Raw genomic sequence first — 72,089 nt, 5'->3', positions numbered from 1 at the left:
TGAGATGTTGAAGACAAGAGGAATGGCAGTTTTCAAAAAGAAAATCTTGCGCATGCAAATGTTTCGCTGTTAATGTATTCATAGCCATCTTGCAGAGTTTTAATCACGAGGAATGGTTTATAGTTTGCTGTTGTATTTCAGAAACAGAGGCTCTGAATTTACTCGTAGCACAGTAGTCTTTTATAAAAAATTATTCATTTATTATTTTGATCTTTGACAGCAAACATAAAAAAATCCTTAAATTGACACATTTCCTGATATCACATAATGCCGTTTAATTGTGCATCTACTGTTATATGCACATTTGATTTAACGTGAAATTAACACAGCATATATGTATGAAATTAACACCTTTTAACTGCATGTAAGTGCTGGTCCCATAGAATATGAAAAGTTGTGCATTTTAACACTGTGTGTTATTTACATGTATTTAGAGTTAAACCGTTATATTCTCATTGTCAAACTATATTTTATGTATACAGCATGTATGTGTTTTATTTTGACAATCGCTCATCTTAACTGTACAGTATATTCCCCATGACCATCAGGCTCTATGAATAACCCATTGTGTCTGAACTCCTAATGTTTCCTAATCTCTGCGCGAGACTGAAATTCTATGCCACATCATCCAACAAACCTCTTTGCTCAACAGTGGTTTTTATTATGCTCATTATTATAACAAATATCCAATTATCTATTATCTTGTAGGCCTGATTGTATACCTCTTTGTGGCGATAGGGTCAAATCTCTATATGTGGAACATCTGCCTCTGTTTCCTGTCTCATCAGTGGCCCTCGCGGACGGCGGCCCCATTAACCTGATCACATAGGTATTTTGCTTTCATTCTCCCCTGCGTTTTGTTTGTTTGATTGGCTGAGCAGGTGTTTTATAACCATCAGAGACTCCATTGCGACCCTGTCTCTGAGTAGTAAGCAAATAGAACAAGCAGACAGCCCAAGTCATGCAAGTGATTTTTTCCCTCTCAATGGAACCATCTGGTGACTGAACGAAAGAGAAAAGGAAGCATAGGGTTGGTGTGCTTGTTTACCTTTGGCTACATAATTGTGTTTCGAGGAAAGCGTTAGGTCACAAGGGAGGCTGCCTGGCGCTTCTGAAGGTTTTAAGAGCTTCGCTGGTGTCCTTGTTTGCGAATGTGAATGTGACAGAGAGCAGCGAGTTTCTCTTTTTTGTCCAAATTATGTGTGCAGCAGTATTTGATCTGATATGAATGTCAGTATTAAATATAAAACTGTTTCTAATCACCTGTATGTTTGAAATAAAGTTTTAAATATATCAAAACGTAAAAAAACAGTTACTGTCAATTTATTATCATATTATATTATATTATATTATATTATATTATATTATATTATATTATGTTATGTTATGTTATGTTATGTTATGTTATGTTATGTTATGTTATGTTATGTTATGTTATGTTAAGTTAAATTAAATTAAATTAAATTAAATTAAATTAAATTAAATTAAATTAAATTAAATTAAATTAAATTAAATTAAATTAAATTAAATTAAATTAAATTAAATTAAATTAAATTAAATTACATTACATTACATTAAATTACTGTATTATTATATTATATTATATTATATTATATTACATTACATTACATTACATTACATTACATTACATTACATTACATTACATTGCATTGCATTACATTACATTGCATTACATTACATTACATTAAATTACTATATTATATTATATTATATTATATTATATTATATTATATTATATTATATTATATTATATTATATTATATTATATTATATTATATTATATTATATTATATTATATTATATTATATTATATTATATTATATTATATTATATTATATTATATTGTCTCATTTTATTAGCTTAATTTCTATTACATGCATTTAATTTTGGGAGAAGGCGTCTCAATCATTTTACTCACAGTGCTGACAGTGAAAAATTGTGTTTTTGCCATGGTGTCAATAAACAGACATCCATCCGTCTTTTTACTGGGCAGACCATTATGCCACACTACTACATGTAATTATGAAATTGATGATAATTACCGAGTGACTCATTAATCTCTCATTATCCTTTGTGTATAAACTCAATAACATGCAAATCGTTTTCATGAAAGCAGAAGAGAATAAATACTTAAAAACACGAAGAGCATTATATTGCCTATGTATGCAGATGATCAAATTAAGAGTCACATGAAAGTTTCACAGAAAATTGCATTTATTTCATTTTGAAAGCTACAAAATATCTTTACGGTTTGTAAAAATTACACATTTTTGTTTTATGCTTTATACACATTAAAATGGATAATTCACTTAAAAATGAAAATTCTGTCATTATTTTAAGAAGATATTTTGAAGAATGTTGGTAACCGAACAATGGCGGTACCTATTGACTTATATTTGTATGGACAACAAAACAGTGCAAATCAATGGGTACTGCCATTGTTCGCTTATCAACATTCTTCAAAATATCTTCTTTTGTGTTCTGCAAAATAGAAAGCCATACAGGTTTGAAATGGCACGAGGACGGATAAATGAATTTTCATTCATGGGTAAACTGTCCCTGTAATGTGGTTTATTGTGTATACTTTTTATAAAAAAATTGATTTAACATCTAAAGTAACAGTTTTTTATTTAAAAACGTACATGTGATTATACCAATAATTGTCATCTGTGTGAGTCAGAGTGGGTAAAAATAGCTCCTCTTTTTACAGTGTATTGTGAAATAATATAAAAACAATAATATTAAAAGCAGTATTAATAATAACAAGATCTATTGAAATTACATTGATACGTGTGACTGGTCATGTTTTATGATTGAGAGGCTGGCAGTGAATCCAACATTATGCTGTTACAAATCTATTTATGTGTTGAGTTTCATCTGAACACTTACAAGTATGTTTACCTGAACACAGGCGGCCTGAATCCATAACCCGTCATATTTGTGTGCTGCAACAATTCTGATAAAAGCTCAACTCTCATGGTCTAATTGATTTATTTACAGTGATCCGGTCTTAGTGGGAAACCCCTCTCATGTTGATTGATCACCACAACATGCAGCAGATTTAACAGCACAACAAACCTTTTTGTACTAATGACCCATGAGCATTAAAGCTCTGGGGCAATGTTTATGTTCGCGCAAAAGTGTGGATTTGCTGCTCAAGTAAGAGAGGGGACGTGGTTTATGTGTTTCTAAGAAGCTGTCCGTAATGAACAATTTCTCCTAATGGCAAATTACCCTGTTTCTGTTTCCTGAAGCAAAAGGCCCTTGCAAATTGATGTATCTGTCCTCTGAGGGTTTCACCGCCACATTACGGCATTTTAAAATATTAATATGAGAGTGCATTTAGCCAGGAGTAGCGAGGCACAGCTCCGCTCCCATTACTTTCATGTAGGTCACAAGAGACCGACTCCCTCTCCCCTGTCTGTTTTTGTCTGTCTGTTTCATTCTGTATCTCGCTTTATTCAGACCTCTTTCTCTCTCCCAGATAGCTGCTTATGAATTAGAATTGTTCTTTTTTTGTTTTTGATTTTGATTTCTTTTAGTGACGTCATTCTTTCATTGGCATGCAGGAAGCGATCGTGGAGGTGCCCTCCTCCGAGCCGTGCCATCTTGGCAGCATAAACGCTGATTAAAGCAGACTACGTGTCACATCCTGTTACACCGTGAGTTAGAATGTGGAATCCTGGGAGATTTGAATAAAGAATACACTCAAGTTTGTTTCAATCGGGTCTGGATGGGTTATTTTTTGCTTGTATTGGCTGTTGTCCTTGTAATGAGAACTTTTGTCATTAATGTCTAATGTCATTATTATTGACTTTAGAAATGGTGTACATTATAAATCATTTCTGTTGGCATGCTTTTTATGATTGCAGGGGTTGAATTTAAAACTACCACCTATGCTGTAAAAAGTAAAAACATTCAGTTCTTACAAAATTATTTTAATTAATCACATCCAGAATAACAGTGTGTTTTTACATAATATATGTTTGTGTTAATTGATAAACATTAATAAACATGCATATATAATTTAAGTTATTGGTAAATATAAATTACTTCATGTCAATATTTTCCAAAATATGTCATGTATGTGTACATGTGTCTATAAACACAAAACTATAGACAAAACTCGTTTGACAGCCCTAATTGTAAATGTAAGGGTATATTTTTTCATGATTAACCACTAAGAAATGTTTTTGTAACCAAGATAGTTTGATTCAGACAGATTAAATGTTATTGTTAGCACATTTGGTCAAATAATAGGGCACTTGACCTACAAAACTAGTTTATACTGTTTGTTGCTGAAATTGTTTGAAATCTACCTACTGTTTTATTTATTTATTTTTATTTACTCAAAGGTCAAAGAAATTCTGTCTATGGCAGAGGTCAGAGATGTCATGAAGAGGGAATGTGCCAGGGGTTGTAGTTTATTCTGAATCACTGTTGACAGAATTGCTGGGGCAGCGTCATTAAAAATTGATAGAGAAACATCCATGCTGGGTGATCCAGACTTGCCCTTTCAGAGCATGTGAGTCACATATGAAAACAAGCACATATGGTGCTTTAGGTCTTATCAGAGCAGGGTAAAATATTAAATGAATAAATGGTTTGAATGGAAATACTGTGTTATAGGTTTAATATTACTTCTATGATGACTTGATCACTAGCTTTTAATGAGCTTGAATGTTTGTTTTTTAGCCCGTGTGAAATTTTCTCATTGTATGGACAGATATCCTCAGCCAAAGTGTTGTCCTTGACTTCAAGTTTCAGTTGATTTCAAAGTGTTAATATTTGTAAATGTAGGAAGTTTAGTTTCTTTCTACTCTCCATATATTGTATACTGTCTCGCTCAGTCTGACCAAACAAACACCAACAGGGTTTACACACCGAGGGATTACACACTAATCCTTTGTAGGGCCAGTGTGATTTAGCCTTCCAACATCTGACACGCATAAACAACAATAAATCATTATCATCATCATTTTTTGTATTTATTTTGGCTTCTATGTATAGCACTTAACATCTTATGGTCTTACAAAACAAATATTTGTCCTTTGTGTACAAATGCTATGTTGTGTCTCTGTCATAGTCGTGTTTGCTTTTATGAGGTACACGTGGCAAAGTGCATGCAAACAGAAGAGTGTAATATGGTAATCAAATTAGCACAACACATCAAAGGTCCTGGCTTTTTACAGCGCCATTTCCACATCACAATTCACAATGGCAAGAGCCAATACAATAAAGGGCTTGGCAGCGTGAACGATAATCCTCCTGGCGGAGGACTTTAGAGTGGTGCAGTGTTCAATGAAAAACATCATATCACTCTAAATCCACTTTCCAATTAAGAACATCTTCTATGAATATGTATTTGGGAATACTGATGAGATGTCAAAAGCAACCACAACACCTTGACTGATGGGGTGTATTTTATATTGAGATGCGAATCTCTTTGCGCAAATGGAAGTCGATAGCATGAGAGTCAAATTCAAAAAGGTTCAAAGGTTTAGAAAAGGATATTGAGGGGAAAAGCACATCATTTAGACATGGGTTTCAGCTTTTTTTTGTAACACATTATAATAATGGTAACATCGTGTCTACATCGGACGCGGTGCGACAAAAGACATTAGAACACATAAGAACCAATTATAATTTTTAATTTTGTCCATACTGGATGCGGCGCGATGCAACAATCCCATTAAAACAACACGCCACGTCCAGTGTAGACACGGTGTAACTCTATACCGGAAGGTCCGATTTGTTGACATGAAGTAATGCATTAGCTAACATGAACTAATAATAAACAACATATTATTCTTTATTATAGAAACTATTAGTATATTATATAACCGTCTAATGATTGTATTTCATTGGTTTAGTAGGCCTACATTGTTGATATGACAGTTACAAATGATATAAGTTTGAGAAAATAAAGTGTATAACAAACAGAGAGATAATTTTTATTCATATACTTGACCTATAAAACCACTGACTTCATTGCAGGACAATACTTTCACAGTTCAAATTTCTTCCATATTGACATCAAACATGATCACATTGATTGTATACCATTTTGAAAGTTTAATTAGTTGAATTAACTTTATTTGTTGCAAATTTTCCTTTATACATAATTATACTCATGTTGTGACATCCTATCCTCTGCAAAGAAAATGTGAAGTCCCTAGAGTTGTTCCAAATCTGTATGAATGTCTTTGTTCTGATGAACACAGAGAAAGCTATTTGGAAGAATGCTTATAACCAAACAGTTCTTGACTACAATATTAGGAAAAATTACTTTATTTCTTTGTCCGGTTGAACACAAAATAAGATATTTTGAAGAATGTCAGAAAAGATTTCTGGTGCACTTTTGACTATACTGTGGTAATTTTTCCTACAATTAGTAGACGATGGGGTCCAAGAACTGTTTGGTTACAAGCATTCTTCCGAATATATTTTTCTGTGTTCATCAGAACAAAGAAATTGATACAGATTTGGAACAACTCGAGGGAGAGTAAATGAAGAGCATTTTTCTTTTTGAGTGAACTGTCCCTTTAAATACATGTAAAGCACCATTCAAAGTTCACTTGAGCAGTTCTCTGCCGTATCTCGGTGAGATGGACATTGAAGCATGGATGTGGATCTGACAGCAGCCCTGCCGTATTAAATAATTTATCGGGCGCTCAGCTGGCTGGGCAAAATTATTAACAGGGGAGGGGAAACAGATGGTATGAAACTTGTCATGTGGCAAAACAATACAAAAAAAGTACGAGAAATTAACTCGAGCACCCGTCGCTACCTGCTATCCTGCTCACTCAAAGTGTTTCTTAAACACTCGCAGGAGTTGCGATTACTGTCTGTATCACGAAGGTATTCCCTGTTCACATCTGGATGACTCGTGTCGCCATTAAAGTTTCAGGTGGTGCGTGGCTGAAGATTCCGAAGTGGTTGTTCCAGCTCCTGTTCTACATGCTTGGATCCCTAAAGAAGCACTGCTGGAGGGTCGCCATGGGCAGCAGCGTGTCACAAACGTTGGATATGGAGTCTCCAGGTGCTGCCCAGGAGAAGACTGTTGTTCAATTAGCACCTTGAGGGACTCTGTGCATGTTCACTAAGTTCGTGCATGTAACAAATCGATTGCCTTACATGCACAAATATGTTCCAGGCGGATTAGACTCTGTTCGTCTTGAAAGCACTTAAAGGGATGCTATTAATAATGACATTTTAATACATTAAGTACACAGTGCAGCTATATTATACTTTTTTTAAGCTCATTTTCATTTCATATCATATCAGATGTTCAAAAACAAATCCAGCCATAATGACGACCCACTGTTCCGCACACATATCTATTCAGTTTACACCATCACAAACGATGCTAAGGAAATATTTAAATGTGTGACACACATAATCTCCTCATTTAAGAATAAATGCAGATGTTCGAAATGTTGCTTTCATGCAGGCATTAAATGGCACGTCCAGTCCCAAAAGACTTGATGTTTTCATCGGACTCTGGCAAAAGGGACTGTCTGTTTGTTATTATGTTGTGGGCGGCAAGAATTGCTAATGGATTTTTTAGTCGGCACCAGCATTGCTGCATGTATAAAGGTTTGTCAGAGCTTGTTTGAAAGCACGATGTTATTTGCACAATTATGTCACTGCTGATTATTATTTGAAGTATTAGAGGTTAAAAACCCTGATCTGTCAAGATGTCGTTTAATTATACATTATGATCTGTTTTCCCATGGAAAATGGATGGATTTGTTGTTTATCTTCATGTAAAAAATCTACTGTATACAAAGCCATCATACAGTTTTGAACTGGCAAGAGCAGTCTACTTTATATACATCGTCCTGAAGATAACCTTCATACCAGAGAAATAATATGAACAAATATACAGTTAAGCTATTTAGGGAGCCAAGAAAGTGAGTGGTCAGAGTTTGTGACCTGACAAATAAAACAGGGGTCTCTGCATAGCATGAAGCCTTTCAGCCCATTTGTAAAAAAAACTGCTTCAGTATTACTAACTATACTGCTGCACATTCAAGCTCCTGACAGTTAGACAGGTATTCAATGCTATTTGTCAGCAAGGTTATACGTTCTCCACCATGCATTTTCACAATAAATATATGTGCTCAAGGTTTTTAAAATAACAGCAATGACATACAGTCTTATTTAATGGCTTTTTCACCATAGGCAGAAGACATATATTCCTCTTGCAGTAAAAACAGACTATGAACTTCCTGTGAGAGATGCTGTATAAGGCTGTTTGTTAGTGTAGACGTGGTTTCCTTCCTTCATTCTGTAAGAAGAACTATCTCTTTCTACAGTATTTCTATAAACATCTTGGAATACGTTCTAAAATGTTTGTGACAAAAAGTACACAATTTGCTATGAAAGAACACAAAGACTAGTTAAAATTGGATTGAACAAAATGATAAACGCTCAATTATTGTACTACTTTTGCTTCCAATGTAAAAAACAAACCATTTCATTGCAGTAAGTAAAAAATATTGTTCTGTCCTGATGTTTAAGGTTTCCAGGAATCAAAATCTTATAAGAGACATGTTGCACATTTTGACATCCAACTTGTCTCACAAACCATTTATATAAACCACTGCCGAGTGAATGTCAAATTTCCCGGAGATATATACTTCCTGTGCAAGACCATCATTAATTTCATCCACTTTAAAAGCAAAAGCAGAGGAAGAGTTTTCAGTAATCTTTCACTCTTTTCAGGTGTTTAATTTCTTGAAGTTACTCCATGGAGAGTATCTACTGCTTACTGATGGAGCCTTTACTTAAAATCTGTCATCGGGCGAAAGTCAATTTGTCTCCTTCATACCCAGCTCTTCATACAGACTGCCTTAACTATTAGTCTAAACATACCATTTGTCAGCATGTCATTTCAGCACCTAAAGCGACTGCTTTAAGTTTTTCTAACATGGTGTTGGAAGCCAAGGGTGAGGAGCGAGTCCTGTTTCCCAACAGAAGGATGTCTGTTTTGTATCAAGCTGAGCTCTGACAAAAAAGCATTCAGCAGGACCCAAGTTAGTGAATGTAGATAAAAATTGGACTAATCAATTGGGCTTCAATATCTTTTAAAGGAATAGTTTACCCAAAAATAATTGCTTTTCATTGTTCTTTCTATTATAGTAGAGTTCGTTTTTGAAGTTTTCAAGCTTCAAATATAAGAAAATGACAATATTAGAATTGTAATATATTTGTCTAGGATGTTACAGTACGATAGCTCTGGTTGTTTATGGCCTTTAGCATCAGTGGGTCAAATCTGGTCTGATTTGTAATGACAGAGTGAGGACAGTAAATAATGACAGAATTTTTTTATTTGGGAACAAATGTTTACAAAAGTAGGACTACAAATATTTTGAATAAGACACGATAATAAGGCTGGCTAACATGAAACACAGTAGTTCTTTCTATGTACAAAAACTTCTCAGGATGCAGAAGTATTTTAAACAAATGTCCTTAAATCATGATGATTATCTGGCTGTACGCCACATCCAACCCCTCACAAGCCATATGAGAAGATCAAGACAATATTCTTCCCACCACTCTTCTTAGCCAGTTGTTATGTCTTGCATCCAGCTGTTCTCTTCATCTCCATGCTAACATGACTTTGAGACTACACAGCAGCACACGCGGCTGTCTTCGCTGTGCATTAGTCTAATATAACCTTAAAAGTAAAACCTTTACCTACATAACCTTTGTTAATGGGTGGCATTTCTGTTACGCAGTCCACTTAAGGAGCAATGCCAAAATGTTACTACATTTCATTAAAATATTGGTTTTAATGGAATTTTTTATGTGAAATAAGTATACAATATTTTAAATAATTGGTAGATAAGGTGCTATAAGTAAACATTAGTAAATGCATTAGCGAACAATAGATAATGACAATTAAGTTTTTCAAGTTTTTGTTAATGTTAGTTCATGTCAATACAGTTATTCATGTAAGATGATGGAATCAATGTTAACAGTGACAACGTTTGATTTTACGAATGTATTAATAAATGCTGAAAGTAAAATTAACTAATAAATTAATATTGTTCATTGTTAGTTCATTTTAGCTTATGCATTAACTAATCGTTAATGAATAGTACCTTATTGTAAAGTGTTACTGTGTAATTTCTATATAAATTATCATTAAAAATTTATAAAGAAAATCCTTAGATTTTCGTAAATGAATTTTTTTTTTCCAAAGATTGTTACCTTAGTGATAAGATAACATAGATATACAGCACAGATTGTGAGGATATAACAGAGATATTAAGAACAGATGAGTAAAAGGCCATCACTATCACCCTGCATTCCATTTGACATTTCAGATTCAACAATCCTGCTTACATATGCATAATTACCCCAGCAGTAATAGCAGCTCTGTATAAACCAAACACCATTTTCAACTGCAACAGCAACATTTTCACTTTGACTTTTACGCATAATACGATGGTCTGAATCCAAATCAAATGAAAGAAACACTCTCAACAAATGTAAATGCATAAGATAAGGGCGCGTCGGACCCCTTAAAACTTCTTACCTTGCTGTATCAAAAAAGGTCTCAAATTTTATGTTTCGAATGAGCTCATTTTGATGCAATTTCCAGAAGTGCTTTGCAGAAATGTTAAAATGTAAGGCAGAATTTAAGGGGCAGAACATTTGGTAACACTTTACAATAGGTGCCATTAACATTAGTAGATGCATTAACTAACATTGGGTAACAATGAACAATTTAGTTTCTCAGCAATTATTAATCCTTAATGTTAGTTCATGTTAATACAGTAATTCGTGTTAGTTCATTAATAGTGACAACATTTGATGTTAATAACGTATTAAGAAATTCTGCAATTAAGATCAATTAATATTAATAAGTGCTGTAGAAGTATTGTTCATCGTTGGTTTATGTTAACAAATGCATAAACTAATTGTTAACAAATAGCACCTTATTGTAAAGTGTTACCGAATGTTTTTAGTTTATATGAAATCAGAGAGAGACAAAATGATAAGTTAATTATAGTGGTACCATTGAGCGGACACTAACCATAACTCAACAATATGTTATACGGTCTAATGTTGTGTATTTATCCTGCCCCTCAAATGTAATTAATTAATCTGTATAAATAACAATCAGGTCAACTAATTATTCAGAAGAGAGGGATTAGCTGTTCTGTGACACTAACAGTAGGAGTACCCGCTTCAGTCTGCAGTCAGACAGAATCAATATCACAGGCTTCATTGAATAAAATGGCTAGTGGTCAGTACTGGTCATCAAGCAATGTGTCTCTTTTGTTCATCATGTATACAGTATTGTAAAAAGCTGTATTTCTATTAAAGACTCTACTCAGACCTCCATAAGAGTTTGTAAAAAAGGATTTGCTAGGTGAGGTCATTCTTATCTCATTACCCAAGATTTACTAACAATATTCAATATTCATAGTTTCTAATGATTTCACATTGATTCCATGACATGATTTATGACTTCACCAACATTTGTGTTTGGTCAAGACGCTTTGTGTAAAAGATTAAAGGCTTTAGGTGGTATCGAAGTACCTTACGAAGGCCTTCAGATTGTTACGTTTAGACCAAGGGTGAGAGAAATGGAAAAATCCACAGCATACTGTTCACATTTTAATATTTCACTCTCTTCTTGTCATGTTCAGACACCTTATAGTTTATTCAATACATCAGCTTTAGGGAACCGTCAATGTCAGCTTTGTAATTTGACACATAAAGGAAAGGGCTGAAAATGTATGTTTCCGAAACAGGGTGTTTTAAATATGTTAAACCTACCGTATTTCATCTTGAGGGGATCAAATTATATAGAAATTCTATATGAGATAACAATGCTAAACCTGACAGTCACATTACAGGTTGACAGTGAAAATGATTCCTTTGTGGTATATCTACTGTCGCTGAACTATTTTGAAGACTAAACCCAAGTTAACAATCATATAGCTAAACTCTTATTTTACAGTATATTATTATTCTTTCTTTGACTTAATAACGTATCTGACTTAGTTTGATGCATCAGATTTATCTGTGCCTTAGGCGTTAACCCTGTTTGCATTTACATTAAGCAGTAAATCATGCTTAACATTTGGATTAAAATCATCTGCTTAAAAATGTATAGCATGATAAATTCCTCATTGTTGGCATCTGGTGTGACAAAGGATGCAAGAACATTTAAAAAATGACAAGTAAATCTTAAAAACGTAAAAAGAGGAAAACGTATAGATCATTCAGTTGTGATTCTGAAGATAATAATATTCTTTATTGAATATAAATATACATTTTTCTTATATTTTGAAGTTTGTTATGAGCGCTTTTGAAAATAGAAAAAAACTAAATCATGCCATATGCACATATGCACATATCAGTCAATACAGTGGCAAAAATCTGTACCTCAAAAAACTATATTTCATGTCTCTAAATTTTTTAAATAAGATAATTAACAAAATATGCACAATAACAAGCAAATCACACTGGGCACGTTCAAATGACTTGTTTTCAGACATTTTTTAAATATATATTAGGGGAACAGCAATACTGTATTCAATAGGAGAACATGTGGTGTGTATTTGGCTGATTCCAATAAGAGAACACATATAATTATCTCTTCTCCTGGACTCCTTTTTCATAATAAAGCGTTTTTGAAAAACAAAAGCAAAAAACAACAAGGCAAAACAACAACATAATTAAGCTCCCCTACACCCCTCCATCCCATCACCCCTCTGCCCATGTCATATTTAGATCAGATTAGCTTTCCCTTTTTGCTGCCTGTTGTCTATCCTGCTTATAGTGTCTATTTTTTGATATATCGAGTCTGTTCTGAGGTCAACAGTCATCAGGTCATAGTCTACAGGTTTTTCATAACTGAGAACTGTACATGTTCCAAAATCTGCAACGATTTGCTATAGGCCACAGTGGTAATTCGATGCAGTATTCATTTGGTAAACGGAATTATGGGTTGTTTAAAATCTATTACTACTGCATCAAAGGCAAAGAAATGCTAAAATAGGCTACATATCGCTAAAACCAAAATGAAATGTTATAACGAATAAAATGTGAGGCTTAATTTAAGTGATTACCACACCGAAAAAACCTGAAAGAAAATAGACTGTCAATGATAACGTTTAACATTTTAAGCCCACTCGCATGACACGTAACGCAGAAGGGCATCTTGATCTGTGCCCCCTTTGTCATCTGCATTGTGTCTGCCTGCATGCATTCAAGCAGCCGAGTTTTCGTGATCAGATTATGAATTGTACTTAATCCTCCCCCGATCTGCCGACGTCTTTCTTGGTTCAATATTACTAATGTACATTATATTGGCTGCTTTTGACAGATGTCTAGATCTCCCTCAATCCGATTCCACATAATACTTTCACTGCCATTAAATCCACACTGGTGGCCTCTTTGGGATCGGCGCTATCTGAGGACTGGCAGTGATACTTCAATATCGAGCTGGTTGTGTTTGGACTGGGGCATTGGCTGATATTTTACGCAGCGCTCTATGCGCGTTTGCAGACTCAGCGTCCTGTTTACAGCAACACGGTGATTTCGAGCATTTTGCGCAAATCGATTTGAGGGATAGGCTACATAAATCTGCCAGCGTGTCAAGGCGAATCTAAATTATGGCTCTCTTAGAACAGAGCATCTTCTAGTCTTATACAAACAGACTTAGAACAGTCTAGAGTTAACATCTGAATGACGTTATCTTTAAGGGGACACTGTTATAAAGCACGACAATAAAATCAATTTTACCGTACTAAAATAAAAGATGCAAAGGCAAATAATTTTTTTAAGCATTGATTTTATTATATATTTATTAATTTCGTTTATGCCTTTTTACTGTTTTATTGTGTATTATTATTATTTGTAATATTGTAAAAGTTTATAACATTTTTTTTATTTGTTTATAGCATTTTAGTTTTAGTAGCCTATCATAGGTCATAGGCTTTATCAATACAATGTTGCAATGTTGCCGTGGTCCATTTAATTTACCTTTAATTTCAATCAAATGTATGTTTAATCCACCCCTAAAAATTAGGCATCCTTTTGCTGTAACTTGTTTTATTTCAAAATATATTTTTCTAGCTAAATCGTTTTAAAGCCCATTCAGCTCTGACTCTAAAATGAAATCCTTGCGCCCGTGTTCGTAGCTTTGCTCCGTCGAAACTCTGGGGATCACAAACGAAAAAGTTTTGTAAAAATTATAATATATTTAAAACATAATAAACTAGCAGTCTTCTAACAAAATATTTATACCGGTGCTTTTTAAATAGGTTAAATATGTTAAATAATGAGGTGTGCGCTCCATCAAAACATTCAAATCTATTTACAATTTTAAAACAACACAACACACTATTTTAATAACCTACACATCGTTATTATCAGAACATTATTATAATTATTTTATATAATGTCAATATAATATAAATTAAACTTATATATTGCGGACTATGAATTTAAACGCTACCAATGTATTGCATTAAAAACATCTAAATTCGTTTTATTTACAAAACAGCTTAACAAAAACGACATAAATATAATTCTTTAATGAAGGAAGTTCTTCATTTGTACAATATTTACTTTCTCTAGACAGGCATACATACTGTGATGAACGAGAGCCCCGTTTGGCTGGCTGTCCTCCTGCTTTCAGAAATGTCCCAAATAGTCGTTGACGAGTCGTCTTGTAGGGACACATAATTTGTGTCATGTGCAGGTGGCCGATTGGGTGATTTCCGACAGGACCATCATTGGTGCCAGTCTCACTCCAATTAGAGTCCACCCTTTAGAATTACAAGTTTGCCGCAGACGTGCAATGTAACCAATAGCTTACATAAAGAAAAACATGTGAACATACATTTTCCATCCATGTACCATCTTAAGTTTAATGTAAACTAATACAAACAACGACCAACAATGAGTGCAAGAAGAAATGTGGGTTTTGGGAGACTGTTGTCTTAGCTGGACGAGTGTGAGTCAACCTTTGCCATGTGGGCTATTAAGTGCTGCTGGTCAGAAAGGAAAAACATTACGAGAAGGTGTTAGATCGATTTTGGCATGAATTTGCTTGATATGTGTTGTGGAAAATGAAAGTCTAACTGTAACCTTATTACTAAACAGCAGGTTGGGTTGTTATCACTTTATCACAAACGAGAACTCTTCTGCCATCTAGCGATCATATAGACCGTGCACGCGCCTTTGCGTCAGATTATCTCAAATAACTCCACTGCCATCTTGTGTTTTTCTGAAGAACAAACATCTGAACTGTGTTGGAACTTGACCGTTTTTGTAATAGGTTCAGATTTCGCTATGAGTTTTTATTTTTCTATTTATTTATTTTTGCACCGCATACGCAATTAATTAACCATAAATATTGAGACCACACAGACTTTTTTATCCATAGTAGTGTTCAATGGTGTTTTACAGTCTCCATTGATGTCCAAATGGGATTTACTTTCGATGCTATACGAAAGCTGTAGTGGTGATTTTTTTGTAGTGTTCGTAAGTGTGTTTAGTTGTTCAGATTATTTGTATTTTTTTGCATTTAATAAATGTGCTTTAAGCTGGTAGAAATCTTTGCTGTGATGGAAAAGCGATGAGCTAAGTGCACAGATTGATAAAGATGATTGATAAAGATTGATCCGCATGCTGGCAAAGAGTAAGGCTGCTGGGAAGGAGAGTTTCTTCTAACTGACACTTAAGCTCTTTTCTTATTTTGTTTTGTTTGCTTTTATTTTATTTGACTTACGGTAGCACAGTGATTCTCATGGCCCTCAATGACTCTGTTAATAATTTGACTTCCTCCTCAATCTCCTCCATTTTAACAATATCACTGAGCCATTTTTCATTCTTTTAGAAATTGTCCAAAGGGTACAAGTCAGAGACATCCATGTGTAGTGGATGTCGCGAGTTATCACACTGACAAACTTTTTGGATGATGTGAACCAAAAATCCAAATAATCGAAAACTATTTTACTGTCTCCGCACTTCACACTTGTGTTCTATTTTTAACATGTTATATTATTCGACTATATTGTTTATTTACAATAAAGTGTTCCCAACTTGTATAACTTCCTCATTTTCCTTTAAAATAATGTTTATACATCTCTATCCAATTCAAATCGTTATAGTGAGTGTGTTTGACAGATTAGCAATTTAGTGGGTGGGCTAGAGAGGTTTATTGCTTTTGGTAGACTTCTGTGTATTGTCCCAGTGACAAGCCAAAAGTTATAATTTTACAATTCTTATATAGTCTCCTAAAAAGTTCTACTCGGTTTCTTTCATTTTAAGTGATACCACTTCGGAAGCATTGTGTGCTATTTTCATACGATGATGCAGATATACACTCGTTTTCAACTCTATAACCACGCCCCTCTACATTTGAGCTATTGCTGTGGTTGCTATGGGTTCCTCAACCGTCCAATCGCCGACTGCCTGCGAGTAGCCAACCAAGACGCGGTAGGCGGGATCACTGGTAGAAAGAACCTTTCACGGTTTTTACTAGAAGCGATACAGCTAACCTCAACTGGGCATGCGCAATTCAAAAGCGCATACTTTTTGTCACGCTGATTAACATTTGTTTTTATTGTCAGGTAAGGTTTAGGGTCGGGGTAGGTGTAGGCGATAGATAATGCAATTTTTTGTAATTATATGCAGAGATTTGCACCACTTCCGCCCTTAGCTGTATCCCTTCTAGCAACAACCCCCATGCACTGATCCCGTAACACATTTCCTGTTTCAGAAACGAAAGTAAAGCGCTGTATGGTTACAGTCAAGTCTACAACAATAATTTAAGTGACGGTTCAACATTACAAGATAATGGAAACTGTTCTCCTTTAATGGATGAGAATGGCAAAGGGGTTTCGGCAATCTGCTTTATTGTTATCGTATGTTACGTTAGTGTGTGGCGGTGTTTTGTACCAACTTTATTGTTCTGATTACCTTGACAACTTCCAGAAAGCCTAACACGAGATGGCGAGTCTCCCATTACCAGTGGTAAGTTAGTTTGAATACAGATAATAGAATCAGTGTTGGGTGTAAAAAAAATCTGTTGGTACGTCAAGTTCTCAGTTGTTAAAGTTTACAAAAGATTTACAAAAAGTTGTATTTTAAATACACACATATTGTTTCAGTTTTTACAGTCTCATCTTCTTTGCAGATAGTTGAAAAGGTGAGCCTTAATGTGGATTCATCCACCAGACGCCTACTTCAAGACACTGAACGTAAAGATGGCTCTTTTACTGCCAGTGGCACATTCGAAGACGTATATAAAACGTTTCTGTATTTAGCTGCACACGGTACACATAGTGTTCATTCAAAAGATGAGATGAATACGAGAAGCTATGCCTCAGCAGGTCTGAGATCAGCTCATAGCTCCTTACCACCACCTCAAGCGGTCGAGGTTGATGAAACTGTCATGCGGTACATCAAAAAAATAAAACCGGAGCAGTTTGAAAGAATCCAAAGGAATCAGGTCTCGATTGACCAATCCGAAAGACACGTGACATTTTCTTCTCTGACTGGAGAGAACATCCACGCTCATCTTGCACGAGAACAGTTCATAACATTATATCAGAAAACCGCAACAGGGCTGCAGACCCGAGAATACGATTCACATCCAAGAATGATGGACCGGTTGTGTGCAGAATTTCCAGATCTCCTGATCGACACCGGTAGAGATAAGCTGATGCTGACCGGTAGCTTCATCAGCCTTGAGAGATTCGAGATGTTTTTAAGTGATAAAGGCTCTTCACGGAACCAAGTCCTAAATACAGCAAGACACTACGGTACACATGATATAGAACCTGCGATACAAAAGAATACAACAGTCGAGGCCAAACAGGAGAAATGTCCAATTTGTCTGGATACAATCAGGAAGGGTGACTGTGAAGTTTTGCCTAAATGCAAGCACTGCTTTTGTAAAGGCTGTTTGAAGAGTGCTTTCCAGATAAAACCTATTTGTCCAGTTTGTGGAGAGATGTACGGCAGTCTTACAGGGACACAGCCGGAAGGAGGAACCATGAATGTCTCAAGGGATAACTCATCCTTACCTGGATATGAGAGATATGGAACAATCATAATTTACTACTACATACCAAACGGAATTCAGCAGGTGAGATGCACCAAAATATACAGCGCCCACCAAAAATACACCTTTATATTACACATTGTAATGTTATTTTACTATGCAGGATGAACACCCCAACCCAGGCCAGTCTTACCAGGGAGCATCTCGCACCGCTTACGTCCCCGATTCATCAGAGGGCAGGAAAGTACTAAAGCTTCTGGAAAGGGCATTTGACCAGCGACTCACTTTCACTATTGGTCGTTCCTCAACCAGTGGAAGGAATAATGTGGTGACCTGGAATGACATTCACCATAAAACATCTCGTACCGGGGGACCAACAAAGTAAGTAAACAATTTGAATGTTTAGAAATTTCATACATGACTGTTTAACAATGTTGAGATGGACTATTTTAATGATGTTTTATTTATTTTAGTTACGGCTACCCGGATCCGGACTACCTGAAACGAGTCCAAGATGAACTGAAAGCAAAGGGAATTTATTGAATTTGTTACTCTTTAACCTAGTTACTTATACAGACACTAAACTTTTTAGAGAAGCATAATGTATATAACCAGAAGCCGTTTAAATAAACCAAATCTAAGTTACTGTTAAAATGTTAAGTTAGACTTTTTGATCACAGCACAACATAGAATGTTCTCTCTATTTACACATTTGGTAATACATCACAGTTTAAGGTGTATTATAAAAACACTCTAGTTTAGACAGTATCAGTGTGTTTAACAATAAGAAACAAATGATAACATTTTAATTAATTAATTAACATTTTTATTTAATTATTTTTATTCTATATATAAATAATTGGGAGAAACGTGGCTTAAAAAAGTGAAATAGCAAATCAAGGTGAAAACATTTTGCATTGGGGGAAATTACATTCCTTATCATAAAATATGTATAGCTAAATATGTATAGCTACAGTTTTACTTGGAACACTACTGCTGTATTTACTTGTGATACTAATAAAGTTTTTGGATGTTTTGTTTATAAAAATGTTTTATGCAGTATCATTAAATCAATACTATATAGCAAAGATCATTCAATGAGTCAGTGTGACGTGAACACTGAACAACACGGTTCTAATGCTAAATATTGTTGAGACAAGAGTGTAATTAAACAATAACAAAGAAAGACGCAATGAACGCATCCATTTAAAATAGTGATCATTAAATCCATCATCTGTTAATAAATCTGTCAAAGAGTATCTATATATATAGCCTACACTAGTGACTTCAAGAGCAGCAACAACAGCCAATCCAGACTACATTTTATTTGTGCCTCAAAGAACGAACATTTAAACAGCCAGTCTAAAGCAATTTGCAGATTTCATAAAATTTACTTTGTCATTTACTGTCTTTCTCTTTTGTACACTGGCACATTCTGCAGATGTTGACTGTTTGAAAGTATTTAGAGTTTAACATTTAATTGTATTTTTCATATTTTTCCTCATTTCAGTTGGAAAGAAAAAATGCAAAGGTTTATGATTGTAGGCAAATCTGGATTTAATGAACAAAAACAGGTACATAAGCTGTTGTTTCCATAATTTGTAAAAAGACAAAAAGCTTGATCAGTTCGCAAAATAAGGTAAAAGTAAAAACATACTACAGAAAATATTTGGCCTTTCTGTTGTTGTGGCATTATTTACACTATTTTCATATATGACCGTATTGTCACACGTTTGCCATTAAATCCGTATCGGTAAGGCACCAAATGCTAAGTAGCATGGTTTTCCACCAAAGTGTGTGAAATGTATAAAACCTTTCCGACAGCTATCACATATGAACAGTTTTAACAATGATGGTCAAGTACATAAGTTAAGCTTTATGAAGCAGTTGTGACAAGGAGTGTGTGTGCATGTGAAAACCCCAAAGGTAATTTTTTTTTATTATTTTACCTTGATAACTATTTGGGTAATAGGATAAACAAACACACGAGTGATAAATCTGTGAACAACTTGCACCCCCTTTTTGTAATGACAAACTTGACAATAACTGATTTAACTTTCACCTTAGATTTATTGTAATACTAAGCTGTTAACAATCCGATCAATTGAATCTTGAATGTTATATTGAGTTTTTGTAGCTCAGCTGGTAGATCATTGTGTTAGATGCATGGCCATGGGTTTGATTTCCAGGGAACACCTTAAACTCATGATGGGTTTTTAACCCAAAGTTAGGTAAAATATGGACAAAACCAACAATGTGCTTGGTTTACTTTACCCAATTATAGGAAATTTACAACCAAACAGTTAGTTCTGTCCATATTTTGACCAACCATGGTTTGTAACAACTAAGCGTAAATGCATTTTTAGTCATTCTGGAAATAAGCGAAAGTAGTCAAATGTGTAAATGGATTCAAGTGAAATATATATTGCAACTTAACATCATGTAGAGTAACAAGCATTTCAAGGATTTTAAATACAGAATGCTTTTCTGCACACAAAATGAGAAATACCACATTTTAATGTGCCTGTAGTTTAATAAAAATCATAATTCTCCCCACGAATAAGTGAAAAACATTTGTGTTGCTACATTTTCACTTGTAAAAGTTGCATTTTCTCAAATGGCATTCTAAATACAGATTAAAAATTTGCAACCACATCTGCCACCTGTATATACAAATTCTTTATACCTATATTATTAGGTGACTATCACTCCTTTTCAAGAAAAGATTAAGTGAATTTAACAATTTAATTTATATTTGGAAAGTAAAATAATCAACCACAGAGATGTCTAAACATCACTATAAAGAATTGAAAAACAGAATACTTACACATTTGAACCTTCCGTTACTACATTACAGTGTATAAACAACCAAAGCAGCAAACACTTATTCTGCCTTAAAATCACAGTACAAAAAGGATTGAAATATTCAAAGACATCTTACCATTGGGTGCCAACTTTTTTCTTTATCAAAAATTCTAGAATCATACCAAAGAAAACCAAATGGTTTGAAAAGGTAAGGAAAGCAGCATGCATCTGATTTTTTCTTGTTGCTGCCAAATATATTGTCTTTTTTGTTGTTTTTTGTTGTGTTTTTCCATTTTTTTCCTACTCTTTTTATGTCTTGTTATATATTTACTCCTCAATGAAAAATACTTTGAATATTTTACTGAATTATAGTTGATGAAGTGACTGATTGGGTACTAATGGAGACCTTTAGATATTGTAAACTGACGGCTACTTTAAAGTAGCTTGACATACACAGATGTACACTTCATCATCTCCAAATACACTGTCTTCAAGATCTTGCTTGTGTTCAGCACTGTCAAACAATAGATACTTCTGTCTCTGAAAGGCATTTAGGATTACATGGAAGTTTGAAACCGCTATCATACATTAAGAAAAATAAAGTGCATATAGACACCTTTTGTTTACACAAATTAATGTACTTTAACAAGTACAACTCTTAGTAAACAAGGTCAGATGGCGCATATCCGCACAGGAATATTGTATTTTCTCCAGTAAAGTCTCAAAATATTATTCAAAGTGTTTCCATTGTTTTGCATTCTTTACAAAAAATAAGTAGTCCATCAGTTGAACTGAAAGACATACCATGCTCTTTTAAAATGTACTTTTTGTTTTATAAACTTAGCAAAATGGTAAGAGTTTGAATAGCCAGTGTAAATATACATACAGTATATCCCAGGGGAATAGTATAAATAGTGTCTTTCAGAGATTGTGATTGTTAATGTTCTTTATTCCATGTTTTCTGTGTTGACCAAAAATACATATGGTGTTGACCTCCAGCTCTCAATGTCCAGCTTTGAGAACGAGGTCAAGGCAGCTGTATTGTGTTAAACTCTTATCCAGTAGCTGTTTGATTGCCGATGACTCGAAGGATCTCCTTGTTAATACCAGGGTCCTGTGTGTTTATACTTGTGTCACCTACCTGTCCGTCCTCATAACTAGTTGATAAAAAAAGAGACGAAGAGAACAGTAAAATAAGACACACATACTGTAAAGAATACAGTATAGTGTATATACTGTATACTGGGAAATGTACTTACACAAAGAAAAAACGTGTGCAGACATGATCTGTGTTTGGAACTACCCAGATGTCACCATGCTTGTGCAGGTCTGGAGATGTAATAACTATAAAGAAATGAAAGTAGAGTTAACATGGAAGATTACAAATGATGGAGTAAATCTGTGTTAAGTGCATAAGAGTCAGAGATTGAACCTTCACATAAGGCTATGCATTTCAGGTTACGACTCTGCAGAAACTGCGGGTTCTGGCCTTTCTTCTGTGACTAAAAACAAATACCAAACAATTAGTCCGTGCTATACGCATGTCAAGCATTTTTCATCAAGGCCTTAAAGGAGTGTTGAATTAAAATCACAATTTTAACCCGAGCTTTTGTTATATAAGAGGGAATCGTATTCACGCGACCATCATGTAAGTGTTAGAAATGAAAACGCCCTTGTTACTGAGATTTGTTATACTGTTACTGACACCAGGCCCAGCGAACGCCAGGTTCTGGAATGCACCTATTTATGACGACATTGATAGTTTGAGCACTACCTCCATAGAAAAATATCAACGACTACTTCTCTAGCCCCGCCCACTGGTTTGCGCATGATAATTCTGAAGTGGCGCGGAGCTAGATAGAGCGAGCAAGCAAGCAATAAACTAACATGCCCTTAAAGATAGCTAAATACTTTACCACCCCTGTTTGTGGAAAATACAGTCACTGCATAACCTTCCTTCGGATTCCGACATTAGTAATGCGTGGTTACAGTTTAATTTTAAAGACGTTCCAGCTCATGTGGGAAAAACATGGTGCGTTTGTTCGTTTCATTTCTCAGAGGATTTCTTCATGAACAAGCCAGAGATCGACACTGGATTTGTGGAATGACTTAAATTTTAAAGCAGTGCTGTGTCGTCAATATTGGATCCGATAGGAATGGTGCAGCAATCTTATGAGTGAATGTGAGTAAAACATTTTTGTACTATGCGTCACTATTTCTTTGTTAGAGATCGCTTGATGTGCCCTGAGCACTGTCGCACATGATTAGTATTACCTGGGGACCTCTAGTCATTTGTAATACATGCAGAGGTTGTCTATGATCTTAAGCTCGTCCGAATCGGAATCTCTGTGATTTGGTGGGCTCATATATAAATTTTCAAGGTTTTATCCACCGTTTGTGAATAATGGAGGCTGTTTTGAAGTGTTTTGGTATTATTTCGGGTGCTGGGTGATATCCATAAGTTACCGGGAGTCTCCCATTTGTTTAACATATATCATGGAGGCTCTCGCAACATTTGAGACCCGCGATCGCGGTGATCTTTTGTCTGGTTCTCGATCACGGGTCTCAAATGCTGACAGGTGCGGTCACAAATCATTAAACACCATACAATTATACAAACTATGTGCAAAGCCTTGACATCACATCCGGGATATAAGTCATTAAATTTGAGTAACTTGTTCCTGTGCGATTGCTTCACATTAAATACTGGAGTGGGGAGGTCATTTATAAATCACAGGCGGTCTCCAGATAATACTCATGGCGTGCGAAAACAGTGAATGGTGCTCACGTGTAACCTAATGTTACGTCTCTAACCAAATTCACAGAAGGCTCCAACTATGCAAACTGCTACTCAAAGCAGTGGGCGTTAACCTATAAAGTCTTTAATGTAGCATGTCCATTAAAACTAAGCGTTTGCAGAGCTGGCCTTAAAACCCTTGTAGAAAATAGCCTATTACTTATTGATTTTGATGCGAACGTCATAAGTGGACCTCATATATCAGTATAAAACAATAAACAAGTACAGTTCATGAGCCCTTTAAGAAATGTATAATTGCATCTATTATGTCATGTCAGGAGATGAAAGATACCTGCAAATGAATACTGGACTTATTGGCAGCGGTTTCATCTTTTGAAGCAACTTTCTGCTGTTTTTTATTCATCCCTATTCAAAAAAACCATACAATGTCAAAAAATACATACAAGTAAATGGATTAAGGCTTTTAATGTACTATATGGTATGAAGACCTGAGTAGCCAAAGGATATGCTTGATAATGGACTGAGATAGATTCCAATGCCATAGATAGCGCCGTGGAGCTGAAAAAAACAATGTTTTTATTTGGTATGGAATTACTCAACTAATTTCAGAGATTTTTTGTTTTATTTTGCTAAAACGTCAGTTTTAAGGCTCTGCAAAGTTGGATCATCTTGTAATTAATAAACCTTTTACTGAAAAAAATCCCAAACATTAGGACATTTCACATATACGGTATTTGGTTCCCACTCGCATATACAGTATTTACAAAAATATGCATCGTAGTGTTCTAAATATATATAGATGTATACTATACACACAGTAACGTATTAGGCATGAATATATCATTACATCTTTAGATGGATCAAACAAAGATTTTTTTGTTTAATTAGATATTAACAGTAAAATATGAACTAATATTTATATTAACACATCCACAATTTAATTAAATACAAAATATATTTCATAAAAATATGTTTTTAAAAATTAAACATTTTTAACTTCAACAACTTTCATAATTTGTCACTTAAAAAACTTGGGCTATAGAAACAATATGCATACTCTTTCAAGTACTGAATACCTGAAGCCTTGTGTTTGATGCCACGACCAAACCATTTCTCAGAATGGAGTGCCAGTTTTCTATGTGTGATCCACTGTGAGTAAAATAAAATCAATTAGTCAGTTTTCTTCACAGAATTCAAAACAATCAATACAGAGTCTGGTGTTTTGAATCAATAAATGGCTGTACATCTGTACAACTCTGGTTTTGTTTTTATTTGTAATAACAGTTTACAATCTTGCACAAATTTTCACCCGTATTGTTTGTCTATAACATCATCCATGATATCATATTGTATTGGATTCTCTATTGGTTCTTGGCCAGAATAAGTGACTTAGTGGTACAGATTTTGTGCTAGTAGTCAAAAGCTCTATTTTGTGTGTCCACTGTGCAGTTCTACCATTATATCATTTTTTTGTTTAAAACCAGCAACAACTACAAGAATCTTGTCATATAAAAGGGAACTAGAGGTTTTAATCTTCTTTCATCTATATTAGCTGTTTAATATGTAACCTACTGGAAGGCAAAGGTACTCCCGAAGAGGCCTTTAGCAGCTCGAAAGTTGGATTCTTTGGCAGGTGGACTGCTGAGCAGGAGGAATTGGTGGGGTGTGTGCATGAACTTCAGTTGCTGTTGTGATAGAAACGAGATATAAGTACATATTCTTGAGACATTAAAGTGATACTTCACACAAAAATAAAAATTCTGTCATCATTTACTCACCTTCGAGTTGTTCCAAATCTGTATAAATGTATTTGTTCTGATGAACACAGAGAAAGATATTTGGAAGAATGCTTACAACCAGACAGATTATGCCCTCCATCGACTACCATAGTAGGAAAAAATTCAATGGTAGTCAAAAGAGCCCCAGAACTGTTTGCTGTCCTACATTCTTCAAAATTACTTATTTTCGTTTCAACAGAACAAATAAACTTATTAAATATTTGTTCCTACTAAGTGAAAGAAATGTATACAGATTTGAAACAACTCAAAGGTGAGTACACGATGACAGAAGTATCACTTTAAGCCATCATTTTTTATATTTTCTATTAGATTCAAAGTTCTGTCTCTATAATCACTACATTTTTAATTCTGTTCATCTTCATCATCTTAACCTGGACGACTAGAATAGACCTCAGAAACTCATTTTCTTTCTATTTTCTTATAGAAATCAAAAAAGATCAAAGACTTACTCTAGTAACAGTAAGCTTCACTATGTGTGACCTGTTACTGGATATCACCCTGTAAAGAAAAGTATCTTCATCAAGCATGTCATATCCCCCACAACCTCTGACAGAGGATTGTCTTTATCAAATAATAGTGCATCATAAGCTTACACTGACCGACAAATGTACAGTGTGTAATGCTACTGTGATATTAACAGATCCCTAAACGATAGATAATGTTATTGTGTCATACCACTGCAGCAGTGGATGAGCCAGTGGATCGTGCTTGTCCATTTGCCTCTTTATCTCCAAGTACGGAGCCTGTGCAGCAGAAATGTTAATGGTCAACATTTTCAGTCATTCTGATGAGGCTAATATATTATATCTATAATACTGGTTTAGTTCCTTGTCAACATACATACATTTTCACACTTCAGCTTTCAAACAATAAAAAAGAAAAAGTTGATTACCTGTGTCATTTCTCTGATCGATGCGATACTGTCAAGAGCTCTCATCAATCGATCATAGTCCTTTTTCTGAAAGAAAATCCGATAATGAATGTTGCATATATTCACATTACACTAATGAGTTAATGCAAATTTGATGTTAAATATTCTTTGTGAGATAAATGAAGAAGTACCCTGGGGTTGAAGGCAAGTGCTTGTGAGTCATTAGGATCCACCACAGAGGGATATGGCTCAAAAATGACAACTTTCCTTGGAGACTCCAGTGCAGATCGGCACATGGAGACCAGTAGGTCTACTACCTGCCATTACAAATAGAGACAATTTAATTTGTTACAGAATGACTTGATGCCGAATCAGATTTAAAACCTTGATTCGATACATTTGGTTAAAACTTAAAGAGAATAAATGTGTCAATTAATTTCATGTTCAAACCAAGCTCTGCAATACACCGTGTCAACACCACATCCAGTGTGGACACAATTTTAATTTAAAATGGGTTCTAATGCATTCTATTGTCTTTTGTCAAGCCGTGCCTATAGACACGGTGCAAGAATGACTGAAAGCAAGTTGTATACCTGAGCACCAGTGGCAATCTCATCGGCAGCCTCATTCATGACCCCTAGCGTTTGGAAGGCGAATACACACAACTCTCTCTCACACACCGTGGGCTGCAAAAACACAACATTTGACAATATTTGCCACTAATAAACTAATTCATAAACATTTATAAATGTGCTTCTTTGTGCGGCATTTCTTTTACAAAGAGGAATTGGTTATTAAACAAGCACATCAAAAGTCAGTGGTCAAAAATGTCACATAGTTGAGCTTAATGATTTATTTTATTAATGATTAATGGTTTATTTGAGCTGTTGGATTTTCTTTTTTTTACTTTAACCCTTATAAGGATGTAAAGTAACATGCAATTTTATGTTTCAAACAGAGATGGCAATATAGAGGCATCCCTATATATTGGAGCTTTTCTTAAAAGAAAAAGTGTTTAAAAGTATTACATTAAGTTGGAAACACATAAGAGGCGTCTTTGTTAAATACGTTCAGTGTAAAGAGCATTGACACAGTTTCAGACGTGCTAGTAAAGACTTACTCTGAGCATTGGTCCATTTTGGAACACGTGAGGTTCATCACAGACCACACAGAACTCGTTCAGTACAGGGATACGCTGTTCTGCGTACTCTATAGTCTGCATTTAAAAGAAGTGAAGATATATAGAGTACTGTAATGCAGTACTGCAAAGCAACTCCAACAATAACACACAAATGCAAGAAAAGTCCCCCCCAAATGTTCACCCCCATGTCATTTCACCAATATGTATATTTTTAATATTAGATATTTAGAAAGCCGATATGACTTGTGTGCCAGAAGTCACATTATACTTTAGCTTAGTAAGAAACATAAAAAGTAGTCATGTGAAATACTTTTATGCAACTTATTGTTTTTTGTGTGATTGGATGGTCCCTATATTTTTAATGACTGAGTTTGTACATCTTGGATGGCATGAGTGATAAATAATGAATATTTGTATTTTCTGGGTAAACTATTTCTTTAAATACATGAATGAATAAAGTCCATAATACTGTTCGATTAATGAGGTAACAGCATGAGGAAGTATAGAACTATAGATTTTACCTGCACAAGGAAGCCTCTGTCTCTGACTGGAATGGATTTGGCTCCAAAGTTTGGCTACTCAAGAAAACAGAAAAATGTGTGAACTCCCTCTTAACTGAAAACACAAAATAGTTTCCAACCCCTAAAGCTAAAAATTAAACTGTCGGCACAAATTTCTGTGTCTGAAACTCTCATCTATGCCTGGTCAGAGAAATAACCAATTTACTCAAATTTTCACTTTAAATCTGCAGTGCCACTTTCAGCGGCAATAATGAGATTTCTAACAGGTTTCCCAATAGCCCCCTCATCTACCATTTGTAAACATCCAAACGGCTTTCTTCGAGATGTCTTATAGAATCTAAGAAAGCATTTTATATATATAAAGTTACACACGTTAAATAAATGTTCTTATTACAAACCACAAATAATCATGTGTTCTTGATCTTATTAGGCCACAGCAAATAGCCAATCCCAATAAGCATGTCTATAAGAACCTCATCACTAGTATTTTCAGAGACTCATCACCTGAGGTGTGGAAGAGAGTGATGGGGCCAGGATGCCGATTAGCCCTGAGGTAAGGGAGAGCCGTCTGCTCTCTGTGACAGGCTCTTTAAAGATGTCTGTTTTGCCTATCTTGGTGCTGCTGGAGTAAGACCTGCTGAGCAGACGGTGGTGGTGCTTCAAGCCGTCCAGCTCTTCAGTCTGAACGCTGCCCGAGCAAGAGCGACTCAGGAGCCGGTTGGGCTTCAAAGCACCGCCATCGTTGCTGCCCGCAGCGTGTTCGCTGCGAGGCTCCGGCGCACTCGCCCGTGGCGACAATTTGTGAGGCCGCAGCGGGGGGCAGTCCTCCGGTTTCACGGCAGTCGAGCAGGGCCTCTGCAGCAGCCGGTGTGGCTGTTTGAGGGGCTGATGTTGCTCCATACGTGGGTCGCTGGAGATGGAGTGGCTCAGCTGCTTGTGGGACTTGCTGACGCAGCTGTCCATTTCTGGCTTCACCGTGCTGGAACACGTTCGCCGCAACAGACGGTGGGATTTTGACACACCATCCTGCTCGGGTTTGAGCTTCTTTTTGCTTTTCACGCAGCCTGGAGGAGGGTAGCTGGGGGATCTGAGTTTGCAAAAGCCCGGCAGATTAATCAAACAATGGAACACAAGAGGATGTTGTGCAATTATACTTGTGCAAATCTTGCACTTTCCAGACGCCTCATTGGCTGATTTACATGATTACATTTTTCAACTTGAAGTCTTAATAGTTCACAGTGGGAATGTATATTACTCATGCTCATTAGCTACTGTATGCTGTGATTTTGAGATTTAATGGGAAACAAAGCATTAATCAGTGTTGACAAGTTGCTTTATCGGTTATTCTTTATAAATGAGAGGATGAGATATCCTCTTTCACCAATTTGAATTTGAATTAACATGCATGTACTGTACATACATACAAGTACCCGCTGCTGTCCTTCTAAACCTTGTATCGCCACGTTTTGTAATGTTTTTGCCATAAGTCATTATTTTTAGTCACCCTTAATGTTTGACACTGGGTTGTGCAAATATCTAAAAGATAAAAAGTATCTTTCAAAAGTGCTTGTCAACTTTGGCAGACAGTATTTAATCATTTAAAGGGGGGAAGTTTTTTAATACATTACCTGAATAACAGTGATTTCGGACATACAAGGTTTCGTAAAGACAGAAGTGATACCGTAAAAATCGCACACTTTTCATTTTTTTTATTTCTGGCAGAACTGCAAGCCATAATTGAATTTGACCAATTAAATTAACTTTTATAATGAAGAATGATTATGATTTTACTATAAGTGACATGGTCTTACAGATTACATTTTTTAGAAAGGTTTTATGCAGAAAATAACAAAATCACAGAAAATGACTTTGCTGGGTTTTTACTAGCCGGGTCATAAATTCAACCTTATTGCGCCTCTCCACTGCATAGTATGGTACCGGACACCGTGTGCTTACCAAACGCGATGTGACTCTACGACACGTGATGAAAGGTATCTTTTCCGTATTAATCAGAGGTTTTGCCCTAACCGGCTGTGACAGCGCTGCGCCACGAGCAATGGACATTTCTGTTTTCTGAGAGGTCACGGCTGACAGCTCCGTCCACACAACGATCTCATTCAATCCAAGGACAGGCTATATACGTTTGATTACACACGTTTAGATTCAGAAATTATAGCATAACGTCCTGTGAGACAACACAGAAGTCATGAGAACAGGACGCATCTCTATATGTGCACTCTTCAGAGAAAAACTGATGTGATTGGCTGTGTTTTGTGATTGATTGTTGTGTCCCGCCCCTTCTCCGCCTATGGTATGGACAGTCATTTGCTAATGGCAGAAATCACATTGCATCACGTGTGATTAGGACGCTGTGTAATACTTTTTTAGTACAACATTGGTTCAGGTTCCAAGCGCACCGTACTGATACCAAAATGTGACCCACAGGTCACTCAACACAGTCTCAAGGGAATTTGTGACATTTTGACCTATTCATTCGTGTTCGTTAAATGAATTTCCCCCTTTTTTCGTGTCGGTCAGCACGATTCTTTACATATTTTAATACGTAGTATCTCTCATATGTTTAAATATACATCAACGCAATCTGCTCGGAAATCATACCTATTTTACAAGGTGGCTCATTCTTTTGAATTCCGCCTTTTGAAAAGCGCCATTATTCCTGAATTAAAAAGATCTTCAAATGGGAAAGATCAATAAAAGTTTTATTCAAACCTCAGACTAAGATTAGCCTGTATGTGCTAAAGCGTCCAATAGTTTTTTGCTCTTACCTGCGCAGATTGGAAAAAATGTGCAGCGGAGACTTCACCTTCTTCTCGCTTTGCTTTTTGCTGTGTGGGCTGATTATTTTATCTTTGCTCTGACACTTCCATTGCTGTGTGACAAAGGTTTGCATTATCCTACAGAGATAAAACATACTTATGAATGACACTATACAATTCAACATTGCAGTATGAAACAACACTATATTTTATTCTGGTTTATTACTTTTTCAGTTGATGTCCCAGTCCAAATCTGTCTTTTGAATACCCTTGAAACACATCCACAGTGGGAACTGGAAGAAGATGTCAATGTGATTAAAAGAAGGCCTATCTCAACAAAGTGCCTAGTGTAATAACTTGGGGATATTATGAATCGTTTCAAAACATTTTAGAATGCGCTATCGAAGCATTTTAGCAAATTTCAAAACATTGGGACAAGAGGTCACTTTGAACATGAGCCACTTATGATGAGCGATATCTTGGCAGGAGCTTTATAGCCTTGTTCAAGAGACTTGTCTCTGTTTCTTTTGTGATTTGAACTGAAGTGCCTTATGTCCTTGAGGCATGTAATTTGGATCAAATCTTCAATCAACAAAGATAGCTTGCTAAAAGAAATGTCAACAGTGAAGGGACACTCAAGTCGTCTACTGAAAGGAACACAGGTCATGAACACATTCATGAACTTTTTGTGTATTTGTGCAGAAGAAAGACCAGCAGACACATACAGTAAACCTCACCTAACAAGCCAAATTAGACCAACTACATTGCCAGCGAAGGTTGGAAGGCTATGTGCATCAAAAAAAAATGTGCATCAATGTTGTTCTTGGAATTTTATCATTTTTAATATGTACATTAATTTAATTCTAGGTAAACATGCACAGCTTCAACTAAAATATTGTGCTCCAGACAATGTAAGTATGTATTGTAGTTTAGAATTATGTCTGGATCAGCTAAAATAAATAAATTCAGGTAACCCTTAAAAGAAAAAAAAAAAAACTAAATAATTTGTTTGAGCTATTGGTGTATCAGTGAAGTGTAATGACATTTGTAGCAATAATTTTTTCGAGAGTTGGCAATTGCATTTAGGGTCGTATATTACATGTGCATACTGTTGGTATAAATTCAATTGAATCTGTTTATATGATGAATATTTCATTACTGGACGTGTTTGCGTGTATTTGTGTGTGTGATCTAACCTGGTCCATTGAGATACTGTGTAAGCGAGCAGTGAAGCCGCACAATAACGGGTTCACTCCTGATCACATCCCATGCAAGTGCAATCTCCTCCTTTAAACAAACACTGCATTTCAGTTTCTTCAAAGTTGATATAACTACATTCATTCATTCTATACGTGTTATTTGTGACCCAGTCAGTGAAAACCCAGCTAAAGTCATTTTTGTAAATGACTGTTTTTTTACATATAATCAGCCTATATAATTTAAAGAACATTCTTTGAACACATACAATGGCAAAGATTGAAATCATAGTGGTGGATGGTGGAAATGAAACTAAGATGCTCATTTTGTGACTTTAGCATTGTTTTCGCAGACTGGGTCATAAATTACTTTATACTGGTATATACTGCTTTCCACAAGTCTTTATCAAATATGTTTTGTAACACAATGCAAGAGTTACTTACATCTAGGAAACTGACATCTATGTGTAGGTCGATGTCCACGTCATCAATTGCACCATATTCCCTACATTGTAAACAAAGCACTTCCAGACTTGGTGATTATGATATGTCATCCTTTACTATTTAAAGGGGTCATATGACACAGCTAAAACAAATATTTTCGTTTGTTTTAGATGTGATGCAATGTGTATACACGATTTAAGGTAAAAAAAATGTTGTATTTTACACGCACTGTGCATGTTTGTATGTCCTCTTTGCCCCGCCTCTCTGAAACGCACAGATTTTTTACAAAGCTCATCTCTCTGAAAAGCGAGGTGTGATATGATTGGCCAGTTAACCAGTGTGTACTGATTGGTCGAATACTGCAATGGTCTGACGGAAATGTGACGCCTCTTGCTTTGGAACCTGATGTTCCAAATATGGTAATTGTACCGACAGGTACGCCCACCTTACTTGTGGGAGTGTAGTTACACGAGGCGTTTCAGGTCTGGGTGGGCATTCGCTTGTAGATCATCCTTTGTTCCAACTACTTAAACCAAAAATACAAAATTCTGTCATTTATTCACCCTCGGGTTGTTCAAAATCTGTATAAAATGTCTTTGTTCTGATGAACACAGAGAAATATATTTCTAAGAATGCTTGTAATAAAACAGATTGCCACCATCGACTACCATAATAGGCAAAATTGACAATGGTAGTCAAAAGTGCCCCAGAACTGTTTGCTTTCCTACATTCTTCCAAATATACTCATTTAACAGAACAAAGAAATTTACAAAGAAATGTCTCCTACTAAGGTTGTCAATGGTGGCCAAGAACTATTTGGTTACAAGCATTCTTCCAAATATCTTTCAATGCGTTCATCAGAACAAAGAAATTTATACTGATTTAGAACAACTCAAGGGTGGCCAAATGATGACATAATTGTTATTTTCGGGTGAACCGTTTCTTTAAATTGTTTCGGCATTCCAATAAATTCCAGTTCCACCCCATGAATCAACAAAAGCCAGCGACTCAAAGCGTTTAGTGGGAAATGTCCTGGAGTTATTAAAAAGGCCTCAGTGAACCTGCTCAAGCTAGTCATGCAGAGACTGCCGCAAAAACCAGCACAGGTCATTTTTCAAGCAGAACGCAGAGCAAACTACTCAAAATAGCTTTCAGTCCATGACTCAGGGCTAATGCATCAAAGATCACACGCGAGACTAAATATCAAATACAACATTACGCTGCTGTAAATAGAATAATTTTCACCATTCGCTCGATTGACTGTCTGCTGTTATCAACTTGCATATAAACTTGTAAAGGGGTGAGCTTTTAATAACTGTCCTCATATAGAACAGCATTTGCTTAGCCAGATTTCGCAAGATGACTCGCATTCTTGTTGACAATTTGTCTCGAGTGCTTTTTACGACTTTCACATGCACAGTCTGGACGTTTTCGCAACTGCGTGCACATGTTTGGCTTTCAAAAGAAGAAAATCCTTATCCACAGCAGTCTTAAAAGCAGCAGTTTAAAATCTGCTCCGACGCTGATGGCCGAGCAGATTAGTAAATAACCTATTACAACACAGCCATCAGCAGATCATTGTACTGCTGTAATAGAGCTGAAATGACTTTGAATCTCACACACAGTGCTTCAGTTGATCACTGAGCATGAACTCAAATCACAGGTTGGTGAGATGGAGAACTGGCTTGGAGGGAGAACGTCCTTGAGTGGGTTAACTGTGCCAGAACACAAAAGAACAATTGCTCACAGTGTCATTTCCCATAAAGCGCTGCTCAGATGGGAAAAATAAGAAAGTGTTCCAATGCAATGTTTGCACTTTTATTGACATCGTGCTTCTTCTTATTGAATGTTTTTTATTAAAGGGATACTCCACCCAAGAGTGAAAATTCTGTCATGAATTATTCCCCAACCTGCATACATTAGTTTGTTCTGTTGAACAAAAAGAAAGATATTTGGAAGAATATTAGGAACTGACTTTTTTGGGACATCATTGACTACGATAGTAGGAAAACTTAACGTTACAGTAGTCAAAGGTGCCCTAAAACTGTTTGCTTTCCTAAATTCTTTAAAGTATATCATTTTGTGTTCAACCGGACAAAAAAAATGATATTGATGAAAGAAAAAAAATCCTACTGTGGTAGTCGTGATAGGTTTCATTTTGGTGTCCAATTTTTTAAAGCAATAGATGTTTTTTGGGTGTGAGAAATACTAGATATTTAAAACTAACTGTTATCTTAGAAAGAATAAACCAAGCATAAACTACAGTAAATAATGTTATTTCACAGGAGTGATCTTGACCTGTTTAAAGTAACTACATAAGTGCCCATAAGTGATTTCCAACTTTAAACAATTAATGTCTTCGCTATTAATTCAAATACCAAAATTATTTAATAATACTAAAATGCATGTGAAAAGTTTAGCTCAAAAGAGAGACGAATTGACACAGATAAACCTGTAGTCAAAGTTTGCTTTATTTCCTATACGATTTGTTTTTAATAATACCACTATTTCCTGATACGCCATAGTTCCCATATAATTTTGTTCAAGAAAAACCTTAAAAATGTTGTGTTTTATCCATTATGTACATACACCTCATATTATGAGGGGGATTAAAAGCAAACATTGTAAAAAAATATGCCACCCAGACATCAGTTGTGGCCACTACTAACCCTTACCTAACCAAAAATAAAATTTATACAATAATGTCCTCATTTTAAACTCATTTTAAAATCTTAAATAATCATCAATTCATTTGAGTAAACCAAAAACACAAAACAGCTTATTTAATATTTAGTTAATGGCTGGAATACACTACATGACTTTTAAAATCTGAACAGATCTTTAAAGAACTAAATAACATACTTTATGATAACTAACTGATCAAATCTGCAGACTGGTACAGACTTTCCGCTTTAAATTCCGACTGAACAAAAAACTTGTAGTGTATTCTAGCCATAAAGGGGTCATTTGATTTGGCTAAAATGAATATTATTGTTTGCTTTAGATGTAATATAATGTGTATACTCGATTTAAGGTTAAAAAACGCTGTATTTTCCACATGCCGTGAATGTTGGATCTCCTCTTTGCTCCGCCTCTCTGAAACGCGCTGATCTTTTATAAAGCTCATTGCTCTGAAAAGCGAGGTGTGCTATGATTGTCAAGGTCATTACTGCGTAGTGATTGGTCGAATAATGCACGGATATGTAACGCCTCTTACCATATTCGGAACATCAGGCTAGCTGACGACGGTACAATGAGATTTACAAGACCTCATACCACAAAGTGACGTACATGCGTGGGGGTGTGGTTACACGAGGCGTTTCAGGTGGGTCTGGGTGAGCATTCGCTTTTAGAAAGAATGCATTTTTGTTCCGACACTTAAATTTTTGCAATCTTACTTGTCTTATACATACAAGGGCAACACACCAAAGACACAGAAAAACACATATTTCCGCCATATGACACCTTTAAGTCTCCTATCTGCCAAACAACATTGTCTGACTCTTTGTTAAAAAAGTTTCAGGCTCTAATTTGAACTACGCTTATGAAAAGTTCCTGCTATGTATATTACTCAGCAAAATCACACCCCTGTGTAAGAACAGTTTCATCAAGCGTAATGTTCTCACAATGATTTGGAAAAAAAAGCGAGAGAACAGTCAGGTACCTGAGAGATACTGCATGATGGCCATATAAGTCCCTCACGGCTGCCAAATCGGCCTCCAGCTGGGGGTGTTTGTGAAGCTCTCCATCATAATTTACCTGCCCACACAAACACACAGGGTCAAAGAGTGACAAGCATGGCCCGGGGTTGTAGACAGGAGCACCGGTGCATTCATTTAGATTAAACACAGGGACACTTGAACAAGGTCTGAGGACTTGACTTAGTCTTTGGCAAGCTTAAAGAGCACTTCGCTACTTCTGATTTGTGCTACCTTGAGGTTTCAAATGTTCATTTCTATTGGCTGACCAATGAGTCTTTAATCAGTATAAGATCAAGAACACTTCAAACAAGACATCAGACATCAATCATCATGTAATTTTTGTACTGTTGATGAGCGTTGTGAGGTTGATTTCCCAAGAGAACCATGAGTACAATTTATTCAAACCTAGGCGTTGCGTGTGATAAAAGGAATAGTGAATGAAATAAGAAATTATATTGTGTATGAATTTGAGATTCAGTCTTAATTATAATAGAATTGTATAAAATACACTATAAATGTCAATGTATTACACTTTTTTACACAAATATGTCTTACAGTGAAGATGTAAATTTCAGTCCTTGGATAAACCCTATGGAAGCCTCTACCGAAGACTTGTGGGCTGCTAGTCTTTGGAAATCGAGTGTTCTCAGAATGGCAAAGGATGTGAAAATTGCAATTGGCCACATTACAGTGAGCAAGAGCCAGTGGGCATTGACAGTCCAGCGCGAGCATTAGGACATGCATCTTCATCAGCACCAGACTGCTCCTCACAGGCCACTCAAAGCTAAGTCTCTCAAATTTAACGTTCTCCGAAGAGTGATGGACTAATCATTAAACGATAAGAACGTTTTTTTATATTGGCTGCAAATTACTTCGAGTAAATTTACCATGAAATGAAAAGTCTCAAACCTAAGGTGCTATGAGTGTGGGGATGGATATACCTGGAAAACCAGAGGTGACATAGCAGTCACCATGTGAAGTGCAAAGTTGCAAGTGGCCTTGTTGAAGTGATAGTTCACCCCCAAAATGAAAATTCTGTCATCGTTTACTCTTGATATTTAAAACCAGTTTGACTTTCTTGTTTCTGCAGATGATAAAAGAAGATTTTTTGAAGAATAATGGCAGCACCCATGTACTTCTATTAAATGGACACAAAACTAATGCAAGTCAATGGGTAGCGCCATGGTTCAGTTACCAACATTCTACAAAATATCTGCAGAAGAAAGAAAGTCTTTGAAATGACAAGAGAGTGAGTGAATCATGAATCATTTTCGGATGACATATCCCTTTGAGTATACTGTATATCTATTTATATATCAGTATATATGGAAACCCTTTCTCTACTGAATGAAATATTCCAGGTTATTCCACCTTATAAGGTTTTGGAGAGAATGAGAGAATTTCCCAACAGTGAAGAGCTGTAATCTAGGCAAACTTCTGAAGAATCCCCCATAAAACGATTTTGATGTGTTTAACTTTGTTCTTTTGGTCACTATATAATCCTCTTACTTCCATTGGTGGTCCTGCTATCAGTTTATGACACAAAAACCTAGTACCACTAATACAGAAGTGCATTATAATACAGACATTCATCTGAACTTACCTGCCCAACATAGTAGAACTCCTCAGAATCATTGTCACCCTCTGAATCCTCCTCTATAGCATAATGGCACTAGAGACAAGCAAAGCACAATGACGCTTTAGTCCCCATTTATATTGTTTGACAAGCAATAAAACATACAGCATGTCACAGTATTTATAAAAAAACACTCATACCCCCATTCCACCAGAATGAACCGGGTGCTGGTTCGGAGCTGGTGCTTTGGATGTGAAAAAACTGGCTCCGAACCAGCACCGAAACTGCATTGGTGGAAAAGGGCTATCAGTAAATTCTTACCGGGTTTTTGTCAGTTTGAGGTTTTGGTTTAATATATGGACAGCCGGGCGTATCATTATTTATACGTAATTCTAAAAACAAAAAGAAAGCAATGAGATTACAGTAATATTTCAAACACGTGATCATTTCTGGCATATTTTGTGTGACAGCTCTGCATATGCAACACTTCTAAAAAGCTAGATTTACACACTGCAATGGTATAGTGCAAGGGGAAAAGTCAGGTCTGGACGGTGAAGCTGCTTATGTTTCGCGCCACCTCAGAGTTAAAATAAGGCACTGTTTATGTGGTGTCAGAAACAAGTCTGAAAAAATGTAAAACTGATAAGGTGTGCACATCCAGCTGACTTCGTGGTCCTTATGCACTGTGCCGGACTAAAAAATCTGAGGCATGATGAGCGTCTCATCTAATAAGAGTCTGGAGGAAATAAATCAAGACGGCTGCGGTTTTGCAACTTTGTTTTTGGCACGTGTGACTTGGCCTATGCTTAAAATAGGAGCAGAAGACATCCACTACTATTTTTTTCTCATGAGATCTAGCCGGGCTGTTCAATGCGCTCCAGATTGGAAAGTGGAGAACACACAAAACTGCAATACTGAGGCATTTAGATGATTACAAACAATTTAAACGTCTTCACAACATTTCTTAAACATGTAGTTAGATGTTCAATACTAATAATACTGTATCACGATTATTTTGTTTGGTTTTCTGTCGCTGGCTAGTTATTGAATTACAAGTATATAACAGAGACTCCCACCTGTTGCAATTCTGTGGAAAATTACTGGTATTGGATCCCTGGTGACTAATACTTCATCAACATTTTCAGAGTTGGACACAAATGTGTTATCTGTAACGACAGGAAAATAAGAACTAACAATATAATCAACGGCAGAATAAGACATGAAAATACAACATAACATAAATGATTAACAGAAATACTTAATAGCAAAGCGAGGTAAGTGCTAATGCTACGATTTCTGGGCAATCCACTATGTTCGTGTTAACACAGCCCATGGCATTCTGTCTGTGCAAAGCAAATTCCTCATTCTTATGCTAAGATGACTGTCTGCCACTATGTTGTTAATCAGGCTAGACTAAAGCTCCAGCAAACAGCATGTCTGCGTCTTCCCAATTTAGGGGGAAAACTCTTGTGTGTTGAAGCAAAACATCAAATGTCAAACTCAGATTTACAGAACAAGCAATACCACAGATTAAGAAGAAAATCCACTGGGGAATTTGACAAACTGTACATTTTAGTGTATTTATTGAGGATAAATACTTAAATAATAATAAGTGGGGAAAAGAATGCACCAACGCTACATAACGGTAAAAATCCAGTCTAATAACTGTGCCCATAAAACTCACTGAACTTCAAATTCAGTATTACATCGTCTTATGACCCTTAAGAGAAAAATAATGAACACTGTTTTCAGCTTTAACTATTGTGCCCCTGCAGTTTAAATTAAATGACAGAATAGGAGGAGAATGAGAATATAAAGCAGATGTTCTCATGCTGAGAGTGATGCAGTTTAGTTATCTTACTATCAACTTCAGTATCAGTTGTATCATCTGTCATTTTATTAGACAGCCTATATCATCTTTGGTATCAGACCAGTTTTACCGCTCAGAACGAATCACAAAGTGAATAAATGACAGTGGATGCTTATTGTAACATATGGAAAATGACTATCTTTCTGAGTAATGAAGTTGGTTCAGTCATGAGCAATGGTGAGAGTTGAGGGTATCCAAACTCTCCATCCACCCGTCTTTCATCCATTCATTCATTAGTTTGTGCATTACCTGGATAATCATCAGAGACGTGAACAGAGTAGGAGACCCTGAAAGAAACAAACATTGACTTTAGATGGATACACATGCAATGCTTTAAACTCCAAAAGAACTCCAAAGAATCAAAAAAAAAAATCAGCAAAAGTCGTTTGAATAGTAAATGTTCACATATTGTGACATTTAAACCATAGTTTCAATCTTTGTCAAATTAAATAAATTATCATTGTAGCTGACTTCTCAGTGTTCTAAATCTAAATGTGTCCTAGCCCTTCTTTATTAAACAGATCCATAATATTAATATTCATGGTAAGACTTTACAATAAGGTTGTATTTGTTCACACATTAGTAAATGCATTAACTGACATAAACTAACAATGAGCAATACAGTTTTCAGTATGTGGGTTGTTGACTTTTCTTTTTTACATGTGTTCTATGGTGTGGCAAAGCAAAATGTAGAAAACAAACTGTTAATATTACATTATTTTTAGGGCTGTCAACGATGAATCACATTCAGAATAAAAGTGTGTTTGCATAATATGTCTGTGTACTGTGCATATTCATTTTGTAATTCAAAAATAAATAAACTTTTATAAAAAAAAATGTTATTGATGAATATAAATAAAAACATCAAAATATTTCCTATGTACATGTATATTGTGTATATAAATGCCAAATTAACATGCCCAGTACGCAGACATACTGTATATTGACATTTTACAGTATATGATACTTTAATCACGATGAATCACGATTAAGCGTTTGACAGCCCAAATTGTTTTAAATTATGTATATTTATTTATCATATAAAATAGCATAAAAGAGATTTATAAACAACAACAAAAATCTAAATATGCTGTCACACCGTTGAACAAGTTGGCATATTAGTCTGTCAACTACCCATGTATGGACAGTTTCAACTAATGCATTCGCCTGGCCCCAAGTTAAATTCCGGTCTGTGTTTGGCTTTAATTACTTTTTTTATTTTTATTTTTATTTTTATCTTTATTAATATTATTTATATTAACATGTTATTGCATAGTATAAAATTAACTACGGAACAGTTATTGATTTTTTGCGGAGGTAGTAAAATTTGGCCTCATAAAATTTGTTTGTTTAAGCTTTAGTCTGTAATCCTGGCTTTCAAAACCATCACAGACTTCCACTACCTCCCTTACACATACTGCCCAACCAGAACCCTGTGATCAGCAAATGAGTGGGGTCTAGTAGTCCCTTCGCAGAGGGGCACAAAATCTCCCTCTCATACTACTTTTCTTCACAATTCAATCCGATCAGCTACATCGCTCACATCCTTCAAGAAACAACCTAAAATTCATCTTTTTCAGCAATACCTGACAGGAACATGCTATCTTCTACTTACAAAAAAGAATCCCTTTTTATCTACCAACAGGTATTGTCTTGCCTTGTGTAACCTGGTAACTCCTTATACCACTTCTTCTATTGCTACCTCTATGACTTAAGACTTGCTTTCTCACCTCTCGTAAGTCGCTTTGGATAAAAGCATCTGCTAGAAGCCTAAATGTGAATGTAATGTAAACGTTTGTGTTTTCATGCATAAAGTAATGTTAACAATTACAACATTCGATTTAAAACATTTTACTAGGATAAATAATTAAAAGGAACTAAAAAATCCCTTGTTTTGTTTCTAAACAGATCAAGTAATGGTTTATCAAAAAATTAAAACAAAGTATAATTGTGATTAAGTAAAAACTTCTTAAAACCCGTCTCTTCTGTGAATACTTGACAGACAAATGAGGGGAGAAAAAACCCTCTTTCGTTCTCTCAACAGGTATTGTTCTGGATTTTGTTGAAACTAGTAATTTGCTATTAACACATTTTGTATTATTGCTCCTGTATGACATATGGCTTTATTGCTCCCTGAACTCTCAGTAAGTCACTTTGGATAAAAGCGTCTCCTAAATGACTAAATGTAAATGTCTGGGTTATGTGCAGGAATACAGAGTTATGAAGACAGAAATCTGAAAACCAGCAAAACCTTTGAAAACAAAGAAGGCCTAATTAAAGGAAATGTTCTCACAGTTACGCAGATGAGCAGATGGAGTATATAGCTGAATTGCAAGTGCCAAAATGTTCTGTATGCGGCTTACAGAAGAGCCTATCAGGATCCTGAAGGGTGATGCTGACATGTCCCAAACACAAGTCTAAACGCTTAAGTAAAAGGTAATTAAGAAAAGTGTGGTCTCCATTTCACCCAATCAAGTAAATAAGGTTTAAAAAAAGAGTGTTGACAACAGGACACCGCCTTTTGCAAAGTACCCTGAATTAATGTAGAGATTAAGTGGCTTGCTAAAAAGCCTTATAGTTATTAGCCAGGAAATGAAGAAGATGATTTAAATTTCCACAATATTGGCTCATCTGGCATACAAGCATCCAGGTGACCTTTATGTTCTCCTGCTTTTGCTCCATTGTGCATTATGAAGAATTAACGGAGTCAATGACCTTATAGGGCTCTATATTATGGATTGTCTGATGCGATATAGTTTTGGGCCATCTGACAGAACTGTCACTCGCCCTATTGGGCCACTGCCATGTTACTACTCCCTACAACCATATGATGCTTTTATGTTTCGGAAACAAAACATTTGGATTTCGCTGATGTAATGCTTAATTCTCACAATATTGTGAACCAATGAAATGTGTCACCATTATATTATGATCTATCAGCATGGCTAACATTAATGAGAATGTGTTGAAAATATATCAATGACTTCAGTTGGAATAGGTTAAAAATGATAAAGAAATCAGTGATGTGATGAATATCGTCTTGGTTACGTATGTAACCTCAGTTCCCTGATGGAGGGAACGAGACGTTGTGTCGAGAACGACAGATGGGGTTCGCCCTTGAGAACCAATCAACTCTGACTACTATAGAAAAGGCCAATGAAATTTGGCGAATGCAATTTGCATGCCGGGCTCCGCCCCCGGAAATCCGGTATAAAAGGAGGCCGGCGTGCAGCATTCACTTACCTTTGTTCTGAAGAGCCTGAGACCTCTCAAACTGCAGCAGAATACGATACGTGTTCGTGGCATAAGGGACACAACGTCTCGTTCCCTCCATCAGGGAACTGAGGTTACATACGTAACCAAGACGTTCCCTTTCTGTCGGTCTCTCGACGTTGTGTCGAGAACGACAGATGGGGTTGCCTATGGAAAACGCCACAACGCTGTATCGCGTCACAATCTCTAGCGAAGCGACGGTAACAAGCCTGGGCGTGTCATCTCGAAGCTTTCGTGAGACTGTAACCTTCCAGTGTGGTGGTCGGGGGGTTCCAGAGCTTTCTTGGAGAAAGATGGGTACAGCCCTGACCGGTAACTTTCACGGACGGGGCCTTAGCTCTCTATAGGCGAGAGGCCGTCCAGATCAGTTTACACCGGGTAAGCGCGACTCTTAATCAGAGAAGCGCTACAGAGGCCACCTCCTACCCGTGGGGAGGAATATGGTGGATATAGGTATGGTCTCGTCCTTGGAGGAGAACGCATGGAACGTGCGGACTGAGTAGTTAACCGCGAGGTGGAGGCCCACCTGGGGAAGCTCATGGGTTACCAGGAGTGGGAACCATTCTCATGAGGATACATCAGACGGAACAGCCCACGGAGGGGGTGTTACAGACGTCCGGTAGCACTAGGTCCGGTTAGAGCTATCTGTGATAGCTCACATGGTATCCCGGCCTAAGGGGGAAGGCTGCTCTGCCCAGCCAGCCCCCAGGGGGTGCTTGTTTGGAGATGGATGGAATGCCTATTCTTAACCAGTGTCTGGGTAAGAAGGGAGGCTGATGAGGTACCAGTTTCTTAGCGATGTGTTCGGGTAAGAAGAAAAGGTAAATAGCACACTGACCCAACCTGTTAGAGGGTGGAAAGGTGCTTTCGCAGGCATACGCCCCCCCGGATGCCAGTCCTACATGTTGCCATGCAGGACGTGGGCTGACACCGGGTTTACGCGAAGGTTGTTAACCCTTGCGAAGGTGTTTTGGGCATAGCCCAACCCGCAGCTCTACAGATGTCTGCTAGAGAGGCGCTTCTGCCAGTGTCCAGGAGGTGGCTAAACTCCGTGTGGAGTGAGCCCTCACCGCCAATGGGCATGGGAGATTCTGAGATCGGAATGCCGTCGTAACGGCGTCCACGACCCAGTGCGCCAGCCTCTGTTTGGAGACAGCCTTCCCCTTCTGCTGTCCTCCAACAGACACGGAGCTGGTCAGAGCTTCAGAGCTCTGCGTGCGGTCCAGTACATACTGGACACAACACTAATCGGGTTGGGTCTTCCTCCCCTATGGGGAGTGCCTGCAAGTTCACCACTTGGCCCCGGAGGGAGTAGTGGGAACTTCTTGGGCACGCATCCGGGCCTGGGTCTCAAGATAACGTGAGAGTTTCCAGGGCCGAGTTTAAGGCAATCCAGGGACACGGAGGATGCTCGGTGGTCCCCTACCCTCTTGAAGGAAGTGAGCGCCGTCAGGAGGGCCGTCTTACTCTATGAGGAAGATCGGAACCTCCGAGGGGCTCTTTGGGGGGCCCTGAGGCTCCCCAGGACCACTTAGGGTCCCAAGAGGGTATGGAGCGGAGATGAGGCGGATTCCGCCCTCTCGCTGCTTAGGAACCTGGTGACCAGGTCGTGTTGCCCTAGAAACTTTCCACCGACTGAGTCGTGATGAGTGGCAATAGCGACTACATACACTTTCAGTGTGGAAGGGAGATGTTAGTCTCCAGTCTCGTGAGGAGGGGAACACAATCCTGATCAAGCACCTCAGTGGGTCTTTCTCGTTGAGAAAGACACCAGGACGAGAAGAGGCACCGTCTAGAGGCGTGTAACCGCCTAGTAGATGGGGCCCTAGCCTGGGTGATGGTCTCAGCCGTATAGGGGGAGTAGCCATCTTAGGATCTTCTCGTCCCGTCTAGAGACCAGACATGGGTGTTCCAGAGGTCTGATCTGGGATGCCAGAACGTGTCCTTCCCCTGAGAGAGCAGGTCCTCTGTCAGGGGAATGGTTCAGGGGGAGTCGCTGTCCAGAGCATCGGCTCTGAGGCCAAGTGCGGTTAGACCGGTGTGGTGTAACCAATAACACTTGGTGCTCCTGCTCCCTGACCTTGCACAGAGTCTGTACAAGAAGGCTCCTGGGGGGGGGAAGGTGTGCTTCCGCCCATCCCGCGGCCAGCTGTGCGCAAGGATATCCGTGCCGAGGGCAGGGACTATCAAGCGGGCAAATGGTGGTGTTACGGGAGGTGAACAGGTTTTACCTGGGCCTACCCGAACAGCCTCCAAATGAGCTGGACTGCACGGGGGTGGAGTCGCCACTCTCCACGAGGCATAAACTGGCGAGAAAGCACGTCGGCTGTCTAGTTCAGTTTGCCCGGGGTGTGTGGCCTGCAGGGAACGAGTCACCTGTTGACTCCACCGGAGGAGGCGTCGAGCAAGTTGTGTTTAGCTGCTGTGTGCGAACGCCACCCTGACGATCTGTATTCGCTACAGCTATAGTGCTGTCCTCGGAACAGCACGTGCATGTCTCGCACGAGAGGCCGTAGCCTGCTCAGTGCAAGTAGCATAGCCCACAACTCTTGGCAATTGATATGCCAGCGCAGGCGGGGGTTCGTCCAACACCCCACCTGCGTGCCCGTTGCACACTACACCGCACCCCTGCAGGGAGACTTCAGTCGTCACCACGACCTGCCTCATAACCTGCTCAGAGGGACCTGAGTCCGTCGAAAAAAGTCATAAAGACTAGGGGTTATGGTGCGTCGGCAGCAGGGCGGCATCACCATGCGCCTGCTGCCGGTGTGCCACGCTCTCCTCGGAACTCGACTCTGAAACCAGTGTTGGAGCGGTGTCATGTGCATCAACTCGAGGGGTATTAACCCGCGAGGACGCCATGTGTCCCAGGAGCCTCTGAATTGTTTCAGGGGGACCGCTGTCTGCCTAAAATGTTCATTTCAGACAGTTCAACACTGGTTGGGCACAACTGCGGACAGGTGTGCCGACATGGTGACAGAGCTGAGTTCCATACCGAGAAAGAGGATGCTCTGCACTGGGGAGAGCTTGCCCCTCTCTTGGTTGACCTGGAGTCCCAATCGACCTAGGTGCCGGAGCACCAGGTCCCTTTGTGTACATAACAGATCTCGCGAGTGTGCCAAGATAGGCCAGTCACTGAGATAGTTTAGTACCCGCTCGCCTTCCTCCTCTCAGGGAGAAAGGGCGGTCAGGGACAGACCGAAAGGGAGGACTCTGTACTGATATGCCCGCCTCTCGCACGCGAACCGTGGGTACGGCCGGTGTCGAGGAGGATCGAGACATGAAAGTAAGCGTCCTTCAGGTCGATTGCCACGAACCAATCCTGACACCTCATAGATGTCAGGACGCGCCTCTGTGTGAGCACCCTGAATGGCAGCTTGTGAAGGTGCTCTGTTCAGGGTACGCAGCCTTTGGGGGCAACCCGCCGTCTTTCTTGGGAACGATGAAGTGCGGGTGGTGACCCACTGAACATCTTGGTTTTGAGGGACGAACTCGATGCCTGTTTAGCCAGAAGGGTGGTGACCTCTACCCGAAGTACGGAGGCGTCCCTGCCTCTGACAGAGGGAGAGATGATGCCCCGAAACTTGGGTGAGTCTCTGGCGAACTGGATCGAGTAACCAAGACGGACCGCCCTCATTAGCCAGCGAGACAGTGTGGGCAGCTCTCGAGCTCCCAGGGACTGTGACAGGGTGACCAAGGGGACGGTCTGCTTCATCATTCCCACGGGGGGTGGTTCGTCGGCTGGCGGAGCTAACCATGTCGTGGGGAGTCCCCGGAGGGAAGGTTTGCTCCGCCTACTTACCTGCCTGGCGGGACAACGGCACGCACTGTCGGTTTGAGAGTGGTGACGGCTGTCGTATGTGTACGACCTCACGCCTCGCCAGGGTGTGAGGTCGGTTCGCCGAGCACAGTCCAGTGGAGTGTGCGATCGGCTGCAAGTAAACCCGGGGAGAACAGAAAACTCAGTGAGTAAGTGGGCGCCAAGCCCTAACAAGGGCCCGGCTTTGGTGACGAGGCAGGAGTCGTCCCGTACCGACCGATCAGAGCCGTGGCTGTGAAGGTTCGGGCCCGATGTTGTTCTCCCTGGGGTCTTCCCGTCAGTGTCCCTTCTCGCGAGGAGGTTGCTGACGGGGTGGAGGTTTCCCCCTCGACCTCTGCTTCCGGGGTGCCGCCTGTGGGGGCACAGGAACCGGAGCCGATGTCGAAAGGGTCCTGGGTTGCAGGGAAGCAGACGTCACGTGAGATCTCGGAGGCCTGTAGGCGGCCGAGTCGCGGCGTGAAAAAAATGTGGTTAATTGCCACTGTCTGCTTCGCCGTCAAAAAACTGCTGAGCGCAGTCCTCGACGGTGTTACCAACAACCCACCCTGCGAGATGAGTGCATCAAGAAAGCGGACTTCCTTGCTGTCACTCTTCTGCACAAGGTATAGCCGGGGGTGTCTCTCCTGGACCACTACCGTGGACATCGTCCGACCCAGGGCCCGTGCCGCCGCCTTAGTCGCCCGTAGAGCGCTGTCAGCGGTGGCACGGAGATCCTGCATTATACCCGGGTCGGCCTTACCCTCGTGGAGCCCTCTCAACGCCCTGGCCTGGCGGACCTGCAGGATGGCCAAGGCATAGAGAGAGGAGGCAGCCTGGCCCGCAACATCGCAAGCCTTCGACACCAGTGATGCCGAAGTCTTACGTGCTTTGGACGGTAGGAGTGGTCGATCCCCCCCCAGGTGGTAGCCGTCCGCGGCACAGGTGCACCGCAGGCGGACGTTCCACCCGGGGGATCTCGACGCAGTCCTTGGCTGCCTCACCATCGAGGGAAGTAAGGGAGCCGGAGCTGGTTTCACTGGAACGGTCCGTGAGTGGAGCGTTCCAAGTTTTACACAGCTCCTCATGCACCTCCGGGAAAAACATGGCACCCGGGGTGGGCGCGGTTTGCACCGCGCATTGACCTCGGGAACCACGTATCCCCGGGTTAGCACGGATGACATCACTTCTGCTTCCTCCTGAACTCGACCGCTGGGGGTGGAGTTTGGATTCGGCAGAGTCGGATGCCAGTCTCCCTCCGATGCTGCGAGCGACATCTCATCTACGTCACACATCGTTTCCAAGTGTGTGCGTGAGGATCCGGACGGTATGCCACCGCCGGTTGGGGAACGTTCAGAAGAGCGAATCGGGGTGCGATCGGCCCGTGAGCACTTGGCTGGCGGGTTTACGTTCGCAGAGTTCCCCGTATCACTAACGCTGCTAACGTGGGTGGTCATCGGGGCCGTAGCCACAGATGTCACAGCCCGGGTAGCAGACGAAATGGTGGCTGGTTCCCGTTAGGAAGACAGCCACCCGTGACCGCAACTTCTGAATGACAATCTGCCCGCAGTGCAGGCAGATGTGTCAACGAACGCTGCTTCAGTGTGCTGGACGCCCAGACACCTAATGCAGTGATCGTGTCCATCCCCCTCCTCGATGAGGGTGCCGCACCCAAGAGAACAGCGGGACATGCCGCGCTGGAGAATGCTCAGTCAGTCCTGAAAAGGACTTTTAGAAAAAATCTCTAACACCTCCGGAACCGCCGAGACGCCCAGGGGAAGGTCGCTGCAGGAAGGGACGATCCGCTGTAACACGTCGTAGCACCAGCGTGTAGTTGTAGAGGATTGAATCCTGAGTTGTACTCATGAGCGATGGCTCTGAAGAACAAAAGGTAAGTGAATGCTGCACGCCGGCCTCCTTTTATACCGGATTTCCGGGGGCGGAGCCCGGCATGCAAATTGCATTCGCCAAATTTCATTGGCCTTTTCTATAGTAGTCAGAGTTGATTGGTTCTCAAGGGCGAACCCCATCTGTCGTTCTCGACACAACGTCGAGAGACCGACAGAAAGGGAACTGATATGCTCTACTCTCATTGAAATTGTTTTGGTGGAAGTGAAACCCCTTCTGAGGTTTCACATGTTAAGGTGTATGCTAATTCACGACGAAACCTGCCTATGTCTAAAAATGACTTCTGTCACGTCATGCATGATTCAGTTCTTTTGGGTATGTGAAACGTTTTTTCAAGAGCTCCAAACATCTGCTGCGATGACTGTTTAAAAATATGGTGTATGTGGTTCAGTTAGAACGTGTACAAAACACATTTCGCTCCAAAAAAGCTCATGTTTAGTATTATTTATTTGTACTGTAATCCCAAACTTGTTTTACTGATATTTATGACTTTAACAGGTTAAATCAACAAAAGTATATTTTAAGAGTTAAACCCATTAGAAACAGATTCTTGAGATAACTATACATGATTTAACAGTATACAGAACAAGTAAAGGAAAAAAGTTTGTCCATCTCTGTAAATCTAATGATTTAAGGGACTAGACCTACATTTTAAGCCATTTGCACCATTAAAGCGATAGTGCCATTGATAACACGCCCAGAATACTTTTCACCCCGTTTCCAATTTACTTTCACTGTATAAACATCTTCTCTTTTTGCTTTACATATGAGAGGCTTGGAATAAATTATGTCTAAAGTACTAGGTGAGAACTAGGTGAACTATCACTTTAAGGACCAGGTTATTACAGTTAGCATCTGGTATTTCTTATTTCAGTTGATTTGACGTTAGGTAAACATGCTGAGACGTACTAGCTGCGTTTACATGGACACATCTGATTGAATTTAATCAGATTTTGCAGTCTGAATGGAGTGTTTACTTGAATGGTATATTAAGAGATCTGGTTAATGCTCGTGTTTACATAACAAGCTTCAATCCGATATAATCTGCTGACATGCGCACAATGCACAAGTGTTCACCTAAATACCCACTAAAACAGAGTTTTAAAGCACATGTTGTGTTTATTTTATTTTACAAACGGCACAAAAAAAAGGCAGAAAAATGCACAAACTTTACCATGGTAAAATGATGACAAAACTACCAAGACCCACCAGAGCGTCTGCATGCAAACAATAATTAAAATAAATGTTTAGTAATAACTAATACCGAACCTGAAGTGATAATATGCGGATTCACATATAAGCATTACCAGTAAACAGAGACAGGCGGGGTGGACACGGGTATCATTATAATATTCACAAAACGGCAATATAATAAATATATAAAATATATGTATATATAAATAAAAATGTATGATTAGATATTTTATCTTCAGTATGTTTTTACATCTCCAAATGTATCCTGTTTTAAAAAGGAACTGAGCAATTGCGGTTAAAAACTCCCTCTTGGGAAACATTTTAAATGCATAGAAACATTAATATGTTCATTCTGAAATGAGAAGCATATGGAAATATGTGCCGCTTTGTCAGATTTATGCTTTCTTTAGCAACAGCTGCTCCGTTCTGTGCTTCATACGCCCTTACATCTGTACGACCCGGCGTAGTCTTTGCAAATTTCCAAACTTCCTACTTCGGTTTTTAATCTTAACAAATGTTTACATGGCCTATCAAGCGGATTACAAACGGCATTAACCGCCCATTACAATCGGACTGAAATTTCATTCGGTTTGGGCCTTTTTTATCTGATTGACATATTTATGCATCGTTTTCATTGGATACATTGGTTCAATGTAAACGCAGCTACTGTAGTCTATTTTGTAGTTCAGTGTTTGGCCATTACCGGGACTGAACTCTTCAATTTATGCTTTGAAATTAAATGTTTTTATTCAAGTTCAAAATGTTAACACGACCTTAATACGACTGAATCAATTTGAATGCATTGGGTTTAACCAAAAAAATGACTTGAGGGTTAGATCTTAGAGGTATGACTGCTTCTCTAATCTTACTTTTTTCTTCTTTTTCTTCTGTTGAAAGTGGGTTAATCTTTATCAAGCAAACTGATAACTCATCGCATGGTTCCAGTAGAACTACACTTAAAAGGATATTTAATTCAACAACTTGGCATGACTCTACTACTGGCTTAGTTTAAACTGTGAAGTATGCACTCTGACAGATGCTGTGGTTTACTGGCGTAACTGTCAAAAAGGTCCAAAGCAACACGGACATGCCAAATTTTTTCACTGCAACACCTCCAACTGATCTCCATTCTGTAAACAGATTTTAAGAAATGGTGATATTTTCTTGATTTACTTGATGGGGTGATGCATGGGTACCTAATACTTATTAACCCAAAGTTATTTATTCCCAGTGGTCTTCCAGCATTGACATCAAATGCAACAACATTCATTTTAATTAAGGCTCGTCACAATTTAGCATTCAGGGTAATTATGTTAATTCAGTTTAATCAAGATGATAAAATGCAAACATAATTTGTGCTGATCTCGGGTATAGATTATTCATGAGTAAGCACTGCATCTCAGGGATTTTGGGCTTGTCTATTCTTTTCACAGATTGAAATACACTCCACCTAGTGTGGTGGTAACATAACAAAAGTGATGTCCATGTGAATGTTCATCTTTGAGATGTTATATCAAATATCAGGTATCTAATTTCTGGGTTACCTCCTTTAAAGTAACAAAACATAAAAAAATGATCAAATGATAGAAATAGGACCTTACATTACTACACACAAACATGGATCTCCAAGTAAAGACACTGATGCTGCAAACTCTACAAACAGGAAATGTGCTACTTCCTTTTAATGCAAGGCGCAATGACTTTTCATAGAGAGCCTGACAGCTCATTTCCTGCTTATAATGCATGGCACCTCCTCTAAAAACAAGAGTGACATTTGCAGAATTTTTTTAACAGAGGGAGAAAGGAACTCCCTTTAAATTCAGAACACATTAATCCAGATTTGATCTAGTGCAGCATTACTACACAACTGAATTAGCACAACGCTAAAAATTGCTGAAATGTAAATAAAACTGGATAATGTGATTTAGATTCTCGGTAACAATCAGAATTAGATTACAGAATTAGACAAGTGCAAATATATTTCTTGCATGTACTGGGTTTTTGGAGTGAAATTTACAATGAAAACATGAAAAGTAATACTTCCATAAGCAATTAAAACTTGGAAATTAAAACTTGAAGACCTTAATTAAAGACGATTATTGCAAAGACAGGAACCACCATTCTGCATACATAAATCTTCCCAAGACTTTCTTATCAGTACTGCTCCACTGAGCCTGAAGTGCTATCCTGGACAATTCATTTTAATTAGCATATTTATCATAACATTTGCATGACTATAGGGAGGAAAGAACTACAACAGGGCTCCTTTGTACCGAAGGCTTGTAGCTTTTAATGTTTTACTCATCCAAATGGCCTAAAGCTCAAATTTCAGTTTGGTGTCTTGTCTGACATCATTGGCAAGTGAGGGTACAAAATGACACATAATTTGCAACTTCAGCAAGTAAATATCCCTGTCCATTTCACATCTCAATCTGTGGGAAGGGTACAAAAAAATATGTTTTCATATCTGACGTGTTTGTGGTAAATAGGTCAAAAGAATGGAAAGATGGCCTGGGAAAGAACAAGGGCAACGCTGTTCCTCTCATGTTACCTTTCACCAGACAATATTGTGTCCGAGACACAAGACTCTGTAAGACAAAACTTGCCACTTGAACACTCGAAGCCAATCTTTCACAGGTTAGTCCAAAGGAAGTTCGTATTTCAAAGTTCAGGGATAGCCCCAAAAAAATTATATTATCATTTTAACCCATATGCTGTTCAAAACCTTTTTCCGTGGAACACAAAGAATATATTTTGAGAAATGTTTAAGGGTTTTTGTGTGCATATCATAAAAGTCAATGTGGTCAATGTTGTTCGGTTACCAACATTCTTCAAAAAATCTTCTTTTGTGTTCTGCAGATTAAAGAAAATCATACATGTTTGAAGTAACATGTCCACGATGTAACATATTCCCGTAACATCTAATAGATTAACTAAATGTAAGCTTGTCTTGTCATACATTGACACTATTTAAGGTCACGTTAATGACATTCTTTACCATAAAATCCGATCTGTAGGCCTATCGCTGTCCGAGAGATCAAAAGTTATTTTAAAACAGATGGCTTTGTTTAGTTCAGGCATATGACAACCATTTCCCAAAACTGCTTTGAATAGTCACAAGCAAGTTAAATAACATTTGAATACAGTGGCATCTTTACGTTCAATGAGTGCATGTACAGTGTATGAGTGAATCATTGACATCATCGCCTAATGCTCCATATGTTTAAATAAGCAATGTTGATCAGAATTTCATCTGCCAAAACACCAAAGCAAAGTGAGCAGTCTCGACGACATGCTGTTATGTGGGCACTTCCTTGATGAGGTATCACACGAAATAGATATAATACCCACGGACCTGTACTGAACACTCAAAGAAACAAACATCCAGCATGCACATGAGCCTGTTGTCCCATACGTAGTCAACATATTGACGTTTTTTAACACTAACAGTTTGTGACAACATCTCTCTTTCCAATAAAGACAAATACAACACAAGTCACAGGGAAAGGTTTACCTTTTAGGTCCTTTTGAATAGGTGAACGTAAAGGTGGAGTCGGAGAATCGAAAGTCTGAAAAACACAATCAAGATGTTGCTGAAAAATGACCACAAAAAGTCTCTTTCAACAAGTGTAGTCTCCATGGCAACATCAACAGGGGATCTCCAGTGACGAAGGATAGGCAAGAATTCAACGGATAGCTGATGATTATTTACTTGTATGAGCATCTTTACGCTTAACCAAACACGCATTGACCAAACGCCCATCCCAACACCAGAAAAGCGTCTTAATATGTTTTAACTGAGCGTTTTACTCTAAAATATATGACAATAATGGCACGTTTTGGCAGGCCGACGGTTGCATTTGATTATTGCATAATTGGTCATTACACCTAAATCCAGGAGACATTAAACTGAAGCGCCTAGATACATGTTTTTCAGCTTTGTGTGGTTCTAAGGAGATCGATAGTGAAACTGACACCCTTGAGCTCGGGTTCCCTATCTTATATATCGTATTGACGGAACATGTCCAGCACTCTTAATAAGAGACGATGGAAACTTACCAGAATAAAGGCTGTCTTTCTCTGCCTTACACCTTTGAATTACGATGTCGACGTCTTTTTGAATCCTCTCTTGCCTTGAACACATCCCCATGAAATAACACACACTATAAGGGCTTCTTTGACTTGCGTTCGGCGGACAACGAGGCACGATGTATATGAGGAACAGTGCAAATACGCGCTTTGATGTATCTTTGATAATTCCAGGTGTGTCACGCCAACCGACACCGTTTCATCTCGTCTAACAATAGCCTCGATCGCATCGACACAGCGGAGAGCTCTTGCTCATGGAGAGATCACTTCTAACGTTACACCGGAAGCATCTCTCGGTCGTCCTCATAACTCTGCTAACCGCACAATGGCGATGTCGAAACCGACGCGGGCACGAGCATCGGAGCGTTACGGGAAGAGCCGGGGAGAATTAGTGTGGGAATCCTGCGATCGCATCTACGAGATGAACCCGGTGGGAACGGGAATCACAACGAGGCGGATGATGTCATGGACGTGTTTTTCTCCCCACGCGTCCACTCGGCTGCTGCCGTTGTGCGTACTGGACCAGAGGCGGATGCTTCGGAGTCTGTTCAGCATCTTAAAGATTTTGCTGAAGGAAATGTGCCCGCTGCCCAGTAACAACATGAAGAAATGTTGCATTGCATCGGTCTGTTTACTCGGCAGACATTGTTCATTAATGCGTTCTTATTGCTATTACTATCAAATAAGCCAGGGACAAAGACGTTTTGTACCAGAAAATTGTTTTACTTTACCGCTTTCCTGTAGCTCAGTGCTGAGAGCATTGCGTTAACAGGTTGTGGGTTCGAACCCCACATTGCAAATACCTATGTAAAATGTATAGGATGAAGCAATGTAAGTCGCTTTGGATAAATGTATACAAATGCCTAAATGTAAATGTTGTAAAGCATATGGCCACTGAATTTTACGTGGAATGGTCAATCAACTTTTCCATCACCCCACTGATAGCACACATACAGCTGGCTTACGTCTATTTGACGTCTGCATTTACATCTGCAAGATATCTACAATACATAGTTTGCTCATCTGCAATACGTCTCGGAGATGTCTGCTGTCAGACATCATTTAGACGTCTAGAAGATGTCTGTAAGATGTTTATGATTTAGAAAGGATGTAAAGCTGCTCTTTCTAAGATGTTTTTACGCAGCAGATCTCCAGATCTTTAGCAGACGTATTACAGACGTTCTGACGTCTCCGAGACGTATTGCAGATGAGCAAACTATGTATTGTAGATGTCTTTCAGATGTAAATGCAGACGTCAAATAGACGTAATCCAGGTGGATTGTGCTATCTGGGCTATGCATCCAATCGCATATGTACACTGACCGAATTTATAAAAGCAACACATTTGCCCCCATTTTTCATGAGCTGAACTCATTTCTATGAGTTTTTTTATGTACACAAAAGGCCCGTTTCTCTCAAACATTGTTCACAAACCTGAGCACTTCTCCTTTGCCGAGATGATGCAACAGTCTCACAGGTGTGGCATATCAAGATGCAGATTGGACAGCACTATTATTGCACAGGTGTGCCTTAGGCTGGCCACAATAAAAGGCCACTCTTAAATCTAAAATGTGCAGTGTTATCAGCACAATGCCACAGATGTCGCAAGTTTTGAGGGAGGCAGATCTGCTGCCTGTGAATTGGATGTCATTTCTCTTCCATAAGCTGTCTCCAAGGGCGTCTCATGGAATTTGGCACTACATCCAACCGGCCTCACAACCGCAGACCACTGTAAACACACAGCCCAGGACCTCCACATCCGCCATCTTCACCACCGAGATCATCTGAGAGCAGCCACCCGGACAGCTACTGCAGCAATCGGTTTGCATAACCGAAGAATATCTACACAAACTGACAGAAACCGTCTCAGAACCTCATTTGCTTGCTTGTCGTCCTCATCGGGGTCTCGACCTGACGCCATCTGTCACTGAATGAATGAATCCCGGTTTTCACTGTACAGTGTCGATGGCAGACAGTGTGTATGGCGTTGTATGGGTGAGCGGTTTGTAGATGTCAACATTGTGGTTTTCAGACCGCCCGGAACCCCCCAATACAGTAAAACTTCACATTTTGGAGTTGCCTTTTATTGTGGCCAGCCTAAGGCACACCTGTGCAATAATCATGCTGTCTAAACTGCATCACAGCCACACCTGTGAGGTGGATGCATTATCTCGGCAAAGAAGAAGTGATCGCTACACAGATTTAGACAGATTTGTGAACAATATTTAAGAGATATAGGCCTTTTGTGTACATAGAAAAATTATTACATCTTTGTTCAGCTCATTAAAAATGGGAGCAAACACATAAGTGTTGAGTTTAAAATTTTGGTCAGTGAAATTTTCACACCCTCCCTTGTCAACCATATGTTTATGGACATGCTATCAGGGTAGTGCCAAGTTATCTTTAAAGGTGTGACGTGTGAAATTTCGAAGGATCTATTGACATAAATCACATATAATACACATATGTCTTCAGAGACCTTTGATAGATCCAACTATGAGATATGGCTTGTAGATCTTATAGATCTAAACTTTGAGTCCAGTTTCACTAGATCTCTCTCCGTCAGGAACAAATTACACCTGGAGATATCAACTCCGTTGTGAGTCAATCCTTTAACCCAACCACCAGGGAGATATAGAGCTGTAGGGAAGAACAGCAGGCAGGAGACGAAGTGATGTTAAATAGACAGACAAATGATTTATTGAATAATCTCAGTTGTGTGTGGATGCTCAGTCAAGCTCTGTCAAACTTTGTTAGTCTAGAAACAGATTCAATATGTGTTTTTAACCATTTAAGATTACAGTATCAAAACATTGTCTCATGACGTTAGTATAAACCTTGAGATGGAGACCAACGGATACTCATATCAGCATAAGACACAATACAACTCTCAACGAGGTTAAACAGAAGGAAAGTAAGGAACATTTTTAAATTTTAGATTTATTTCAAAATGTGTGATATGACGCTGTAAAAATATATGATCAGTGTCATGACACACCTTGAAAAAATATACAATTAATGATGTATGTGGTTTAATATAAATTATATAGCATTTATAGGTCCAAACACCGTTTCTGTTCATTTCCCACAACCCTAGTCACACTACAATTAGAATTACAATTTGACATTATTTAAAATGGAATTGTTAAAATTACATATTCATTAACAGCATTGTAAATGTTTTGTATATTTTAATGATCGTTTTTTAAATATTATGAAGTAAATCTGCCTGTACTACACTTTTGAGTTTATAATGAAGTTTTATCAAAGACAAACAAGTCTAGTTTCTATGGAAACAGAAATTAGGCTACCTCACTCGCAAAATCCCAAAAATATAAGGTAAATATCATCTTTTCTGTGTCAGTATTTATTGTGTGTCCTTACCATACAGCTTAGTAATTCTCTACTTTGAACTACATTTTGAAAATAAATGTTTATTACTGTTTAATTCATGTATATTAATATCCTAAGAGTCTAAATGAATGTAGTAAACCTTACTACCTGCCAATTAGCTGCACATTTTCAAGGTTTCCTGTATATTAATTTACAAATATAAATTAACCATGTTCCAGTTAAAAATCTTAATGACTCCATGTAATTATGTTGACCTTATAATATGTATTTCAGACCCTGATGATTAAAGTTCACAGGGGTTGATTTTTGTTTTTGTATAGGACAGTCAAAAGTGCCCGTAGTTGCAGAAACACCCAATTATGTTATCTCTTTCGACAAAAACATTCTGTGTCAACCAATGTAGTGCTTTGAATGGGAGGGGTGAGCGGTGGACTGAGCCGTTGGTTGCAATTCGCAACCTCACCACTAGATGCTGCTAAAACGGAACTTTTAAAGCACCATCATGCGGTAATATTTAAACAATCTAATGGAAAACTATTTCAAGAGGAGTATCCTGTTAAATAAAATCATAATTATTATTTTCTTTTTTATTTATTCTGCATTATTCATACCTTTTAGTACGATTTGCTCCAGTGACATAAGGGTTAGGGGAAGGGCTTAAGTATTGTTTTTTCCAATAATCGTTTGTATGATTCACATCGAACGAATTCATACTCATTAGGCAACTCGAAAAAAAGTCATGAAGTTTATGTTATAATATTTGTGTACTGTGTATAATTGTAAAATTCTGCCCCACTTAAAATTAGTCATGGAATTAATTATAAAATAGTAAATGTAGTTTCTTTTGTTAAGTGTTTTTGTACCATGGTACGTATATGTTTTTTTATAAGGTAAACTCAGATGTATCTGATATAACTTCCTGCCATTAACAATGATAAACAACATAAATAAAAGTGACATGAAAAAATATGTCTGTTTAACATAGCATAAAGAGATTGCATTAATAAAACTGAGGTTCCTTTTAACACCAGAGAGGAGAAACTGTACAGGGCCCAGTTTTGGCCACAGCAGCCTGTCCAGCCTGAAGATGTATGGCTGTGTTAGTGGCACTTTGATTAACAGTTCCATCCGGGCTTTGGCTGGTGGCTCACCAGTCTGGAGTTGCTCCAAGGAGACCCCTCCAGCTGTGCCCAAACAGGCAGGGCCTCTGCTGATGGTTGCAGTGGCAGGAACATCCATCTTCCTGCATCGAGCCTCAAATCATACGAGCCCTGATTGAGGATTTAATGCATGTTCTGATGAATACACGCGCAAACACACTCATCATTTTCTCTTTCACGTAAATGACATCTCATCTCAATGCAATGTTGATGGAGTCGTTGCTACTGGTGTGCGCTGCAGAACTTTCTTAATGATTCCTTACCGCCGCCATCAACACATCATTCAGCTCTCCTTCCTTTGATTATACCATTATGGGGACGATTAAGGGAGTGTGGTGATGAAAATAGAAGATCATTTTGAGCAGGATTGTACTTATGGTGCACTCCAGAAAGCACTACATTAAAAAGTACATATATGAGACAAGCACACGTGTTTACTGTCAGCTGGGCAATGGGAGGAAGAGAGTTTAAAATGAGAGAATGAGACCGTAAGACAGAATCAGGAAGATTGAGGAAAAAGAGAAGAGTGTTTTTGTGCTCGTGGGGAGTCCAACATCTTTTGCGTTGACTCCTTGCTGAACTCGGCTCATTAATCGCAATTTCACAGTGAGCCAAACAGTTGGTGACTGTGAGAGCACATATGCACTCTGATGCTCTTTATTAGCACGTCTGCATGGTAAGTGTGCCTAAGGGTCTGGAAACAAGAGATTCAATTTACCAATAATCTTTTTTGCACCTTCTGAAGGTTAGAGCTGGATACTGTGTGTGGGTGAAACAAATTTGTCCTTTGGAACACCTTTGGAAGTGCTTGTTGGACCACTTGTAAATTTATAATTTATTTATTGTTTTTATCATCAGGAATTGGCTTTTTATTGATAGCAGAAACGTATTTACTCCATGACCGTTCTTTAGGAAACCTTATACCCAATTATCTGGTGGGAATTATGGTTCTGTTAAAAATGTGACCCAGTCAGAGAAAACCCAGCTTAAGTCTTTATTGTGATTCATCGTATAAATCATCTTATATAATGTAAAGACCTTTCTGTGAGCTGGATATCTTTAATATTGACTGAATAAAACCACGTCAATGTTTGAAATCATAGTGAGATTAATGGTTGAAATCAAACTTTGATGCTCATTATATCAGAATTAGATTTTAAACAATAGCACAAACTTATTTTACAGACTGGGTGAGAAATGTTCTCAAAGGTGTGTTTGATGTGAGAATCCTTTTTATTTAGGAGATTTCCTTCTGCAATATTATAACATCTGGAATTTAAAGGTCTCATGAACTGGGCTTGTTAATTGTTTTATTCTGTTAAATGAGGACTACTTATGACGTTTGGATGGTTTTTACATCAGAATCAATAAGTAATAGGCTATTTTCTACAAGGGTTTTGAGGTCAGCTCTGCAAACGCTCAGTTTTAATGGACATGCCGCAGTGAAGACTTTATAAGTAAACGGCCAGTGATTTGATTGGATAGCAGTTTGCGTAGTTATAGCCTTCTGTGAATTTGGTTAGGGACGTAACATTAGGTTACACATGAGCACAATTCACAGTTTTCGCACAGCATGAGTATTATCTGGAGACCTCCTGTGATTTATAAATGACATCCCCACATTTCCCGGATGTGATGGCAAGGCTTGGGTATAGTTTGTATAGCCTATAGTTGTATTGCGTTCAATGATAAATGACCGTACCTGTCTGCATTTGAGATCGGTGTTCGCGAACCGGAAAAAAGATCACCGCGATCGCGGGTCTCAAATGTTACGAGAGTTTCTATGATATATTAAAGAAATGGGAGACTCCCGGTAACTTATGGATATCACCCACTAACCGAAATAATACCAAAAACACTTCAAAACAGCCTCCATTATTTACAAACGGTGGATAAAATGTTGAAAACATTTATGAGCCCACCAAATCACAGAGATGGCGATTCGCACGAGCGTAAGACCACAGACAACCTCTGCATGTATTACAAATGACTGGAGGTCCCCAGGTAATACTTATCATGTGCGACAGTGCTCAGGGCACATCAAGCGATCTCTAACAAAGAAATAGTGACGCACAGTACGAAAATGTTTTACTCACATAAGATTGCTGCATCATTCCTATCGGATCCAATATTGACGACACAGCACCGCTTTTTAATTTGAGGCTCTCCACAAATCCAGTGTCGATCTCTGGCTTGTTCACGAAGTAATCCTCTGAGAAATGAAACGAACAAATGCTTCATGTTTTTCCCACATGAGCTGGAGCGTCTTTAAAATTAAACTTTAACCACGCATTACTTATGTCAAAATCCGAACGACGGTTATGCAGCGACTGTCACAGTATTTAGCTATCTTTAACGGCATGTTTGTTTATTGCTTGCTCGCTCTATCTGGTTCCGCGCCACTTCAGAATTGTCATGCGAAAACCAGTGGGCGTGGCTAGAGAAGTAGTTGTTGATATTTTTCTATGGAGGCAGTGTTCAAACTATCAATGTCGTCATAAATAGATGCATTCCAGAACCTGACGTTCGCTAGGCCTGGTGTCAATAACAAATGTTATCTCAGTAACAAGGGCGTTTCAGTTAAAGGGGGCCACAAAGGGGGCCTTTCAACAAAAAAGTTTGAGAACCACTGGGCCATGCAATACATTTGTTGTGGTAGAGTTATGCTCGTGTTGTTTGTTGTGGTACAGTTTTTGTATCTAACCAATGACTGGCATGCATTATTTATTAGCTGTATGGACTCTTCGAAAGTAACACCTTTTTTCCACCACAGGAACAGGAAGTCTTTTAAAGTTTCGAGTGACATGGTGGTGGGCAGAGGTCTAGAGGTAACAACACTAAACGTACAACTTTTCTGTACCTAATACTCATACAAGCACAGTGTTTATGTTTCTATCGGAAGTTACAAAGTCCAATAAAAACTCATAGTTGGAATGAGCATGCCATTTGTTATTGTGCCATGTGAAACCCTTTCTCCAAAACCAATATGTTCCCAGATGAGAATTGAGGTCACAGATTTGTTAGGTGGCCAGAGAGTCACTCCTCACCCAGTGGGCATGTATGTGCGTTCATTTCATTTTCATTTTGTTTACTTGCTGTCATTTGCCCTCTTTCACAAATAACTGCAAATGTGTACAGTAATCAATTAGCTTAGCTTGCATGAAGCACCATTCTCCATCACACAAACTAGTGGTACCCTGTTGATTTCCTGATTGCATTTACAAGAGTAACTAGGCCATTTTGCATTTCTCGACCTCAACAGTCTGCCTTTTTGCATCCTTTGATGTAGCCTTGCAAATACAACCTTTTGTTCCTTATTTGCTGGACTATAAGGCTCTCATGTGCATTTGTTTATCATTGTCCATAACTCTGCTGTGATTCAATTTCAGGTCGATACACTTTTAAAAATAAATGTGCTTAAAAGGTTCTTCACAGCGATGCCTAGAAGAACCATCTTTGGTTCCACAAAGAACCATTCAGTCAAAGCTTTTTTAAAGAACCAACTTTTTCTTACTTTTTTATAATCTCACATAAGATTGGAAAGTGAGATGGTGGTCTAGTGGGATAAACCACTGAACTGGTAAATCAAAGGTTGCTGGTTTGATCCCAGCAGCCGCCACCAGTGTGTCCTTGAGCAAGACACTTTACTCCATGTTGCTCCAGGGGGATTGTCCCTGTAATAAGTGCACTGTAAGTCGCTTTGAATAAAAGCGTCTGCCAAATGATTAAATAATAATAATAATCTAAAGAATCATTTTTGCTACAAAGAACCTTCTGTGTATTGTATTACCTGATGTAAAATATGTGCACACTTTACAACAAATAATACTTGGTGCAACTCTCACCTTTTCTTATTCATTCACTATAATGCACATTAACAGTGTGTTAGTTGAACATGAGCAGTGTGCAGTGTAAGTATATGTGCCCTGTTAATGGAGGCCTACGGCTTTTTCCTGCAACACAAATCTATGTTTCAAGTCTTGATTCACTTTTAAAGTTCATTATCATCTATAAATCAGTCTGACCTTTTAGAGGGAGCCTTCATTGCTTTGTTTCAGTAAAACACTACAGAAGGCACTAGGCAGATTGATTTATAGAGTTTCTGTTCATTCTCAAGTTCTAATGACAACAATCAGACAGCTTACCTGAAGACCAGTTTGCTTGTACCAGCCATATCATAAAAACCCACGTCCTTTGGTTTGTAGCTGGTGGTATAGTCTTCTAAACAAGCATATAATGAATGAATCTGAGTGACATGGATGGAGTCTGAGCTTCTAAGAGACAGTTCACCCAAAATGAAAAGTTCTGTCAGGAATTACTTACCCTCAAGTTGTTTCAAAGTTTGTTGAACACAAAGAAAGATATTTGGAAAAATGTGCTGTGGCACCATTGCATCGGAGAAATAATGGTCACACTTCAGTACAGGGGGCAATTCATGCCATTAACAAACAATTTACTACGACTTTTTCCCTAATAAACTCTAAATTTATAGCATATTTATAGTAAGTAAGGTAGTTGTTAGGTTTAGGTATTTGGTAGGATTAGGGATGTAGTGTATGGTCATGCAGAATATGTGCTTTATACATACTAATAAACAGTCGGTATGCCAATAATAGGCATGCTTATAACAACTAGTTAATAGTGAGAATTGTCCCCTATACTGAAGTGTTACCGAAATAATTATTGTTTGTATTTATTTTTGCTCTGTTAAAACACATAAGATGGTGTTTTTAAGAATTTAGCAAAAAACTGTTCTGTCACCTTTAACAACCTTATTAGTGGTAGTCAATGATGCCCCAGAAATGTTGGTTGCTAATATTCTTCAAAATATTTTTCTTTGCGTTCAACAGAACAAAGATTTTCATACAGATTTGAAATAATTCATGACAGATTTTTTGGGTGAACTATCTCTTTAATAGCACACCTCAATAAATAGCCTGTTTGAATTTTCTTCTTGTAAAGTCATTCGACTCATCCTTGAAATTATGGAATATGAATATATTTAGGATATTTGAAGTTCAAAGGACCAAAAAGTGCCAATATGAAAAGAACTGATTTAGGGAAATGTATTTGCAGAATGACACAGAATGTTACATTTGAAAACGGAACAAAATAAATTTATTGTTTGACTCTTCAGACAGTCAACTTCACATATTAGTCTACCTCAAAGTGGAAAAGTAAAAAAAAATGGAAAAAAAGGTGTAAACGTGTTTTACACCTACTCATATTTTCCGTTTGTGGGGTGCACAGACCATTGATCTTTCCATTCAGTTATGCACCTGCCCACACGGCATTTAATCTGATCTGCACAGATATCATGTCAAAAATTACCAATAAGCGATCACGGGATTCAACACAATCTTCACCAAAATTAATGAATGAAAACATAAAAACAAAAAATATTGCATTTTGTAATGTAGCGCAGTATTAAGCAAGGTGGCGACATGGCATTTCTTTCTCCTGCTGGCTGGTGTTTAAAGATGGTTGTGGCTTGACATCACATGACTGTGAAAATAGAGAACAGGAAACGAGCAAGAACTGAAACTTGTGACATTTTAAGAGTCACCTTTTTAATTGACAGTTGACCTCATGCAGTTTTATATAAATTCAGGAAGCATTTTTTTTACAGGCCTGTATTTTTTAATTTAAGGATTAAAATGACAACGTTAAACACAAATAAGACCATATCATTCTACCAAATACTGAAGGTCACCCTTTATAATGAACATGTAGTTTATTTTGTTGAGTTGTCATATCAGTCAATAGCAGTTTTACACTGTATGACGAGCAGCATGAAGGTATGAAATTCTATATTATGTCAAAAGCATACAGTTTGGGTTTGTTATTATTTGTCACTACCACATGACCGTGTTTATTGTGATAACACTGTATGCTGCTACAGGCTATAGTGTTTGGTGCAATTTATTATCCTAATAAATGCCAAACACAACCGTAACAGTTTAAATCACCTGCCATGTCTTAATCACTTAATCACAGAAGCATATCGTCGAGGAGATCAATGTCTGCCAGCGATGAATGAACTCTTTGTCAGGTGGAGTGAGGTGGTGATGATTCCCATGAGACTGTGGCCACCATCTGGAATGGAGCAAGATGCAAACAACCCTTCACCTCAATTCACTCTCTTATGCTGTAGTGTCATCGGTCTTCAATTAATATTGCTAAGTAGATATCATGATATATGATAATGTGGTGTTCCAGTCCATTTTGGACAGCAAAGTTCTTGCTCAGGCAGTTGTTCGAAATCCTGCAGAGAATTATTTAGGAATTTAAATTCTTTAAGATTAAAATGTGAAATGGTTCACGCCAAAACTACAAAGATAAAGCTACAGAGAACGATATCATTGGGATCAAATTCAGAAAGATTTTGTTCCCAGTTGATAAACGATTAAACATACTGTCAGAAAGTTTCTGGCGGATAATGTTTGACTATTGGTTATCTCAATGAGTGTTTTATGTCTGGATTAAAGACTGTAGTGGTTGGAAAGCTGTGCGTTTATACGGCACGATATTCGACGTTAATGAAGCAAGATGGCAAAATATATGCTTTACATCCCCAACACGAGCGCGTCTTCAGAGAGAGCATCCAACCTTTGCTGTCCTATTTGTGAGAAGGAAATGAAAACAAAAGCATCAGCAGCAGGTCATCTCCATTCACTTTAGTTACTGGGAACACTGCAGCGTGCACAGCAACAGTGCAAACATAACCTTATCACTGTCGTCCGCTGGTGTGGAAGCAAATATAGTTATAGTTACAGTTATCGTTAAAATGTGAATGGCCCTTAACCTTGTTTTTATACATATTGAAATGCAAAAATCTTACTTAAATGTCCTTTTTAATGTTTATTCATTTTCCCTTGGAGAAATATTAATAATATTAGCATATTTGACAAGACCAGCAACAATAGGACAGTCACCTAACATCAATTTTGAATATGATTAATATGTGATATGTTAAAGAGGAAAACAGACCAATATAATTTATATATTTTATGTAAATAACATAATAAAAAATAACCTTATTCATAATACTTCTAATACCAGTAGCTGCTTTATGCATAAACTGAATCCCAAGTACAAAATATTTGATGTCTTTATTCACAATAGAAGAAAGTCTGAAAGACCATAGAAATACTCATGATTGCTTATTTCATATACACACTTGTGCTTAATACTGAGCTCAATTAAATTACAGCCATTTCTGTTGGAAATGCAATATTTACAGAAGACAACTCAAGAACAAAATAACAACAGCACTGTTACAGTATATCCTATCAGGGAGAGGAGTCACATTAAAGTCTCAGATGGGAGTAAAATGACGATTGATTCACAGCTGAAAAAAATATGGTCAACCAAACCTTATCAAATGCAGAAATGTAATTTTTCAAATAAAAAAACTGCTAATAAATGGTGACATTTTGATGGATGTTTTCCCACTCAAAACATGCATATGTTTACATGAGAAAGCGACGTCAATGCATACCCCATATGTGAACATGCATTTTCAATGCTAATAAAAAAACTCAGATTGAGTTCAAGTATATAAAGATAAAGGGAGTGTAAACATTGTGGCTTTGTATGTCTGAGCGGCTGACATGTCAATTGGAATAAATTACACACTTCAACTCCGTTGTGCCATCTCTGCCTAAAACATGAAACTGCATGATATGTTATGTACTTATCTTTACACGTGTCAAAGTTGAGGTTAAACTAGCTGAACTTCTAATGAAATCATTTTTACAATTTTTTGTATATTTTAAACCCCAAAAGTCATGGATTGCAGCCTTGTGATTAAATAATAAATTAAAGGAACAGTAAAAACACAGAAATTTTTTTTTGATTACAGAGACAAGATCCAAGTCCGAACATAATCAGGTAAAAAAAAACGTATTCACACGGATTTTGATAAAAATAACTAATCTCTATTCTATCAGATCAGGCAGAGCGAAGACACTCTGTAGTGGTTTGCATTATCACCTTATAACCAGAGACAGTACGGCAGGCATGTAGAACAACTGTCACAAATTAAATTAAATTATACGAGGATGCAGTTATTAACATATCACTTATAGTTTTTACAATTATGTTTTAATAGTTTTCAAAAAGAACAAAGTTTAAAATAAGGACATTACAAAATACTATAACCCCGCATATAAGCCCCACTGCAAAGCTGCAGAAGCCTTGATTTGTACAAAATCAATGTGCAACAAATTCATCCTAAACAAGTTGCAAAAAGCTATGCAAAATATAAATATGTACAGTAAATGCCTACCACAGTTTGGCACCTTCACATACATGCAGATGTCATACAGAAGTCCTGGGTTTTTTAATGACCAACTGGACGGGGCCCTCAGAGACTGTTTTAATGATGTTCCAGGCGTCATAATGCATGAGGCCTTGCAAAGACCTGCCGTTGATGGCTAAAAGTTCATCTCCAGCATCAATAACCCGGGACTGCTCGGCAGCTCCTCCTGGTGACAGAAAGAGCATTTCAAGTGAGCTTTACACAGAATTAACTCTCAAACTATATGAAGCATGCGTGTTCATATGTCATAACAAACAAACCCAGAGGGATTGTAGCAATTACGTGTTCCTTTCTCTTGACCCTTTCTTTACTCCCCCCGGGTGGACAAAAACGAAGTGTTAGAAACTCACCACGGAACACACGTTTGATGTAAAGAGGTCGATCTCCATGGGGCGATGCTTTACCTCCGTCTAGACTGAACCCAAGTCCAGCAGCAGTCTTCGGTATTTCAACACTCAAAGCCCCATCGGACCCCACCTCCACACCTACAACACACCCAGCAGGAATAGAAAAAGTTATTATACTGGATAACTTTCGATTATATAAACACAGAAAAGACGTAACCATATTTCTGTGTAGAATGTATGATTGGATTCTAACTTAAAATCAACAAAAAGAAAAAGATTTTGGTTGAATGCATCACATTCTGTAAAGCATCAGCGTTTCAAATGAATTCACCGCATCTGCTTGCAAGATTTTTAATCCACAATAAGAAGTGAGAATTTTTTATCTACTTTAGGGTGAGGTGCTTATGCAGTTTTTACCCTAGCAATTCCTAATACTTACTGGCTTTATTCTCTCTGAAACTGTCTCTATGGGCATGAGTTGTACAGACTCGAGTCTGAAGAGGATGTTCGGGTCTAGGTGATATTGGTTCAGTGTCTTTGCCCTTCTGAATGACCACTAATGCCTGTCTTGGCGGTCTGGTCTGATGAAGGCAGGACAGCGCCTCTCCGTGCGTCATCCCACTCAAGCCAGTCCCGTTTATTGACAAAACCCGATCGCCTCGGTGAATGGTACCTTCTACTCCTGCCACCCCTCGAGTAAACACCCGATGGATCTGTCAGAAAAGACATTTTATCTGTCAGTCCAACTGAGGGTAACTGTTTAATAATCTTAGTTGAAAGTTGATTTAGTGTGTGAATTAAAACTCTTCGTATGTGTTCCAAAGGAAAGTAGTTTATTTTAATACCACCAGGGGGGGACAATGTGTCATTTATTTATAAATACTAAATTTCAAATTTTTCAAAAGCCAACTATTAAATCTTACAGTGATAGATTTCTGTTCCAGATCCACTCCTCCAGCGATGCTAAAACCCAATCCAGATCCACCCTCTTTGGTTAAAATAACAAAGTATACGTCTTCTTTAACCTTGATACAAAAGATTAGCGAAGGACATGTTAACATTTTCCACTGAAAAGCCTCCAGACACAGCCAGGACTCAAACCAGGAACCCAGCAAAAAAATAAAGATAATATAAATCAAGCCCTGTTTTTCCCTGGCTGAAAAAGTATTTAAAGCAATAAATATGACTCATAAAAATAATGCCTCATTTTTGCTTGTATTGAGCAATAAATATAAAAGAGAGACAGTTAAGTAAACATTTTCAGTTGAGCATATGAATAAGTAAAACAAAGCATATGTGTGATTTCTCGGACAATATCAGAAACCATATCTTCTCCATTTCTTAAAAGAAACGTTGGCGCTAAAATATCTTTGCCAACAGACCATAAAATAACTTGATATGCAAAGAAACAGTGTTACAGCACTTTATAAAAACTCTTGTAACACCAAAGTATCTGGAATGTCTGAAATCTTATTAAGTACCTCAGAGAGAGCATCTGTGTCCTGTGTGAGAGTCATCACATCCACCTTAGTTGTGAGGGAACACAGAACATCTTGCACCTTATTTTGGTCCAAGGGAGAGGATTTAAGATCTTTTAAACTGTCATAGAAAGACAAAACACAGACAACAACTGTTATACTAATATTGGCCAAGCTAGAACTTGTGTTTAATTTATATCAACTAATGGTTGTTGAAAAAAGGCTGAGCATAAAGGGATAGTTCACCATTTATTTATAATTCTGTCATCATTTACTCACCCTCATGTCATTTCACTGTATGACTTTCTTTGCATAACACAAAGAAAGATATTTTGAAGAATGTTGATAACCGAACAATAGCAGTACCCATTGACTTGCATTGGTTTTGTGTCCGTACAATAGAAGTGAATGGGTACCGCCATTATTCGGTTACCGACATTCTTTAAAATATCTTCTTTTATGTTCTGCAGAAGAAGAAAAGTCATACAGGTTTGAAATGACAACGGATAACAACAGTAAATGATGACAGAATTCAGTTTTCCTTTTTGGGTAAGCTATCCCATTCAACAGCCTTGCACATAAAATTACCATCACACACTTATAACATTCATAGTACTCACCTTATAGACCAGCATGAGAGACCCGTCATCTGGCTTTCATGTTGCTCCCCATTGCTGGTCGAACCAAGAGCCCCACTGCTCACCCTGGTCACTACGGTGCACTTTGCATTCTGTGATGTTGGTTCTGCGGACCTGCGTGGGTGGATCTCCAGCTCAGTCTTGAAGATCACCTTTCCAGAATCACTGGAAAAGTCCTCTGTACATAGCTTGTCCAGGTCAGGCATGCTTAACGCTCTAATCTCTCTAAGTTTCGAGCGTGACAGTCCTCCATGGGCACGGGCATTGCGGGAACGCAGCACCGGTGGTGTATGTACTGTGGGTTGGTTCTGAGAGGTGCTGCTTCTTCCCATCTCCTTTATAACCGGCTCTGTGGAACCGTTTGAAGGAGTCGATTCATAGGTGCTTATAAATGAACCAGCGGAAGAATTCTGTTGCTGATGCAATGGAGATGGAGCCGAATTAAAATTGTCCACACAGGAACTAAGAGTCCTCCTCAATGAACGGCCATCATTGGACTGAGCGCTTACAGTGTAACCAGACAGCCTCCGATTGAGAGGTGGCTTGGAGTTAACAGCGTAACATGGGACGTCTATGCACCTCACGACAGAACCATCAAAGCTGGCCAGGTTCTCAAAGGACTGGATTCTTTGTCGAACTGAGAATGGATTTGGGTCTTTAGCGTCTGTAGAGTAGCTTCTACGTTCCAGTCCTCTTAGATACAGTTTGGACGTGCTTGCTTTGAGACTAGATGAAGCATCTTTATTTGAGTTGTTGAGGGGGGTTTCCTCCAGACCATTGCAGTACACCTTCTCAGCAGTTTCATTTGAACTAATAGTACCATTTTGCTGCAGAGGATTAGATGAAGAATTGGTTGAGCCTAATGCCACTGTTTGTACTCCTAAATGAGATTCCTCGCACTCAAATTGATCAGCTGAACTTGGATGGCTTGCATGCATGACTTCCTTGTTTGTCAGGACAGTTGCTGAAGGTGATAAAGAAGGTGCGAAGGAAGAGGATGAAAGTCTTACTCAATGAAAGATCTTTGTGTGGTACTGACAGTATCCTCAAGTTTGGAGATTTGCTCCTTGTGATCTGAGATCAGTTCCTCCTTGGTAACTTTAAAAAGTTTGTTGTTGACAATGGTATTTGCCTTCAAGGCACTGGATGTATTTGGATGACTTGGGTCCACTTTACAAGAATCCTTAATCTTCTCAGACGTTCTGCTCGATTTTGGACTACCTGTCGGTGTGGTTCTTCTGGGATGAAGTTTAGGAGACTGACTTGGCGAGTTGAGGGCTTTCCTCTGTGCTGGAATTTCCATCTTGGGCGATCTAGTGAATGACTTTTCTTGCTCTTTGCATTTACTCTTAATACTTAGCCCCTTGAGTTTAGAAGTCGTGCTCGACTTTTTATCATCAGGTTTGAGCTTGTTTCTCAGCAGGGGTGAGGCAGGGTTGTCATTAGAGGATTTAGTTCCCAAAGGTCTGGTGGATTTATTCTGGGTTTGGGTAAGGGATGATTTAGAGTCAGGTATAACTTTCTCTTTGTCTCTTGTAGCTTGTGTGGTGGAGACCTGCTCACTAGATTTGCCATTAGTCTTATTTGACTCCTTGGGCTCCGACACAGTTGACCTCAGAGGCACATGCACGGTGTTGGGTTTCTCTGTGGAGAGGGATGCAGCCGAGCGCAGCTTAGCCGTCATCTCCAGACTCCTGGGGGTGACATGGCGGATGCTTCGAGGACAACTGACACCTGTTGGTGTCTGGCAGAGTTTGACGGGTTCTGGAGTAGTTTCACATTTTTCATCAGCTTTGCAATTTAAGGACACTGTTGATGTACACATCACCTCCTGCTGCGTGGGAATGTCTCTGGTATCTCCATTTAAAAGTGCATCACCTGAATTGGAAACACTGTTTCCGTGTGAATCATTATCCAGCTTGGGAAGCGAAGGGGGGTTGTGGAGATCAGTACTGATGAGTGTCTGTTCTTCTGTAATTATGTTTCTGTGTGGAAGAGAATCACCCCCGGATTGGCCGATTACAAAACAGAGCTCAACCTCCTCCTCATCAGTGTCCTGTGGATCTTCACGGTGACCTTGAGTCTTCTCCACTTTCACAGCACTGTCAGTAGCAGAGTCGCTCTCAGAGTCACTATCCTCCAACTGACTGTACATACCTGGTTTCTCTGCATGTTCTTTCCCCACAGAGTCAATGTCATCTGCGATTTTACTAAGGTTCCTTGAGTAACCATTTAAAAATGTCTTTCCTGGTGGAAAATGGCAGGTGTTGTTTCCCACATCTGACGCAGATAAATCCTGATGATTTTGATGTGATCGTGCAGCTGTTGAAATGTTTTCCTCCACCACTGCTGTGTTTGCACTTGTGACATTCTGGTCTTTTTCTTTCGTTTCAGCTGAGTTCAGTTCAGTTATGACATCATCAATGTTTGTGACAGGCACACTGTCGCTGTGGATTACTGTCTGTTTTGCATTTGTTTCTAATGGAGGGGTCTCCTCCTGAGTTTTGTCCATACTGCTTCTGTATTCTGGAGGTGGTCTAGGTTCCTCCGATTTGGATGAGCCCTCACAGCCAGAATACATAATTAAGCTGGAAAGTCGATCTACAGCTAAGAAGGTGGACAAAAGTAGAAGAATTACAAAACAGGTAATTCCATGCAAAGGTTTTTACCGAAGGTTTTCACCAGACTGATAGGTCAGGTGACAATATTTGGTCTATCTCTCTTAAGGTTTTTAAAGCTTTTTATGAGTTTTTAAGCGTAGGTAAGTGAATTGTCACACCCAATACAGAATTGTCACTTCCATAACAATTCATATTTCTCAAAAATGGGCACATGAAAATTTTAACTATGTTATGGTCTATTAAGAGCCATCCCTTCTCAGTTTGTTGGTTATTGTTGCTTCTAGTTTATGCATTTTAATTCACAGAAATCCTGCAAAGTCTGTTGTCTCTCAAAAAGATGCATAATTTTTGTCACATCCATAAGGGATATGTATTTCTCTCT

At 38.4% G+C, this 72,089-nt stretch overlaps 3 protein-coding genes across 4 annotated transcripts in view; 1 reads left to right on the top strand and 2 right to left on the bottom strand.

The window, feature by feature from the left end:
• Positions 1-16,551: 16,551 nt before the first annotated feature.
• On the top strand, positions 16,552-19,109 carry si:dkey-3h3.3 (uncharacterized protein LOC100144568 homolog). 2 transcript variants are annotated; one of them, XM_056746350.1, is made up of 5 exons: positions 16,552-17,034; positions 17,198-17,261; positions 17,394-18,151; positions 18,231-18,448; positions 18,541-19,109. In XM_056746350.1, exons 1-5 carry the CDS (start codon positions 17,011-17,013, stop codon positions 18,608-18,610), a joined length of 1,134 nt encoding a protein of 377 aa, XP_056602328.1. In that variant the 5' UTR covers positions 16,552-17,010; the 3' UTR covers positions 18,611-19,109. The 2 variants fall into 2 exon arrangements, with proteins under 2 accessions (XP_056602328.1, XP_056602327.1); XM_056746349.1 differs by having other exon boundaries at positions 17,198-18,151.
• Positions 19,110-20,547: 1,438 nt separating this feature from the next.
• Positions 20,548-54,439, bottom strand: parp8 (poly (ADP-ribose) polymerase family, member 8). The gene is made up of 26 exons (XM_056745471.1): positions 53,757-54,439; positions 53,212-53,266; positions 39,776-39,813; positions 38,733-38,822; positions 37,978-38,048; positions 37,684-37,752; positions 36,044-36,138; positions 32,380-32,440; positions 31,936-32,026; positions 30,966-31,032; positions 30,749-30,877; positions 28,467-29,049; positions 27,963-28,016; positions 27,421-27,516; positions 26,894-26,986; positions 26,492-26,617; positions 26,322-26,387; positions 26,105-26,172; positions 25,879-25,927; positions 25,203-25,315; positions 24,707-24,779; positions 24,119-24,188; positions 23,962-24,035; positions 22,305-22,374; positions 22,132-22,216; positions 20,548-22,029 (listed from the first exon to the last, which is right to left on the bottom strand). Exons 1-26 carry the CDS (start codon positions 53,845-53,847, stop codon positions 21,927-21,929), a joined length of 2,580 nt encoding a protein of 859 aa, XP_056601449.1. The 5' UTR covers positions 53,848-54,439; the 3' UTR covers positions 20,548-21,926.
• A 10,954-nt stretch (positions 54,440-65,393) lies between these two features.
• pdzd2 (PDZ domain containing 2) overlaps positions 65,394-72,089 on the bottom strand; it is a 73,159-nt gene continuing 66,463 nt past the window's right edge. Inside the window, 7 exon segments of the mRNA XM_056745821.1 lie at positions 65,394-66,789; positions 66,974-67,108; positions 67,410-67,683; positions 67,894-67,995; positions 68,452-68,569; positions 69,069-70,095; positions 70,098-71,693. Of these exon segments, the coding sequence (XP_056601799.1) occupies positions 66,623-66,789; positions 66,974-67,108; positions 67,410-67,683; positions 67,894-67,995; positions 68,452-68,569; positions 69,069-70,095; positions 70,098-71,693 (3,419 nt within the window). The 3' untranslated portion in view covers positions 65,394-66,622.

The sequence above is a fragment of the Triplophysa dalaica genome, chromosome 4 (genome assembly GCF_015846415.1).
Source record: "Triplophysa dalaica isolate WHDGS20190420 chromosome 4, ASM1584641v1, whole genome shotgun sequence".
In the NCBI taxonomy this organism is placed as follows: domain Eukaryota; kingdom Metazoa; phylum Chordata; class Actinopteri; order Cypriniformes; family Nemacheilidae; genus Triplophysa; species Triplophysa dalaica.
This window is presented reverse-complemented; position numbering and strand designations above follow the sequence as displayed.

Excerpts from the sequence above, each read along its gene's own strand:
- si:dkey-3h3.3 (XM_056746349.1), top strand. The coding sequence starts at position 17,011 with ATGGCGAGTCTCCCATTACCAGTG. Across the intron at positions 18,152-18,230 it reads TACCAAACGGAATTCAGCAG|GATGAACACCCCAACCCAGG; the intron begins GTGAGATGCACC and ends TTTACTATGCAG. Across the intron at positions 18,449-18,540 it reads CGTACCGGGGGACCAACAAA|TTACGGCTACCCGGATCCGG; the intron begins GTAAGTAAACAA and ends TATTTATTTTAG.
- parp8 (XM_056745471.1), bottom strand. The coding sequence starts at position 53,847 with ATGGGGATGTGTTCAAGGCAAGAGAGGATTCAAAAAGACGTCGACATC. Across the intron at positions 39,814-53,211 it reads TATTCAAAAGGACCTAAAAG|GGTCTCCTACTCTGTTCACG; the intron begins GTAAACCTTTCC and ends TGTTTCTTTCAG. Across the intron at positions 26,987-27,420 it reads AAAATGGACCAATGCTCAGA|CCCACGGTGTGTGAGAGAGA; the intron begins GTAAGTCTTTAC and ends GTGTTTTTGCAG.